The 72,089-nt window shown below is 35.5% G+C and overlaps 2 long non-coding RNA genes across 2 annotated transcripts; one reads left to right on the forward strand and one right to left on the reverse strand.

Annotated features, from left to right (window-relative positions):
* Nucleotides 1-10,239: 10,239 nt before the first annotated feature.
* On the reverse strand, nt 10,240-15,418 carry LOC147844374 (uncharacterized). Its single transcript, XR_015492247.1, has 2 exons — nt 14,819-15,418; nt 10,240-14,012 (listed from the first exon to the last, which is right to left on the reverse strand). It is a non-coding gene; the product is annotated as an uncharacterized LOC147844374 (long non-coding RNA).
* Nucleotides 15,419-30,680: 15,262 nt separating this feature from the next.
* Nucleotides 30,681-55,681, forward strand: LOC141385855 (uncharacterized). Its single transcript, XR_015491750.1, has 3 exons — nt 30,681-31,182; nt 44,185-44,233; nt 53,327-55,681. It is a non-coding gene; the product is annotated as an uncharacterized LOC141385855 (long non-coding RNA).
* Nucleotides 55,682-72,089: the final 16,408 nt, after the last annotated feature.

Raw genomic sequence — 72,089 nt, forward strand, 5'->3', positions numbered from 1 at the left:
CGCTGATTTTCTCTATGTTGGTGAGAGTTTCCTCTGGGTGCTCCACTTTCCCCCACAGTTCACACAGGCGCTATTTGTTTAGTGGCTAATGATTTCGTATGAGTTCAGTAGTATGTAAATGTACAATTTTAAAAAGGAGGCAAAAAAAAAGGACTACAGTAAGTCAAAGGAAAATAAATTAATTATTTATTCATTTATTTGTCTGTCTGTCTGTCTGTCTGTCTGTCTGTCTGTTAGTCTGTCTTTCTGTCTGTCAGTCTGTCTGTCTGTCTGTCTGTTTGTTTGTTTGTTTGTTGTTTATTTATTTATAATTTTGTAGTTAATACAGAACTAACGAAACCACTTTGAACCCTGTTTTTACTGTTGCTTATGAACAGCATGACATAAATGGTTTCTGTTTAAACTGAATTCAATTCAAGTTTATTTGTATATGTCTCACAGCTTTACAATGGTGCACTTCATTGCATTAAAATCAAAATCAGAAAAGTTAAGGTTATTACAACAAAAAGTATTACCTACTATTTTCTTTATCAGTTAAAGGTATTATATTTAAACATGCAATTATCTTTGTAGATGTTCAATTAAGCATATTGAAACCCTTTATGGTTACCACTGCATTTAATTTTGTTGAATAAAATAAATAAATGAATTCATTACACTAGTTTGAAAATTAAAAAAAGTAATTAAAGTCTGGATTCTGGTTCTCCTGGATGCATTTAAAACAATGCTTAGGAGTTAAAATTATGCTAGCAGTGACAACATCAACATGTTTCAACATGTTTGCTGATCATTAAGGGACATCAGCAGCACCCGTGCACTATGTGATGGGCATCTAATGAGGAACTAATTAATCTTCTTAGTTTTGATGGCATAAGCATGTCTGGATAAAGAATCTTTGGTGAGCAGATTGTTTCTGCACCTTCCGCAGTGACAAGAGCCCAATGAATTACTTCTGCAGATCCAACAGACTATGCATTCAAGTTAGGGCATATTGCATGTGTTCTATACGTGTGTAATGTATGTCAAACAGCAATAATAATATTCTAATTAGCATGTTTATTTCATTTTGATTTCATTATAATATTTAATTTTTTTGTGCAAAATAATGAAAGTGACATTAAAAACATGATTTTTCAGAGTTGTACAAATTTTACAATAAAATACTAATTATTCTGCCAATAATTTGTAATATTTAATTCAAAATTACTTGTGTATATAAAATATCTTTCGGAAGGTTTTCCACAAGGTTTCTAAGTGTGTTTATGGAAAGTTTGACTATTCAACAAGACTCGTCCTCAAGGCAATGTTAATTTGTGCTCAACAATTTGGGGGTTCTCCTGTGAAGTCTTGCATCCTATTAAGAACAGCAGGTGTTGATGATGGCACATAAATAATAGGAGATAGCACACACCCCTTAAATACTTTGAGTGAATTATTATTATTATTATTATTATTATTATTATTATTATTATTATTATTATTTTATCTCCTTATCCATTTTTTTTTCTTTTTAGTTTTTGTTTGTGCACTCAGTGTTAAGTGTTGGTGTTTATTGTGTCATTCTTGTTATGTGAAGCTTATGTTATGGGAGTAATAAAGCTTTAAACTTAAACTAAACTTATTCTTCTAGAAGGGATTTTGTGAGGTCAGGCACTGATGTTGTACAAGATAGCCTGACTTACCTCTGCTCTAATTTTTCCCAAAAGCTTTCTATTGGGTAGAGTTCAAGACTCTGTGCAGGCCACACAAGTTCCTCTACAACAAACTTGCTCATCCATGTCTTTATTTTCCTTGCTTTGTGCACGGGTGTTAGGTCATGTTAAAACAGGAAGGGGCCATGCCAAAACTGTTTCCACAAAGTTGGAAACATAAAATTGTCCAAAATGTCTTGGTATGCTGAAGCATAAAGAAAACCATGCCTACACTATAACCCCTCTCGCCACTCAACTTTATTAGCAGAATAAAGCCTGAAAAGTACTGTTCAGACTCATCTATCAGACAAAATTGGTTCATCTTCAGAGAACATAAAAACAGAGAAAGAAAATAAAATATTAAGTTACACAATGTAAAACCAAATAAATTGCCTGATGTAGATAAATAGCTGACACTATTAATTTAGAGATATATACTGAGTATGTGTCTTTCATGTTAAAAAAAGGAATAATAATAGTAAATAAAAATAAATAAAAATACAAAATAATAAAAAATAGATTATTCATTTCAAAAGCATCTTGTACTTAATTTACACTTAGTTCCATAAATATTTGGACATCAATATAATATTTTCGATATCAACTTGCAATGGCCAAGTCAACCACCTGACCTGAATTCGATTGAGCATGCATTTTACTTTCTGAAGACAAAACTAAAGAAAAAATTCCCCATGAACAAGCATAACCTGAAGACAGTTGCTGAAGAGGCCTGGCAGAGCACCACCAGGAATGAAACCCAGCGTCTGGTGATGTCTATGAGTTCCAGACTTCAGGCTGTAATTGACTGCAAAGGATTTGCAAACAAGTATTGAAATCTAAAATTTTATTTATTAATCTGTACAACTATTTTTGGATCCTTAACAAGTGAGAGCCACATATGCAAAGGGCAATTTCAACAGTGTTCACCTGATTTGATGTAAATACCCTCAAATTAAAGCTTTGTGTCCATTGTGTTGGTGTATAGAGCCAAAAATGTTAAAATTGTGTCGATGTCCCAATATTTATAGACCTGACTTTAAATTAACAAAATTATGTCAGGGCAACAGATTGACCTCGATTTCGAATATTAAATACATCTGCTGTTATTCAACTGTGAGCCTAGAGTACATGTAGAAGCAGTATAAAACCATTGAAAAATCTTTTTGAACTAGCTGCTGAAAATGAACACACTGGATGCGCCAGTGAGCCACATAAAGTGAGGTCAAAACTGTGCTGGAAGAAGCTCTAGCTAACTTTGGTCTGGAGTCCCCAAAGCTGTACCATGGCATCAGTTCAACAGCTAATTTGTGGTGCAGTTGCAGGAGTGAAGCTGAGAGTGACTGTGTGTTTGGCTGCCGTTTACAAGCAGCCCAGATCAGGGTGATGCTTGCAGGGAGCAGCTGGTTTGGAGGACCCTGGACAGGCTCCAGGACACCCACCACCTCCACATCCCTCCATCCCTCCCTCACTCCACATCTGATCTAGCTTTGATTTAGTTATGTTTCTTAGGGCAAGAGCAGAGAGGCAGGAGAAAGAGGAAAAAGTATGTTTAGGAATGTGATGAATGTGTTATACAGAATATTGAAGGAATTACTATATGAAGGTTTTATTTTATTTTATTTTATTACTTCAACTTAGTCCATTTATTCATCAGGGGTCACCAAAGCAAAACGAATCGCCAACTTATCCAACATATGTTTTACATAGCGAATGCCCTTCAAGCTGCAACCCAGTACTGAGAAACACCCATATACTCTCATTCACACATACACTATGGCCAACTTAGTTTATTCAATTCACCTACTGCATGTCTTGGGTCTGTGGAGGTAACCAGAACACGGAGAGAACATGCAAACTTCACACAGAAATGCCCAGCTGGAACACGAATCAGCAATCTTCTTGCTGTGTCAACCTTTTTTATTTTATTTTATTTTATATTTATTTATTTATTTATTTATTTATTTATTTATTTATTTATTTATTTATTTATTTATTTATTTATTTATATATTTGTTTGTTTGTTTGTTTGTTTGTTTGTTTGTTTGTTTGTTTGTTTGTTTGTTTGTTTATTCATTTTTTATTACCTTAACTTACTTTCCTTCGACTTTACAAAGAGTTGCCACAGCAGAATAAACTGCCAACTACTCTGACAATTGTTTTTTCACAGTGGATTACTGTATTTAATTTAATTTAATTTAATTTAATTTAATTTAATTTAATTTAATTTAATTTAATTTAATTTAATTTAATTTAATTTAATTTATTTTATTTTATTTTATTTTATTTTATTTTATTTTATTTTATTTTATTTTATTACTACTGGATTGCTTTAAAATATCCTTCATCTTTTATACAACAGTAGTCAAAATATTTTGCCAACAAAGCCTACTTAAATGACAATGACATTATTATAACTTATTTTAGGTCTGTCACAATTATTGCTTCATTGTCTAATTGTGGTTATTTGATTTAATCAAAATTGTGTGTGATATAATACTGATAATTGTGCAGTGTAAATTCTACAAATAGAAAAAAGTAAATGCAAATACCAATCAAGTATTAACCTGCAGTGGTTAAAATATAATCTGTTTTTACATTTATTGTCCCTGTTATGTCAAATTCATAAGATTACACACTTTTGTTTATAAAGACAGGGAGAGATGTTTTTTGATTCCAGTGGAAGTAAAATTAAGACATAAAAACCCATTGAAAGATAGTCAAATGTTTTTCATTATTACATTAGATTATATTATAGACCTTCATTATAGCTCTTTAGGTTAACACAGCACACACACACACACACACACACACACACATTCTCATGACATCACATCAGCTAATGAGATTACATTTTGCTAATTAACTCTTACAAAAAGTCAGCAAATTGTCGCGACACAAGCACAGCACATCTTTAGTCGCCTGTAAGAGAGCAGATTAGAAAACTAGAAAAGCTTTGTCCGGTTAATGATTGCCGCTATCTTGTCAAGCAATAATGGAGCTGTCCATTATGTTATTATTTAATAGACAGTTGTGCAATTAAATACAACTCATCTATAATTTATATAGGTACAATATGATTTAAATGCATTTAAATTACATGTAACATAGGCACACGCATAAATATACGTATGCCAAATGCAGATATTTGAAGAAAATCACAGTTAATTACCCATTCAAGAGCGTAATTTTTTTCATAGAGCTGGAATGATGCAATAAATAAACACATAAACAGTGTGTGTATTCAGCTCTGACAGAATGAGGTGATAACTGACCTGTAATAAGCTGCTAAAAATGGAATAAACATGATGAGGAATCACTGCTAAGCTGGGCTATACTTTCACATCGAATTTATTTCAAACCTGTAAAGCAATGCCAGATAAGACTCTTCTGAGTCTGAAGAGCTCTTCACTGTGCTTATGAGATGAATACACACACACTTTGTTTTCTGTTAGTTGCTCTCTCTCTGTTCTACTACCAAAGTAGGTGCTATTCGTTTGCCATCATAATAATGTCCGTAATATAGCTTGATCTCCTTCTGTTGGCCTTTTCAGCTGGGGAGATTTTTTTTTTTTTTCGTTTTCGCAGCCCATTAACAGAACATAGCCGCCGTGACTGGTGTTAATAGTTGTTCAGTGACCGTGGCTCTCAGCTTTATAACTGTCTGTTTATCAAGAGAGAGGTTGCACCCTGATCCATAATGGCCCATAATCAGCAATTGCTGCCATGCTGTTGGTGCATTAATTGAAATCAGGCTGCCCCAAAAGTTTTTTTGCATGAGTGCATACATTTAGGGAATAAAATCTATTTGTATATTGTAGAGTGATTCTGCTATCTTGTTTGATTTTAATGTATTAAATTAATAGTTTTGTACAATGTTTATTTTAAATATTAATATTTAAAAAATATATATGTTTTTTCTTAGTTTGTTTTATTTAAAATTTGATTTAAATATATATTTTTAGTTTTTATTTATTTAAATATTTATAATTTTATTTGAATAAACAACATACTATTCATGTATTTAATATGAATAAATATTATGTACAGTAAAAGTCAGAATTATTAGACCCCCTGTTTTTTTTTTTTTTTTTTTTTTTGCTTTGTTTATTGTTTAACAGAGAGGAGATTTTTAAACATAATAGTTTTAATAACTAATTTCTAATAACTGATTTAATTTATCTCTGCCATGATGCCAGTAACTAATATTTTACTAGATATTTTTCAAGACACTTCAATACAGCTTAAAGTGTCATTTAAAGGCTTAACTATGTTACTTAGGTTAACTAAGCAGGTTAGGGTTATTAGGCAAGTTATTGTATGTCAATGGTTTGTTCTGTAGACTATTCGAAAAAAACAAAGATTAAAGGGGCTAATAATTTTGTCCTTAAATTGTTTTTTTTTTTCTTAAAAACTAATTTTATTCTAGCAGAAATAAAACATATAAGACTTTCAATATTATCAGACATGTGAACATTTCTTTGCTAATAATTCTGACTTTAAATGTATATATTTATTAAATATATTTTCAATTATTTCAGTAATGGCTTGCTATTTTATGGATAAGATCTTTTTTTTTTTTTTTTCTCAACGGTTCTCTGTCATGGCTCTAAATATTGTTATGCACCTTGAGGCTTGTATTTAAAACCCACTGAATAATTTCCATCAAATTATTTTAATTGAGTGCCTGATCAGTAATTACAGGTTGGAGTCATTTAAACTGCCCTGGAAGTCATGTGATCGTGGGCATATTAAAAGTTTATGTCCGAGATAAAATTAATGAAAAGGATTGCAATCATCATACTGCCTCAAGAATGCTCTGCATCCGATAGTCAAATCTGTAAAAAAAAAAAAAAAAAAAGTGATAGCCGTCCCCAGACCTACCGGCTGATGCCCTCATTTGCACCTGGGCCCATGTCGTATGCCAAGGCAAATGTTAGGTAACTTTAAATGCCACCAAGCCTGTCAGGAACGCATGCGAATTATGAGACGTGTGTGACAGCAGAAGCGTAGCTATAATCCTGTTTACCCACATCCGCATCTTCTTGTCACGAAACATAAACGTGGGGTTCGAGGGCCGTTCGGGGAGGAAATAAACTCGCACGTGTGCCCGCGTCGACATCTCCGCAACGCATAATTCAATATGACTAATCACGCTGGCCTCTGCCAACTCAGGAGCTCCTCTGACAATCTCAACCCAGCGGTATTTCGACAAAGCCAAAAAAACAAAATAAAATACTGTGAGAGGGGGAAACGGGGCCAGATGTAGTTGGGGCACGTACCTGGGAAGCACTGCATCTCGCTTGGGCACCTGTCCATGCCCGACTCCCTGAGCTTAATCCTCCATTCACGGCGCAGGAAAGAAAGCTGGCGCTCAGGCCCGACTCTCGCCCCGCTAATCGGCATGCCAGGAAACAGCCTACAAAAGGCAGCAGGAATTTACAGTAATAATCGGCCAGGAAATAAGCAGCACCTATGCGTTATTGAACACACTGGGGCTTACGAAAATTGATCGTAATGGCTTTCATCACCATTACTGATGCTTCATGCCTCACTTGCAGGTATTGTGAGGAAAGCAGGTCATGTCTTAATCTCTTTGCCGTACCCGTATAAGGGCATAATCCCATATGTGCTGGTATTGAGGTGAATTTGCATATCTTGGAAGGATTGGAGTGCGCGATATATCATTGAACAGGCATATTTTCAACTACTTAGCATTACTTAGCATGCTTGTGTGTGTGTGTGTGTATGTGTGTTTTTTGGTCTAATGTTGGAGCATTAGATGACACAGTGCCTCGGTGCTCGCTAAACTGCTATTAGAAATAATATATTCAAGTTTGTGGCAGCCTTCCCTGTCGTATTTTATATGTAAAAAATTCACTTGGCTTAATTGCACCTCTTTGATTTGCAGTACAGCTTAATTTGAAGTGATTTTCAGAGCCGTAGGTTGGGTTTGTGCACAAAAGAATTAAAAGCAAGCTAAACTACCAATTACTTGACTGAAACTTTACGATTAGATGAAAGTTGTTCGCTAGAAATGTAGCATACAGTATCAGGATTATTACACTTAGTTAAACAAAAAAGAAAACTGTTTTCAACTAAAAAAACTTTTTTGGGCGCTCATTTACTTTCTTAAAAGTTTTGAACGTTCTTGTGATGAGTGTGTGCCGAGTGTGGTCTAGGGAAGAGTTGGGCACAAAATAACACTTTTTGGTTTTGGATAAATAATGAACAAAGTAATGGGGTTAGACAAAACATATTTCTTTTACCAGCAACACACAAGCTTCTCCTATAAATGAGCACTGAAATGATCGGTGGGTCTATAGTTTCTGTGCAGTATTGCCAAAAGTAGCAGGAGTAAACATGTTACTATTTACCCAACCTGTGGGGTAAGTTGTAACAGTCAGAGGGTTAGTTGTAATGTGCTTAAAAAGTCAGATTACACAAAATTAATTTAAAGTCAGTTTATTTTTAATAGTGTATTTCGTCAGTAGCCAATTCAGGGGAGGGCAAACTTGATCCTGGAGGGCCGCTGTCCTGCACAGTTTAGCTTCAACACAAATCAAAACACCTGAACATGCTAATCAGTGTCTTCATGATTATTAGAAATCTATAAGCAGGTGTGTTTAGAGTTGGAGTTAAACTGTGCAGGACACCAGCCCTTCAGGGCCTAGTTTGCCAACCCCTTTTTATTCTAAATAGCACAGTATGTTGATTTATGTATTTGTCTATTGGATAAACACATTTGGATTTATTTGCATTTATTATTATATCATGCATTTATTTGCATTATTAACAATAAAATGTACTTTTTTTTCAATTGAAAAATATGTTCTATGAAAACATAAAACATTACACTTAAAATTCAAAATGATGTTGCTAGTTTAATTGGTGTCCAACAGTGTGTGGCTTATTTATTCTAACACCCTGTTACAACTAACCCAGCTGTGTCGTGTTTTCTTTAAAACTGGCTAGCAGTCACTGTGTTTTTTACACCTTTCAAAATGGTGCCATCTATTAGCCTATACAGAAGATGGTAATCACAACAATACAATATTTTTCATACATACGTTCACTTATTAAATTATTTTTTTTAATAATAAAGTATAATAAAAAAATACTTTTATGCTGCAAAAAATGATTTCTCCTGTGTTTCTCATCAAAACTGCAGCCAACTTTTTACAATAATTGGCAGGAAGGCATCTGATGATACTGTGGTAAAACCCTCGGAAGCTTCCGATCGTTAATCCTGAGCAAAAACCTTAAAACTCAGTTTTACATTTTACCCTGCGTTACTTCGTGCCACTTGCTCCCCTACATATCCCAGTAGTCATAAGTGTCATTGTTTTCAAATTGGGATTTGTACATAACCTGATAAATAGTAAAAAAGCTTTAAATTGATAAGAATTTAATGATTTTGATGAATTTACAAATATTTAAACATTTGTCAAAAATCTAAATTAGAAAATTGTCTTTAAAATTATCTATATGGAATGCTAATAGACATTACTAATCAAAACCTCAATTTTTTTATATATTCACCAAGGAAAATGTACAAAACATCTTCATGAAACATGATTTTTGCTTAACCCTCTACCGCACGGTGTTGCCACTGTTTCTTTAAGACCAACATTATATTTTCATTGTTGGAAAGAGAAGACCTTGGTTTAGCCAATGATGTGCTTTGGTTAAGTCACATGACGTGCAATATTTTTCTGTGGAGCAATTTCTGATATACTGGCTTCTATTACGAGTAGTTTCTTATTAAAATATTAATAAGGATAGATCTAAATTTGAAATTTCTAAGCTAGATTCACTATTGGATGTTGCTGCCATATGGTAACATAGCATAAAGTACCTTTCGAGAGTTCACACAGCTGAAGATTGATTATAAAGCATATTTGGCATGCTGTCCCAGGAGAGAGTCCTGAGCTCATTAGATCTTCATGCCCGAGGGCCCCTCCCATTTGGGAGGCGAGAGGGGAGTTTGAGCTCAGGTAGATCTCACAAACTCCCCTACTGTAGTAGATAATGAACAGATCGTGATTGGAGATAGGTGCAAGTCTATGCTGCCGATTTGGATTAGTCAATTAACTTAAGTTGCATGTTTTTTTGGATGGTGGTAGGAAACCGGGGAACCCGGAGGAAACCCATGTTAGCATGGGAGAATGTGTAAACTCCGCATAGAAACATTGGCTGGCTAGGTAAGGCCTAGAACCAGTGACGTTGTTTTAGTGTGGCAACAGAGAGGAGTAGGGTGGAAGAAGGGGGGTGGAGGGTTCTAGGAACTAGTGGCTTAGATATCGTATGATTGGTTAATCATAAACTGAGTAATGTGGGGCCGGCTGCAAGCCATCATAAGCATGTGATCCTCTCGAAATTAGTTCATTAATAAACTATAGGCTTCTTTAAAAAAACATTGTCCTCATTTTTTTTTTTTTTTTTTTGTTAAGCCATACCAAGAAAAGGAAAACAGTCAAATATAATTTTTTAATGATCTATCTTAATGTGTGTAGTAGAGGGTTTTAATATTATTATAGTTTTGTTGTTGTTGTTTTTTTGTTTGTTTGTTTTTTTTTTTTTTTTTTTTTTGCATAAAAGAAAAATCTATATTTGGACTCATTCAATATATTTTCAGCTATTGCCAAAAATATCCTCATGCAACAAATTGGTCTAGCCAGAGCCACACATGTAATATTCAGCTGGCCGGCACTGACCGTATTATGGCATGACATTCATTTATAAGCAACCCTCCATTTCTTACCACATAATTATTTTGCAGACTTGGTCGTAATGCTCTTCCAATACATGTCACATGACCTTTGGCGAGTGTTCAGCATAGTAATCTCCCTCTAATATCAAACATCACCAAATTTTACTCAGTGGTCGAAGTTCCTCAAATGTTAATCATCCCAAACTTAACCGTTGGCCATTGTTGGAGAGGTCAACAGAAGCACATTAGCTAATTGGAGATTGGCATTTTCTAATTAGTTTTAAGGATGACAAGAACAAAGAACACAGGTTTTCTGCACTCTATTCATTGCCTGCTTCTTTGTGCGCTTAGACTGAGGGAAAGTGTGCTTTGAATGTAATTACTTCATATAAAGAATTCCACGTTAATGCATGTCTGCGGAAATAACTGAAGAATTTCAGTCAGGACAAAGCACCCTATCTGCACTAAACTCACTTTCTAGCAGGGAGGATAATGGTGTATCGTCAGTCATTAAGACTTTATCTTTGCTGTTGCTTAGAAGACAGAGTCAATACACTTGATCAGTGGTGAGTATGGAAAGGTTATCAGTGTTTAATAATTCATAGTGTTCTGACAATAAGAAACTAGGTGCAGTAGTAAATGGAATTTTTAAATGTGAAAACTGTCATTAATTATTCCTTGAATGCATGAATGTTTTCTCCAATCAATGACATATTCAGATTTTTTCACACATTGGACTGTAACACACGCTATGTTTCCATTTAACTATTTTTATGTGCATTTTAGATATGCGCATAAAGAAAAAAAAAACTGTTGATAAAAACGCTATAATGCACAAAAATTTTGAAAATGCACATAAAAAAAAAAACACATGCACATAACTGAGTAGGATAAACTTTATTCGAGATGCGCATAAACTACGATAGAAATGCTTTTACTGAACAAATTCTAGTATGCTCATTAAAAAAGGTAATGGACAAACCAGCAAGCTGAGCACATTGTAAAACATCTGAAATGTTGTTTTGGTCATTCTGAAATGCCTTAACCATATCAGTATTATGTTATTATATTATTGATTACTTCCAGAACTGTCAAGAGTGTCTGTGCTCTGCGCCTCTTGCCTTCTAACACCACACATGTTCATTACATTGTCTTCTGAGGCGCAAGTAATTTATTAAATGCAGAAAAGATTCCCACAGCTTCTCCAACCACATCAAATTCTGTCTTTACTGTTTATATTTGATGCAAGTTAATCAGGAAATGACGATTTTGTTCTCTTTGGCTCATTGGATAGAAACGGTGCTTTTGTGCAATAGTTCAGTTTTTACATTTAATTAGCATCTTTAGATGGAAACATAGATACAAATGGATCTGCAATGACAAGTAGATCGCCTGATGTGCAAACATAATTGCAAAAACATAAAATAAACATTTAAAAACTTTGAAGAAGAGTTTTTTTTTTTTTTTTTTTTATCATTACAGTTGGTGATTTCTTCAGGATATTCTGCATATTCCTAAAGCCATATTTTTAAAATGATCATTTTGTCCTCTTCAAAATCAATAATTAGATTATTGTCAGGTCAATCAAAAGTGACAGAAAAGCTTATTTACATTTAGTCGTTAAGACACTTTTTCCAAAGCGACTTAAAAATGAGGAGACATCAAGTGATTGTATGATTTTGCTAGCAAAATATAAGCTAGGTTCATAATTTATTAATTAAATAATTAATTTGAATTTAAGCTAAGATGTGTCTTTTGAACACCATATTTGAAAGCATCCACTAATTCCAACAACATTCAAAACAATTTAGAGCTTTGCTGATAATATTCTTTAGTTTTTATGGCTGTGGTGGGTATGAGTGAAACATCATGTCTGTATTGCGAACTGTGCTTGAGTCATCAGATATTTAAATATTGATGCTCGGGGAAAATAACTAATGTCACAATTTTACATGTATATAGCTCTGATATTCAATGCTTTATAGCATTGAAAAAAGTGCTTTGAAGCAAATAAAGTTGGTAGCACTTTATTTTGAAGATCCATTTGAGTATTAAGTATTAAGACTGTCGGCTTAATATCTGTTGATACTGCTTCTTCAACAGACATTTAACTGACCAAGAAACTTTGCAAGTACATGTCAACTTACACTAACCCTTACTCAAACCGTAACTCCGATCAAACAGTCTACATATAATCGTATGTGAATTAGTTGGCATGTAGATGCAATGTAACTTAAATTCAACAAATGTACAACAAAAATAAAGTGTGACCATAAAGTTATCTGTATTCATATTTCATAATGTGTGCATATATAAAGTAACTGAGGATAAAGCAACTAGTTTTCTGTAGGTCAGTAATTTAGTATACTGTTTGAAGAACAGTACTACCATGAAAGTATCAATAACTTCTGTTGTCAGTACTGCCAACCTAATTTTTACCAAGTAGGACATGTTCCAGGATAAAAGTCTTTGTTGATCCTGGAGCAATATTCCAATCAACCAATCAGAATGCAGGGATACGTATGTCGTTTATGTTAAGTTTAGGCTTATGGTTTACGTATATGCACTTCAACGTGATTGTCAACCAACTGATTTTTCCCTCTGATATTGAGAATAATTTACAGTTCTGGTTGGGTTTTGGGGTAGGAAATAGAATTACATTTTTTACAAAGTAGCAGTAGGTGATCTGCCAAAATGTTAATCGGTTAGCATTTGGACGGCAGAGGAGGGACAGTGTTTCAAAGTCATGCCTCCTGAGATCGCGAACGTGCCCACCGCAACACAACAGCAGACAACTCACTAGCAGTGTTGCCAGATTGGGCCAAATTGCTGTAAAAAAAAAAAAAAAAAAAAAAAAAAAAACCTTATGAAACTAAAAGTAGTCACATCAATGTTTCACTGGAATATTTCAGTGGCTGAACAGCACGTCTGCATATAACCCATTTGTAACAACATCTGTATCAGCTCTGCATGATGCTAAAATAGTTTTAAAACAAAAATTTACCTCTCTAACAGAAATACTTTAGCCATGGTGTTGTCCTAGCTTCCTCCAGCGTGCAAAAGTAACTCCAATACTGATTCAGAAGTTTAAAAAATTTCAATTTTGATTTGGCCCTGACTTTGATTGTCTATTGTGCACGGATCGTGAACGCGCTGGCCCACCTAGGTGTGCACACGATATTTTTTGACAATATTTAATTGGATGAACATTTTTTAGTTTTATGCCTCACCCAGAATATAAAATACATATTAACACATTTAGATTATTTACTGTAATCATTAATATTGGACTGTGAAGAAACTATCAACCATCACAACAAAAAATGTTTCTGAAGACAATCACCTACTGCACCTTTAATCCTGGATTGCATCGTACTTAGCAAAATCATGACATGCCATTTAGAGCATGGAGAAGACCAAGTTGGATACTTGCACCCGATTCGAATGTTATCATTTGATTGAATGGGCGTTGTCAGTGATTATCAGCTAATAAAGATGGGCCAGTAGGAGCCTTCTGTGCATACTAGTAGGCTCAGAAGGCTGTTATCATCCATCCACATGGTTAATCATCTATACTAATACAGAAGACTTCAGATCCTGATCTGTTTTTACTAGGGATGTAACAATATTGTAAATACCGTCATACCGCAATAGCAATTTCAATATTACCGTGCTTGTGACTCCATAAAATCATAGGTCTTTTGGTGAAAAGTTTGCTCAAGCGAATGGAGCAAATGGGAGGTAGCAGAAACTACAATTTTCATCAGCCCAGGCGTGGCCATCATCCTTTGCGGTCTGTTGTCGCTACAGATCCAGTAATGCAGAATTGGAGGGTGCTGCTAGTAGCGGCAAAGAAAAAGAGCTAAAAATGGTCGAACCTAAAGCGGGTTTTAAATCAGATGTGTGGAAGCATTTCAGTTTCTCTCTGAAAAGAAACAAGAAAGAAGAAAAGGTGACAGAAAAAAGGGTATGCATGCACTGCTAGACTGTGCTGAAATACAAGTCGGGGAATACGACTAACATGATGGGGATTCTTTTAGTCAAGTGGGCAGCAGAACACAGCACACTGCTCAGATTGATGGAGACATTGACTTGTACCACCAAGAGACCTCTATCTCACTCATGGCTTGTCCTTTCAAGTGGTGTTTTTTTTTTTTTTTTTTTTTTTACATGGTTTAATATTTTTTGTTATTAAAATTGAATAATTTAAGTTCCTGTTTGAAAGTTTACAAATATATAATTTGTATGTCATTGATCTGTTCAGTGTTGTGGTAACCTGAACATTCTAGCTCTTTTTTGAGTCTCTTCAATACTTTTGGTTTTCCTTTAAATGATTCAATAAATACCTACCGTGCCATTCATACTGAGGTATTACCGTATCGTGAAATTTTGATACCGTTACATCCTTAGTTTTTACATTACTGTGACTGTTGGGTTTAGGGTTTAGGGTAGGGGTAGACGTTAATAAAATACAAGTAGTGAGAAATTTAATAAATAATATAAATAATTCTCATTAACTTCCGCATGCAGCCGATATCTATAGCTGATTAACCATGTTGATGAATAATAACAGCCTTCTGTGCCTATTAATAACAGCCTTCTGAGCCTATTGGTAGCCGCAGAAGGCCCCTACTGCTCCATACCTATCAGTTGATTACCATTGATAATGCCCATTCAATCGAGTGATAACATTCAAATCAGCTGACACTTGGACACTTTTCTACTGGTCAACACTTTATTACTGGTTAAATAAATAAGCTTTAATAAACATTAGAAGACATGCGGTACTTACTGAAATGTGTCTCAAGCGATTGCTCGTTTTTTTGTAAAACAAAAAAAATAATAAACTGAAATATTTTATTAAATATAATGCATTATTGTTTTCATTTTATTGATATTTTATTTATTGCACATAGTGTTTTTATAAGTCTCTTGAAAACACATATGTTTATTCACAGACTTCTTTAATTCCAATATCATCTACTGTACTGGCCAATGGATCTTCTCTGAACTTGTCAAAAAAAAAAAAAAAAAAAAAAGGATAGACACCCTTGAAACCTAAAGATGAGTCTTTGAAACTTGTAAGGCTTTAAGATAAAGCTGGCAGGTTATTACACTTTTCAATTCCAGAGTCAAATATAAAAATTTCTATTATAAGGACAATTAATTACCTTGCAAAATGGCAAATGTGCATCCTTGTCAGGTGGAGTGTACTCTGATGGCCTTTCCTCAAACACTGGATGGGCAGATTTGATCTCTGCTAATGGTTCTTCTGGAAAGGGTAATTACGCCATGGTCAAAGCTAATTTGCTCTCTGCCAGATGAACTGTTGTATTTTATTGTAGGCTGACATTTGAAAGTAATTATGGTACTGTTGACCCTGGACCATTCCGGGTTTGTAGCACTGTCTGTGGTGGCCTGGCTCGCTCTTTCTCTCTGTCTCTCTCTCATTCTAGTTCCTTGGCTGGTAGTCAGAATTGTAACAAGCCAATGACACGGACCAGGAACACCATATGGGGCTCCGGTGAGCAGCCCAAATGCACTTGCTCTGGCTTCATCAACACCCGCCATTGAACACGGAGCAAGTGGCGCGTGATTTTCGTCCATGTCTCTCTGTTCTGTGTAGATCCATGTATCGGTAAGTGTGCCATTATGTGCATCAGTGATCACCTCTGCGTGGCCTTATTGCTGGGGAATTAAAATAAGCAAAAGGTCACGCCGGGTTTCCCTCCCAATATTGCTCGCTCCAAATGAAGTGCCGATGAGAGCAATTATGGATATTTTTCTATCTCAGCTCTCAGTTTTCAGTCTTTGAATACCGCAGAAAATTAGAATCAATAGAGGTCTTTTTACCCTTCCTGTACAGAAGCAGCAGGTTATCCAATATATCTAATAAGCTACACTACTCAGATTAGGTAGCATATTGAGGATCTTTGGCTTGTAACAATACTAGAATTATTAAGTGACAGTTCACCCAGAAATGAAAATTTGAGTTTCTTTTTTTTGTTGAACACAAGAGAAAATATGCTGGTTGCTGTATCCATTAGCTTCCATATCATTTATTTTAGTAAGTCGATGGATTGCTGCAATCTTCAACATATCTTATTTTGTGTTCAACAGAAGAAAGAAACTTTAAAGCATGGGTGTTTAAACTTTGTTCACATAAAAGGCCAACAACCAAATATTATTATGAGTCGTGAGTCAAAGGTAAATATACAAAACTATAGTTGTCATGGGTGAGTTCTTTATATATATCATAATATTTTAAAATAATAATAAAAAAGTCATTACTTTAACCTGTATTAACTAATGCAGTGTAACTTTAAATATTTATTGTACTTATTGCAATACAAATATAACTGTAAAAAGTGGAGTTCAATGCTGAAAACAGTTAAGCAGAATCTGCCTTTACTTTGATTTGCTCACCAATATCTTTGCATTGTCCTATGTCCATCAGGTGACAGTATGAACATATAAGCTAAATTAAAGTTTAATATTTAATTGAAACATTCAATTTAAGTTAGCTTTTAACAATAAAGCAAAAAAACAAAAGTTTAAGAATTTCTTAACCATCCCTATCATTATCAGATGGGGGGCCAAATCAAAGGTTGCCATGGGCAAACTTTGGCCCACGGGCCCTAGTTTGAACATATGTGCTTTAAGGTCATGTTTAAAACCAACGGAGGAAGTGTACACGATTAGGTAATATTAATTTTGGGATAAACTAACCCTTTAGGCTATATATAAAGAACCATGATTTAAAATGCTTAAGAAAATGAACACCCAAATAGAAAAACTCATCTAACAGATCTGGCCCAGATGCACTAGCAGTTCAAAGCCAGATCTGGCAAATGGTCTAAGGCCAGGGTCTGTTAGCACAATAAGCCAATACTGGCTCAGACGTGTTTTACTTATCTGGACCAGCTCTGGGCCAGATCTGGTTCAGTTCTGTTCTGGATCTGGTCCACTGTTATGCCAGATCTGCCCCAGTTCTGAACTGAATCTTGTCCAGCATCTGGTTACTAAGGGTTGACGGTGCATTACCTTATTTTAAAGATAATGTTTTTTTTTTCTTTCTTTCTTTTTTCTTTTTGATAAAGATATTTGCTAATGATTAAATTATAGGTAGGAACACTTCAGTAATTGGTGGATATTGGTGGGGACACGTCCCCTCCGTCCATGCCAGTTCTTTGCCCTTGATAACTACAAACTATAAACCATTTATTAGGCATTAGCAAATAGGTAATTGATTTTTTGTTAAGCCTTAACTCTACATTAGCAAATGTTAGTAGCAGTTTATAACTGCAGATATAAATGCTCTATTATTGAGTTATAAGCACATGTATGATGCGCTCATTAATTGTTTTTTTTTATACTTTGTTCATTTTAATTTTTTTTATTAATTAAATATTGCATTATTTACAAACCGGTCATTTAGGATAAGTTGTTGGCTTTTAAAGATCTTTCAGAATGGTAAATGACAAGTAAATGACAATAAACAGGTTTTGCCCTTCCTGCCGCAACCTATCACTGGGATTATAAGTGATTTATAAAGCATAAATAGTCATCACTTTAGATTAGGTAACACAAATGGATGAAATTGAGTTATTAATGCATTTATTAACAGAAACAGTTAACTCTTAGTATATGCCTGAATAGTAGTAATAATAATAATAATAATAATAATAATAATAATAATAATATATATATATATATATATATATATATATATATATATATATATATATATATATATATATATATATATATATATATATATATATATATATATTAAATCATGAAAACTCATTCTATATGATCTTAAAAGATCCAAAAAACGAATTATTTGTTTGTAACTCGATACTTTTTTAGTCATGGAAAATTAATCAGTAACGAGGTATGAAAGTAAAATATTAAGCAAATTTAAATTAAAATATCTACAGCTACAAACCATTTACTAACATCTGGTAATATAGAGTTAATGCTTAACAAACAATGAATTCGCTATTTGCTAATGCTTAAAAAAATGATCTGTAGTGTGTAATTACAGTGTTACCCATTTTGAAAAGATGTTATAATAATGTTTCCCATACATTTCCCTTTTAAGTGATGTAAAAATAAATAATAAATAATTAATTGCAAGACAAATAAAAAAAAAAAATAATGATAATAATTACTCTTATTTTAACTGTAATTATTTTTAATGGCCTGGCCGGAGTGTTACAAAACCCTGTTTCTTCTCCAGTCATATTATTATCTCATCTCTATTAGTTAGCAGTGGATTAATCCATCCTGTGTCTTTGTTAAATTACAAGACATTTTAATCAGCGACGGGAATTATGTTAGTCCATTGGTAATGATCGCTGACAAATGGTGCTACAATTGAGCCTCAAAGTCAGCCATTAGCTAGCGTGACAACCTCCAGCACTGAAATCGCTGGAACATCCCGATCCCAGGTAGCCTTGCCAAGTTTTCTTAATTCACGACACATTAGGTTCCTTGGTCTGGAGCGGAGCTATTATTATTAGCCTTTATTTCTCTCGTGCGCCGTCCTTCTTGCTATCTCTCATTGGCCATCCTTGCGCTGAATGTAATAAAGACTGACACTTGTGACACTTCAAACATGTAGCCACCAACAGCTCTGCTACAACAAAAGGAGTTCTCCGAGCAACACAAATTAATAGTGGGGGAGAAAGAGGGCTTGCTTGGGCCAGCTCAGCAGGTGTGCTCCCACATCTTTGCACCTCTTAACACCCCCTCTCATTCCGCCTGACACGTCGGACAATGGCACAAAAAGCCCTTTACTGACGTCTGCACAATGAGCCAGGCGCGGAGACAGACCAATCTTTTGCTGTTTGCTGCAATACGCCGGCGTAAACACTCTCCATTGTGAGCCGGCTGCACTCGAGGACATGATGAAAGTAGAATTCTGAAAGGCTTGGGATTGAGACCATGGCTGGATTTGACAGTTCTCACCTGAGAGTCTGATAACCACTTTAGCGTGCATCAATCTTTGTATATTGTAGAGTTTTTGTTTTACCCTAATCAAGCTCATTAGCATAATTCCTAATGTTGTCTCAGTGTGATTTCGTAATTGATAACACATACGCCCACGTTTTCTTTCTCTTAAAATGAGGTCTTGTTTGAAGTTATTCGGATAAGCAATCCGCTAGCCACTTATTTGATTTGTGCAACACTAAACAATTAGATTTGGGGATCAAAGCCCCGTTCAATTCTATAAGCAATGGGGGGTGTAAGTGAATACGAAGGCCCACTGAGCATTGAACAGCTCTCAATTCCCTCTCTGTATTTTTTTTCCATACAGCCACATGCTAAAGGAACCAGGACACAGCTCATCATATGGTCTAACAATGCATCCACGTGATACCGATGTATATGTTGTGCTTTAGATTCTTCTTAATCACGACAGTTAATTCGTTAACAATGAATGCAATTAATGCACCTAGAATCCACAATGAAGCGCTCAGGCGTTCTATTATGCGACTCATATATGGCTTAGCCTCATCCATTAAAACCAATATTAAGCTAAAAAGAGCCTATTTGTAATTGGTTTGGATGTAAGTGTTTGCTAGTGCCTGCGCGCTGTTAAGTGAATGTGTACATGCGCTTCTCTAAATCCACCTAAACGGATGACTAATTTTACCAAAATGATTTTCTGGTGAGCTCCACACTTCTTAATCACCTTATGATATTTAAAAATACCCCCTTTTATGGGTGGATTTTCCTTTTTTGGGAAATCAGCTAACAAAAAGACTGTCCCCCAGTGTACTACAAATCTGCATCAAATTCAATTAAAACTATGCTAGCCTTGTAGCGAAGTCCACTGGATATCTCTTCCTCGATAGATCACGAGAAGATCTGTTGAGCGTCGACTTCATCCGCATGATTCTTTTTTTATTATTATTACAGCTGCTTGACCCTCTTATGGATTTGCTACAAGACTCTGGTAAGAAGCATCTCTTTCTGTGCTGCTTTCTGGGTTTGAGGTCTAATCCATATTTGGCTTGGATGAGGCACGAAAAACGGTTTCCTAATTCATCTCGCAATCAACCAAGCATATAATTTAAATACTTCTTTGGGAATTAGTGTAATGTTATGATAATTATGCTATGATTTGGTGTAATAATTTCACTCCGCTTTAAAAAATGACGGCATAAAAGAGAGCGTAATAGGAGAATTTTAATTGCTTAATAAATTGTTGGGAAATAAAAACGAAGAGGGATCGGGGCTGCCGCTTCATTTGACCTGCTACAGCTAGCGTCTATCATAACACGAGTAAACATAGACAGTTGTGCTTCTTCCTCTTTATTTTCTGTCCTAGAGGAGTGAGGAGAAGAGATGGGATGAATAGGGAATAAGGAAATAGAGAATAGAATAGCTGAATGGAAGAGGCCAAGGCAAGTCAAAGGTTGGAGGGATTAAGCTTTCATTTCCTATTCTCCACGCTGGGTCTGTTTTGCATCCAGGGACACTCCCTGACGTCCTGCTGCTGTTTGAGTTTGTACAGTAGACCTTGCAAGGGCCTTGGTCCGGTTTTTGATCTCGGCCGCAAACCCAAGGCTACAAACATACATAGATCTTATTTGAATTCTGTCCCAGATGTCTCTTACTTTGAAATTGTAAGTTCTAGAAATGTTTCTCATACATGTTTTTTCCATGTCACTTGCTGTTTTTGCTTCCGTAAAGGCTGTACATATTTAATAGCCTTTTCTATTTTATTATATTTGTAGGAATATAAAAAGTAATTCACAAATAATTGAAAATGAGATGATTTATTCATAATAATTCTCTATGGTTACTACTGAATTATTTACAAAATAACTGTAAAAAATGATAAAATAAGAAATGATAAAACATATGATATAAATTGTACCTAGCTTAAATGTAAAATTAAAATTACCAGAGGTAGAAGGAGAGACACAGGGGAGGCAGAGAGAAACAAAGAGAGCAAGTACGCATCAAAGAGGCAGAAAAGATAGACTCCAGAGTAAATTTCAGAAAAACTGACTGCAAAGGATCCCGGGTTTCGGCACCATCTGTAGGAATGGGTTTTAACCACTGCGGTTCGAACAGTAATCCTGCTGAATGACTAAAACGTTCTCAGCATGATGGTAAAAAACTGTACATTTCTAGTCAAACCATTTTTCTGCAATCTCATACCAAAAACCAAAATAAGGGCAGTATTAATAGCTTAAAATGTGGGAGAGTGTTGATATTATGTATTTGTGTTATATTGCAAGATGGAGCAATTAAAGCATATGTTAAATCAAAAGTAATTCACAAATACTTGAAATAGAATAACAAAATAGTCACAAAACAACTGTAGAAAATGATAAAATATGAAATGATAAAACATATGATATAAGTTGTACCCAGCTTAAATGTAAAATTAAAATTACCAGAGGTAGAAGGAGAGACACAGAGGGAGGGAGAGAGAGACAAAGAGATCAAGTAGGCCTCAAAAAGACAGAGAAGATAGACTCCAGAGGAGGAGAGGAGCAGAGCAGGAAAGCCCAGTCCAGGAAAAGAGACAGAGCAGAGTTTTACTTCTATTTTGTATCTTTCTTGACCATGTGACTAAAGCCCAAATGCTGAGACATTAAATCTGAACAATCAACATGTGACCACATCATAAATCCCCAAAGTCCACATACCAGGCCCTGATATTTTTAGTATCTGACTTTGGAGTCAGTATGGACCTTCTTGAGTCGAAAAGACATGTTTTGACAAATGCATATGATAATTTAGCCTCTTAATTTTTTTTTTTTTTTTTTTTTTATAACAACTATGTGTTGGAATCTTTATACATTAATTGCTATTTTATGAAGTTTGAGAATTTTCCAAATATCAAATGCTTCCTATGAACCCTTATTGAAACCCTTATTTTAATTTTACACTATTTTCTAGGTAAAATCAACACTACGGGTGAGTTTAGTAAGCAACACTACGGGTAAGCTCTCTAGCTTACTTTGCACGTTGTTGTACTTTTGATGCAGAGTGCTATAGTCTGTGTACAGTGAAGAATTGTTCTACAAAAGATGTAAAAGCATTGTAAAATTAAGGTAAAACTATGCGCTGTGATTTACTTTATCTTACATATACTTTTGAAAACACTGCTAGTTGGGTTAGAGGAAAAGTTTAGGTCAGTGGTTCGCTGGGGAATTGAGGTGTACAAGTAGGACATGTTTCTGAAACTAATAACAAAACACGCATAAACATTTACAAAAATGTACACAGATCCATCTAATGGATTTGTCATTTGAGATGTCCATTTAAACATAACTGAAGCAATATATTTAACATTTTGCAAACATCTGAGTGGTTTTAGAAGATAAAATACTTTCACATAATAGATTTTAATTTTGAATTATGTTCGAAATGCAAACTTTTAGATTAGTATAGATTAAATCTGAGAGCTCCCTTATCCTCCATAAAAAAACAAAGGTCTTGAGGCATTTGGAGTCCAGAAAAGGAACCAAATACATTGTCAAAACAAATATAGGGACACAACATAAAACAGGCCTATTACATATAGTTAACGTGCACTCTGATTTGATTCAGGAGACACAGAAAAAAATAAAGTTGTTTAAACAGATTTTTGGTGCTCAAAGGAGCTTTGTGTGATTAAATTTGAACTATTAAAGTCACATAGAAAGTTTTTAGTTCCTTTTCTGGACTTTAAACATCTTGGGACTGTTGTTGTCTATGGAGGATGGGGGAACTCTTGGATTGAATCTAAAATATCTTATATATTCTAATGTTTGTGTACTGGAGATGAATGAAGGTCTCAGGGGATTGAAACAACATGAAACAACATTTTAGCAAAACAACATGAAACAACATTTTAGGATAATTTAGCAGAAGATTTAACAATTGATTTGGGGGTTTTTAAAACTGAAGTTTAATCATTGTAATGAAGATCTACTCAAATTAAACCATTTATATATTTCAACCTGGGTTTATGCATATGAATGCATGCCCTGCGTCCGAATTTGCAAACTTCCATACTTTATAGCACACTAAAATCAGTATGCGAGCCGAGTAGTATGTTCGAATTCATAGAATAAAAAAAAAAAAAGTATGCGAGAAGTCCTTAAACAACTTACTACCGGAAGCTCATCTTCCGGTGAGATACTGAAGTGCATATTCGATAGACGCAACACTATCCCATGATTCCATGCGAGATAATTCATGAATAGGAGTGAATCGATGCAACTGAAGCGGGTAGATTACATGATTATGACAAAATGGCGGATGTAGTACATCCGAGTTCCATTTATACTGCCCATATTCATATCGTATAGAACAGGGGTGTCCAAACTCGGTCCTGGAGGGTCAGTGTCCTGCAGATTTTAGCTCCAACTTGCCTCAACACACCTGCAAGGATGTTTCTAGAAAGCCTAGTAAGACCTTGATTAGCTAGCCCAGGTGTGTATGATTGGGGTTGGAACTAAACTTTGCTGGACGCCGGCACTCCAGGACCGAGTTTGGACATGCCTGGTATAGAACATGCTTCTTTAAACACTGAGTAGTAAAATTTAATTCAAATGCAAATTTTGTTAATTATGGATGTAGCCAAAAAGTTTAATTTTATGTGGTATGTACATACAGTGGATATTATGGGGTGAAAATATTTTTCCTAGCTTCTATGTTTAGTTGTATCGCAGGACACTGTGCATGTTTCACTTCATAATCCATCAGATATGAGTTAAAGGTGGTTAGAAATGGCAGATGATTTGTTCTGACACTGCTGTGTGAATTGGAAACACAGATGCTCAAACATTTTCTGTTTTCTAACTATAGTCAGACCTAACAAGCCACAAAAGTGCGTGTTAGCCAACAGTATGAACGAATAGCAATGCAAGGGGGTGAAAAATAATTAGCTGTGAATTGATTGATGTGTTCTAGATGGTTAATGAAATGTTCCTGTATCAGTTAAAGTATTCAGTACATTGACAATGTCTCTACTCAGCATCTTCAATACATCTGAATGAAGTTTGGTTCAAGGTCGCCGAGCCCTACTTGTTCTTGTACACCACAAAGGGTGAGTGCATTTAATGTGAGCGTGTTGTAAGGCTCGCATATGACTGTAATTTCCAGCCTGGGATCACAAAAGAAGATGTGGAAATTGCATTTCTGTTCACACAGTACATACTACCATATTTCCTTGTCTCTTCTGCTCACTGCTAACCCCTTGGAGACAGAAAATCCATTACAAAGGAGTGACACTCATGGTAAAATGCTCCCAAAGCTTGGCATGTGTTGTTGAGGTCTCTATCCAGCTATCAGCAGGAACACTGGCAGACTTTTTCACCTGCCTAAATCCCACCGCATTACACCCTTAACATCCGGGTCTCTCTGCCGCTGACCTGAATAGACAATGTAGTGTGCTTAGAAAGAGAGTCACAGACACTGCATCCCACTGTTCTTCTTTATGCACAAAATTCCTAGTTTTGCTCTAATTAAATAGACATGTCAAATAAAGTTAATGAAAACGTCAAGAGAATAGGAATTATTTGTTATAATGGATGACAAATAAATATGTTGTTATTAATTAGGTGTAGATTTAGTTGCCGCACCTTTACTGTACTATCGCTGTTTTTCAGAGAAACTCAATTGAACTTAACCTAGTTCTAAATGTCAGTGTATTTTAATTAAGTCATCATCATTTTTTTGGAACAAGAGGATTTTATTATATATATATATATATATATATATATATATATATATATATATATATATATATATATATATATATATATATATATATATATATATATATATATATTATAATAGTCAGACGCAAAATTATCCATGCCCCACAATAATGCTTCTTGTACACTGTCCAACCCTGGCTCATTCTGACTAAGTACCCCTATGTACATTTATGGAGAGTACCAAACACATCCCAGGAGCTACGTTAATTTGCAGTTTTTTGTTTTTGCGAATCCACCAGAGGCCACTTTGTTCGCTTTTTTAGATCTCAAAATTCTCTCCTGAATGCTGTTTGTGTCTGCTCTTTGTGTAAATCCAACAGAGGCCACTGTCGACTGACTGACTGACTGATTGACTGACTGACTGACTGACTGACTGAACGACTGACCCACCCTCCACCTTTCCTAAATCCAACTAATAGTGTTTTCAAAAGCACTGATTGACCCGCTTTTTTGGCCTTACCTGCTTTCTGGAACTGTTCTTCACCAGACTCGAATCCTGTCGTCGTGGTCAACTCCTCTCCGCATCTCAAGTCTGCCAACGTACATGGCGAGCTTCTGGACAAACTGGTATACGGGAGGTAAGCAGCCAGCTGGTAACCATAAAAAGGAACTGCATTATACCACCCCATATTGTTAGTTTTAAAGACGAAATGGAGCCATACATACTTCGGAACAGCAGTGTTGGAACAGCTTAAGTTGAACTTAAGCTAGTTGTAATCGTCAGTGTATTTTAATAAAGTCATCATTATTTTTTTTTTAGAAAAAAATTATGATTGATTTTATTTATTAATTTTATTATAACAGTCAGACCGAAATTATCCATACCCAACAACGATGCCTCTTGTACACTGTCCAATCCAGGCTCATTCTATATGATATATTCTATATTCTATAACGCAATGCTATATACATTTCTGGGGAGCACCATGGTGGTAAATTTCTTTTTGCAGATTTTGTTTTCACGAATTCACTAGAGGTCGCTGTGTAAGCTTGTATCTCAAATTTCTCTCTCGAGTGCCGTTTGTGCCTGCTGTTCTTGCGTAAATCCACAAAAGGTTGCTGTTGACTGACTGACTGACTGACAATCCATTGACCCACCCTTCTCCTTTCTTAAACCCAACCAGTGCTGTTTTCGAAAGCACTGATTGACCTGCCCACCCACTTCCCTAAACCCAACCAACAATTTTCAAAAGCAATCCAGAAAAACAAAAGCCCTCACCTGATCTTTAGCACGTTTTCACATTTTACCAATTCTCACCCTGTTATTTACTTGTTTATTTTACTTTGTGGCTTTTATTTTTGTTTAACGTATTTTCTGGAACCATTTTTCACAGGACTCGAACCCCGTCATTGTGGTCAACTCCTCTCTGCATCTCAAGTCCACCGACATATAGCGAGAAAGCCATCCAAATGAAGCTAAGCTGGGACCTTATTTCAATGGTAGCATTCATTTTAAAGACGAAATGCAGACATGTGTACTTCTGGATACATAATTTGTGATCTCCAGAAATGTATATGGGGCTATGTTTTCAGAATGAGCCTATGTTGACACTGTTTTATTATCTTTTGGGGAAGAAAAAAAAAAAACTTGCTGGTTAAGTTTGACAGGGTTATGAATAATTTTGGGATCGACAGTAAATAATATGCAGTATATATCTGCAGTATACTTCTAGAATTTCAATGCAATACTGATATTTCTAGAAAAGTATCAAATGAATGATGCTTGAATCATTACGCTTACGTAGTTCTTGCATATGCTGCAAAACGTTAAATATTTAGCAGGGGAAACAGATTTGCTGAGCATACTTATCAATTCACTCTAAGATACTTAAAATGTGAGAAGCATGGATGAATGGTGACGGGGGTACAGTTTAAGGCTTGACTGACAAGTGTTTTATATAAGTACAATGTTCTTATTGAAGCACCCAACATCGAGTGGCCAGGCTGAGTAGAGCACTGAGTGACTGGAGGTACACGGCTCAATTTTAAACTGATTAATCGGCTCCCCTCTGAGACAGAGCCACACAAAAGACGAGCAAAGCCAAAGCTATTTTACAGAAACCCAGATTAAAGAACGAGAAAATAGGAGCGAGCTATAGATGCGAGGGATCATGATTGGGGGTGTGCTTACTTTTACACAAGTTGTAACCAAAAAAAAAAAAAAAAAAGTGCAGAAATGAAATTAAACGAACCAAACATTTATGCTAAACGCTAAAGAGACGAGCATTTTCACGGATGACTTAATTTGCTGTGAGAAAGCTGGCGACTCCTCTGAAGTGCTGCCTCTCTGAGCTGCGCCGTGACCTTCATCGCCACTCCACCTGCAGGAAGCCATGTTTGATTCTCTGTCCACCGAGACGGACGCTTGACAGCAGAATGGTATCATAGGACCCGAGTGGAGGAATTTCTCTTTCTCTGTCATCATTAAGGGGCGTCCCCCCACAGTGAGGGGAATGAAAAGTACGATTTAATGTTCTCACGAGAGTGGCAGGAGAAGAAAGGCTCAAAGCCTCGCACGCTGCTTTCTGAGTGGGTCACTCTAGCCCTTGCAGCGAATGGGATGTCCCTGTGGAATTTGCCATAGACTTGCCTGAAAAGAAAGGGATTAAGGCCCTTTTAAGGATGGAAATGTAACAAAAGAGCACTTTTATGATGTAGCAGCATAAAATGAGGGCCTCCATTGTGGCGCTGATTGCAAAAGATCTTTGAAATGAGGCGGCCCGCAATGTGTTCTCCGTCCCCCGCGGGCGTTAGTGGTTTCTACAAAATGACTTGTCTACATTAGAGGCACTGTGGCTCGCCTTCAAGAGGCAAAGTACAAGATTATTGTTTTGTTTCTGTTTTTCGGCTTCACCGTTCTCTCTCACTCTAGTGTGTGCGCGCGCTCTGCCTTTCTCCCTCCTTTCCACCCTTCCTCCGAGTGCGGCAGGTCCCAGTGAAAGTTGGTTAATTTGAAGAGAGAGCGCATAATTAGCGTCCCCCGCAGGCTAGCGCCCCTCTGTCCTTCTGCTTGTGTCCATCATTTTAACACACTGTAAGGAAAGACAATTAGAAATTGTCAGATTTGAAAGCTGATGGATCAGAACGGTAAAGTTAATGGGTTTCTTTAGGTGTTTTTAACATAATATATATACATATTTTTTTCCCAAGCAAAAATGTTTAAATATGTTTAAACATATTATTTTATTTTCTGTCAAGAAGTGCATCATTTATGGATTTTTTTCAGGATTATTTGATGTGTATGCTTACTTCCAGGGCCATTTATATTGAAGTACCATATTGGTGTTTCGTAACATCTAGTTTTTATGAGGTGGGTTGTTAACCCAACGCTCAACCCTTAACCCCAAACCTGGAGGACCAGGACATACATGCATACACTACGGACAATTTAGCTTGTTCATTTCACCTATAGCACATGTCTTTGAACTGTGGAAGAAACTGGGGCACCAATAGGAAACCCATGCGATTTCTCACACTCAGGTGTCACACTCACACTCACTTCCTTTTTTCTGTTAAACACAAAAACTAACAACCAACGAAATCAATAATGGGAAAAAAAAATACAATGCAAGTCGATAGTTACTGGTCATTTGTGTTTAACAGAACAAAGAAACTGTAACAGGTTTGAAACGAGGGGATAATTAACAAATTCTTTAATTTGTATAAACAATCACTTTAAGCAAAAATCCCAGCAAACTTTAAATTTATTACTAAATTGTTAATAAAACTGTCCCTTCTAATATTAATTCATTTTCTTGTCGGCTTAGTCCCTTTATTACTCCGGGGTCGCCACAGCGGAATGAACCGCCAACTTATCCAGCAAATTTTTAAGCAGCGGATGCCCTTCCAGCTGCAACCCATCTCTGGGGAACATCCACACACACATTCACATACACACACACACACACACACACACACACTCATACACTAAGCACAATTTAGCCTACCCAATTCACCTGTACCGCATGTCTTTGGACTGTGGGGTAAACCGGAGCACCCGGAGGAAACCCACGCGAAGGCAGGGACAACATGCAAACTCCACACAGAAACGCCAATTGAGCCGAGGCTCGAACCAGTGACCCAGCGACCTTCTTGCTGTGAGGCGACAGCACTACCTACTGCCCCACTGCATCGCCCCCTTCTAATATATAGTATAGTTTTTTGAGTCTAATGAGTCGATTTTGTGGTGCATGGATGATTTTAGTAGTTACTATTTTAGAACTGTCAATGCAAAGCTGGGAAGTGCTACAGTATTATTTAATATAACCCTTACTTAACAATTATTCCATTAGTAAACTCAACATATGAGTGATATGTAGGCCTCAAATAAAATATGGGGTAATACATTTTTTATTTCACTTTATTTTACAGCATGTGTACTTAAAATGTAAATACAGAGTACTTATCTAACAACAACAACAACAACAAACAATGTCATTGGTAAAGGTCAGGTTTAGGTATAGACTTCTTAATTATTATCTAGATCATGTGCAGAAGTAACTATACCCTCCTAAGGCCCAAGCTGTTTTTTGCATGTACTTTTTTTATTTTTCTTTGCTATTTTGGCTTATTGGAATCTAATTAAAATTAAACCTAAGTATCATGTTTTGATTTGATATACTTTTAGAGAAAAATTATGTCCATATATGTGAACTCATGGTCTGAAGTCACCTTTGTGTAATAGAATGAAAAACTCTTTATTTCCGCCTTGAACACAGCAGTTTTTTCCTGACTGTTTTTTTTTTTTTTTTTTTTTTTTTTATCATTAATAACACATACACAAATATTTTTTGTACACGTTTTGACTATCAGTAAAAACAAAAACAAAAAAATGCCCATTTTGGACAGTTAAAATATTTTTTGGGACATTTCATATGCTGCAAAGCAGTTGCAGGATGACACTGTATGTCTGTAACAAAATATAAAATATAAGACATAAGATATAAGAGCTAAAATGTGCTGTCTATGTATGTAGCCACTAAGCCCTATGGGGATACACTGTACATGCAATTGTACATTTTATAATAATGACAGCAGTTCATTCCGCTTGGTGACACCTGATTAATAAAGTGACTAAGCCGAAAAGAAAATGAATTAATTATAATAATGACAACAGCTGGTTGATAACTAGATTTTAGCTTTGAACCTACCTCTAAACCTTTCTTACCCAGTACTATTTAGGCAAGTACACTGTAACTGCAGCTCGGCCACAACTGTACTGTCTGTAAACATTAAGCAAACAATCAGGTCACTAAAAGAACTGCCAGGTATAACAAAATCATGACAAAAAAATGCATAACGAGTAAATGTAAACGCGTTTCTGCGTTGCATTCAAGCATGAAACAAGCATAAAAACTCAGGGCTGCTTTTGTTGCTTCGAGGAATACAGACATGCGAACACTAGAGGGGGAGCTTAGCCATTCTGGATGCACAATTGCTCAGGGGTCTGACATGGGGTCCTTCCTCTAGTTTCTCATCGACTCGACACAGAGCAGGAGGGACTGAGGGGGGTCAGATGTCGCGAGAAGAGCGAGTTGCACCGGGCTCGTTTTATTGTCGTTCTCTTTGAGACTGGTGAAGGATGCGTTTGTGGGCTGGGGATTTTTTTTTCTTCTTCTTCTTTTTTTGGAATTTTTTTGTATCCAAGTGTAAGTGAGCGTGTGAGTGAGGGACCCCCATCTTGAGCGGCAGAGAGAGTAGGGAGGGCTTTACGCTGTTCTGTGAGACGGACGGAAGTTTTAGTCCTCTCCACACAGAGATACAGAGCTTTTAAAACCCCTCTGGAGGCTCTCTAATATCAGGAGAGGGATTATTACTGCGGCCCTCCCTTTCACTCTCTCCACGCTCGTCTATTTCTCCACTATCATTTGAATGTCTGAGGAATAATTGAATGAATTATCATAAAATTTTGACAAATTCATTGACTCCAGTCAGCGAGAGCATTTCCTTTCGTTTTAGCCGTGCAAGACATGACATTTGAAATTCGTTTATATGCGGCCAAGACCTTTCACTGCTTCGCTAGTGGTCTGAAGAACAAAAAGAGGTAAGGGCAGAGAGGTAACCTTGCGGTGGGATCTGAATGCGGCAAACCAAACAGCGTATTTAGCTGTGCATGTGGTAAAATATGCAGGCTTTCTTTGGAACATGGGTTCAGAAAGGAGGGCAGAACTTAAAAGAGAGGAACCGATGTGGGGGGAGGAATTGTCTGCTGCACCGTGCTCTCTCTGACCTCGGCGTTCCCACATTTAAATGCTTCCCTTGCCCATTGCTTACAATGAGCTTGTATGGAGTATGTTTTTGCTTTAACTGCATCGTTGTTCTTTGGTGGGTTTATATATTAGCACTCTAAGTTATGCGAGTTGTATTTAATTGCAGTAGTCTGTAAATGTAGGAGTGTGACAATTTAAAATTTCTATCTAATAAAGCAAACCCTTATGTGTTTATAACTCTTTCATAACGCAACTCTTTTCCCATAAGCTTCCTTGTCACCATTTTATCATGTATTACCCCAAAAACTGTTAGCTTAGTATTGACAATGGTTTGCCTTTTTTAATTATTATTTTTGCACACCTTGGACAGTTTTGAAGAGGCAGTGAGTCTTTGGTCGTTGTTTTTATTTTTCATATTTTATCCCCCATTGAAGCTTTTACTCATACAGAAGCTCTTGCACTGGTTCTGTTCGCAGAAATGGCTGTGTTTAGCTTAGCGGTCACAGCTGGTCGTCCGCAGGCTTTGATCATGGTGACCAACATTAAGTCGACAAAGTGGCAAGGGTCACATGAGCAGAGGGCCAGCTGTCACCCTGTGCTCCCGACAACACCATAATGATTCTTGTTAGGGCCGCACGTCTCTCCTGGAGGAATGTTGTTTGCTGGCGACTTGGGCTTTGGGTTCAGGCTCAAGGAGGCAAGGGTGCTGGAAAAGGACATAGTGCTTGAGATGAAGCAGGTCATTTGTTTTGCCCTCTGCCATCGAGCAGTTGTGTAGTGCTCTGTTAGTTTTGCCCAGTTGCACTATCAAACCATGTGAAGAAACAATAAAAACAAACAATAACAGCAACAACAATCAGCTTTTAAAATTTCATCTCAAAGATCATGGTTTTCTCTACACTTAGAATAAATGAGTTGCTTGTTCAAACTACTTAATTAAAATGAACTGAAACAACACAATTCTTGAGATTTCATTGGAACAACTTAATTTTTTTATGTTCAATCCACATAAATGTGTTAAAAGTGTTACGTTATAGCTTAACCGATTTGTGATGGGTCAACATGAATAAATTATGTGGAACCCTGCTTTTATTACAGTGTAAATAGACTATATGATCCTGCTTCATATGTCCTTAACTTCTACAATTTGTGTTTGCGTTAAACTATTGGACATAAATAATTTTTATTTATTTATTTTTTTTTAAACTTGCTCATTTCTTTAGTTCTTTAGTATTTAGGTTTCATCTATAATAATTACCAAACCAAGCCATGCTGTGAGGAATAAAGTTAAACAATCTGTCCACAGGACTGAAGGTTTTCAAATGGAACTCATTTGTACTTACAGTAATGGGTCTTTACTGACGTTTGTGCGTATGCATTCTATTGCCAACCATATTCCATTTCATAGCTTCAATACATAATTAAATATATAAATAAATAGGTAAATCAACATAAGCAGACAACAGTTGTTTAATTTTATTTCTCATATGTAGATAGGAGCAGCGGCATGGGGGTTCAGTGGTTAGCACGATCGTCTCACAGCTAGAAGGTCGCTGATCCGAGTCCTCACTGGGCCAATTTGCATTTCTGTGGGTTCATATAGGTTTCCTCTGGGTGCTCCGGTTTCCACCACAGTCCAAAGACATTCACTATAACTGAATGATCTAAATTGGAAGTAGTGTAAGTGGGTGTGTGAATGTGAGAGTGTATGGGTGTTTCCCAGCACTGGGTTGCAGCTGGAAGGCCAGCTGCTGCATAAAACATATGCTGGAACAGTTGGCAGTTTATTCTGCTTTGTCGAACCCTGACAAATAAGGTATTAAGTCGCAGAAAAATTAATGAATGATTGAATAGTAGTTGACCAAGAATGTAATGCCGGGGATGTCAATTCAGTTCTAATGATCTATTAAGTCTATTGAGTCTGTTTAAAAAAAAAATAAAAAATTGTTATCCAACATTTGCGCAAAAAGTTTGGCCACATGGTCGTGCCCATACTGAGCCTGGTTTCTCTCAAGGTTTTTTCCTTCTTTCTTCTCTCTCTCTCTCTTTTTTTTTTTTTCAAATTGGTGAAGTTTTGTTTCTTGCCACTGGCTTGCTTGGGTTGGGACTTGTGGAGCTGCGCATCGATGGATTTGCTCTTTAGTGTACTCTTTAGTAACTTTCAGCAGTGAAAATAAAACACACTGAACTGAACTGAACTGAACTGAACTGAACTAAACTAAACTCAAATTCTGAAAACTGGACTGACACAATTTCAGTTTACTAGGACTTTTATGTTAAGCTGCTTCGACACAATCTACATTGTGAAAGCGCTTTATAGAGATAAACATGAATTGAATTGAACTGTGTTTGTGTGTGCTGATTTGTGTAACATACTACTGAACAATAATTCCTACAAATATAGAGAGTTAATAAATTAGAGATTCCAGGTTTAGTTGTCATCTATGTTTAAAGTTGTGTACATGTACCCTTAGTTAGAACTAGTATGTCGTGCTGTAAATATAACACAATCACAAGCAGGTTAGCTTCATATCAGTAGTATTTATACCGTTTTTAAGCAATTTCCTTTACAAGAGCTTTGCCAACTGTTTCTAGTCGTCAGATGTACTTCTAACACATATTTAATATAGTTTACTTTACTTCCACAATAAGCACAATTACAGTCTTAACAAGCAGTTTTTTCATGCTGAAAGAATACATTAAATTCATGAAGTGATAAAGAGTGAGACTGATCTTCCTTAAAAGAGACCATATTAATACATGCATTTGTGTAGTGCCAATTAGTTTCCTATTTGTTTATGTTTATAGTGCTACATCTCCATTTTTGCTGACATTAATATCCAGAAATTCTCTAAATGATAGAGCAGCTGGAAAGCTGCAGATCAAGTGCAGCTTCACAGAATTTATGCACAATTTTAATAAATCTTCTCAATTTATTACAGTCTACCTCCTTCATCAGTCTATAGTCTAATCAGTCATCTACTTGTTACATCATTGGATAAAAGACTTTTGCCGAATGAGGGTAGTGTAACATTCATTATTTCTGCTTACTGTGATCAAATGAGCTTTTTAAAAGCCCTCGGCTGAAGATGCTTGTAAAAATATTAATTTGCAATGCAAAGTGATAAAATTGCAGAAGTTAGGCTGGGGTGTGAATATTATACATGAGCGATTCTACAATTGCGGGTACAATTTATGTCTGAAAGGATTCGAAGAAAAGGTTAAAATAATAATTATTTGTAGTATTAATAATAATAATAATAATAATAATAATAATAATAATAATAATAATAATACTAATAATAATAATAACAACAACAATAATAATAATAATAATAATAATAGTTATCATTTCTGTGTGGAGTTTGCACTTTCCCCCGTGTTTATGTGGGTCCAGGTGCTATGGTTTCCCCCACAGTTCAAACACATGCACTATAGGTCAATTGGATAAACTAAATTGGCCATAGTGTATAAGTGTGTGTGTGAATGCAAAAGTGTGTTCGTGTTTCTCTGTACTGGGTTGCAGCTAAAAGGGCATTCGCTGCGTAAAACAGAAGGTGGAATAGTTGGCGGTTCATTCACCCCAGATGAATAAGGGACTAAGCCGAAGGAATATGAATTTATAATAATAATAATAATAATAATAATAATAATAATACAAAAATCAACTTTTTTTTGATAATAAACCTAATTATATTAAGTTATCTCATATATATATATATATATATATATATATATATATATATATATATATATATATATATATATATATATATATATAGGGATTTTTTTCCTTAACATTAACATAACAACTACAAATTAACATAACAACTGCCATTATGCCTAAGTTTGCAATATCTCTATTTTTATCTCCAAAATGTGTATGATTGTTCTACTAACTTTAATAATCAAGCATTAAACATTTATTTTCTGAGTTATTTGTAATTTAGTAAAAAAAAAAAAAAAGACATTGATCCATGTCATTATGCTTCTTTATACATATTTTCACAACGCCAATAGTAGACTAATTGTGTCAACTCTGTTATTGTGACGTTTTTGTACATTTCTCATTATATATATATTTTTTTTTTAATGTGATAATATGGTGAAAAATGCATACAATTGTATTTTAAACATGCCATGTGGTATCTTATTTATGATTAACATCTTGAGCTAAAGCAAATGATGGTGGAAAATGTTGATTTTGTCAACTCTGTTAGTGTAATAAGTGTAAAAATAAGTTAATAAGTAATTTTATAAATAATAAGGTAATAAGTAAGAACAATATTACCAAGTAATAATAATCCTAACACAACAGTTAGTAACAGAATAAAATATCTCCTATCACATTTAAGCATTTTGCATAACTTAACTTGTCACCTTAGAATTATAAGGTTCTAACATTTTTGTCAAATTTGAGCTATTGATATATTCTTATTAATTGACAACTTATTCACATTTTGGGATGGTTTATATATATATATATATATATATATATATATATATATATATATATATATATATATATATATATATATATATATATATTTATTTATTTATTTATTGTCTACATTTTAGGACTTTTTATTTAAAAAACAAATGTTACATACATACTGTTTGCTATATGAAATGCAAAAAAACTTGAAAGCTCAAAATTCTAAAATCATGCAAAATGCAGATAGAACCTTATAATTCCAAGGTGACCAACTGTTTTAGATTACTGCAAATTATACATTTGTTCTATGCCCTTAAAGTTTAAGGAAAATTAAGTGCTTGAAATCTGCCCGCAATTTATTATTTATTAATTATTTATTTAGTTAATTATTAAATTTTTTGTTTTATTGTATTATTTTTTTTATTGATGTCCCAACATAAGTTTAGTTGTAATTAATAAAGATTGACTAAGGGAACCATGAACATTGGGGTTCATCAATTAGCAGGATTAGTTAGTCAGGGAGCACATAATCCATGCCGAGGCGTTTTCCACAAGCCTTCCATGTGATGAAATTCAGAGCAATGATGTTAGCTACTTGCTTTCTTGACATTGCACTTGAACACATCTAAAAAGGTGAAATTATTGCTGTTAGGATTTTAATAGACAAATTCATTATGTAGTTATTATTTGTTATACAGCCCTGAATAAACCTTTATCTGAGGACACTAAAGGGTTGAGGTTTTGTCTGGTTATCATAGTCCAGTTAGCCCCTGCTGGTAGATGTAATAAATGCACCATTCTGTTAGCAAATTTAAACAGGAAATGCAAATAAGTGTTTATTTGTATAGAAAGTAGTATTATTGATTAAAAACTGCACAGTTTTTTGCACATAATGGAATACTCAAGCCAGTATTTTCTCATGTGGCACTCACTTAAACACACGCACACACAAACTCTCTCTCTTTCTCTCTCACTTCTGCATTCTGTCCCTCCGCACGTTCTATAGCTCGTAATCTGCTAATAGAACTTCTGGATTATAAAAGAGAAATGCATATTAAGCAGATCTCTCTTTTACCTCCCATCTTGCAATTGGCATTTCCCTTTTTGAATACTTTATAAAGCCTTTAGCTGTCACGAGAAAAAAAAAGTGTGAAAAAGGGTAGACTTTGAAGCGCATGGGAGGTAATTTTGAACGTTTACTTAATTGTATTTGATTGTATTTTTCAATATTTCATCGATTTTTTTTTACGCCAATATATTTATTTTTTGCTTTATTCACAGCTTTGAATTTAAAACTATTATGTCTTATATGATAACTAAGCAGAATTAGGATTAGTGTTTTAATTTAAATTAAATTATACTCTCTACTGTCCTATCAATTAAAGGTGATTTTTTGAAAAATGTTGAATATATGAGAAAAACGAAGGAAATAAGGATTATGTTTTTATGTTTTATTTTTTTTATTATTATTTTTTTTTTACTTAACTTCAGGCATTCCAGTTCTGCAGACAGAAAAAAAAATTCAGTTGGCACAACTTTGAAAGAGTATTTCACTTCTTTTATTAAGCAATTTATTATTTTTATTATTATTATTATTATTATTATTATTATTATTATTATTATTATTATTATTATTACTGGGTAGTTGATTGCTTAAATCTGACTAAATAATTAACTTTCTAGGGTGTGCAAATATTTTCACATACTGTAAATCCAAAGTTAAAGTAGTTCCAGGCATCTCTGGGAAAAAAAAAAAAAAAAAAAAAAAAAAAAAAAAAAAAAAAAAAAACATTGAACACATAAGAAGTATTACAGTTGATTTCAGGACAAAGTCTTGACAAATGTCTGAAAAAAATAAAATAAAATAAAAAATATCTGCCAAATGTCTAGAAAGAAACATCTGAACAGTATCTTTAGGTGTGGTAACCACATTATAACAATAATAATGGACTCTGGTCATTGAATCACAAGAAAATAATAATGCATTCTGGCCGCATTGTCACCTTAGGTGTAGATTAATAATTCAATATTTTATAAATATTTTAAATATTTATGTATTTTTTTGCATTCACTTTTTTAGACACAATAAATGCACAAGGCAAGATTTACAAATTTGACTCTCAATTGATAATTTTACAGTATTACATTTTGAGGAAGCAAGCTGAAAAAAAAAAAGAAAGAAAATATTTTACACAACGGATGCCCTTCCAGCTGCAACCCAGTACTTCGAAACATCAATACACACTCTCACAATCACACACATACACTACGGGCAATTTAGCGTATTCAATTCACCTAAAGCGCATGTCTCTGGACTGCGGGGGAAACCGGAGCACTTGGAGGAAACCAACATAAACACATGCAAACTCCCCACACAAATGCCAACTGACTAAGCTGGGACTTGAACCAGTGACCTTCTTGCTTTGAAGTGACAATGCTAACCACTAAGCCACTTTGTCACCATGAAAAGAAAAATGCTACTGAAATGTTCTCATGAATATGCAAGATGGGCCTGGTCAGCTGTTGTCATCATGTGCTAACACTGCTGCAGTACATGTAATTTCCTGGTAATATTTCAATATCTTATATTCTCCATTTCAATTAGTCTGATTGAGTAAAACTATATAGAATGTAGGTGTTACATATGGCTTTTCAACTGATTCCTCTAAATCCTGCATGTCACAGGCTAATTCTCTAATTTGAAAGTATTCTACGTTGGGGAAGTCTGAACCCATCAGTGTTAAGAACAGTAATATCACAAGACAGATGATGCACCACAATGCCAAATTCATTTATGATCCATTTGAGTTTTATCAGTTTCATCAGTTTTAAAATATCTTTCTGGTTTCCTTTAAATATATGGAGCTCTTAGTGCAATCATGGGACTCATATATGTCACAGTTACTCATGAAACAAAGTACATTTAAAGGGTCTTTTCTTCCTGTGCTCAAGATATTGCAATGAAATGATCGCTGTCTGTGTGGTGGGACAGTGTTATGACTTTGTTCTATGTTACTGCTATCTTATTATTCTTTTGGACTTCCAGACTAGATGGTTTTTAAACAATCAATTTAAAATTAGCAATTATCTATGAAAACACACACACATACAGCGTGATGTACTCATTAATAAACAAGTGCAAAATAATCATACTTGCTTTGTTAAAAAAATATATTAACAAATTGAGTAGATGCCTTGTTAAATCTTTTTAAATTTAAATTTTTGCTAGCTATCTTTAAGCCACTAGAAATACCTACTCCTTTTTATTTGTGCTGTGGATGTAATATAGACTAATGGCCTGCCTTTACTGAGTGGTACGATATGGTGCTTCGATACGCTTTTACGACCTTTTCTACTGTCAAAAGGTACCTAAAAGTGAACCGTACCATACCACGTTTTGGGCATCCTTTGCAAAGGGTACCTAGCACAGCAAAAGAGTACCAAAAGGCCGAGCTAGACTCAGAACTGAATGCTATTGGCTCATACCTGTCAACCCTCCTGTTTTCCCGGGATTCTCCCGTATTTTACAGTTCTATCCTGCTATCATCCCGTTAAGGTATTTTCCCGTATTTATTCCATCTTTTCAGTCTTTCTCTGAAGGGCGGGAAGGAATATTAAAAAGCTTAGCCTCCCTATACGCAAACCATACCGCCGAACCACCAGTGGTCGCCCCTTGCACTTAATTGTTAGTGTGTTCTGTGCTTTCGCTTTGTTTAGGCATGGAAACACTTTGAAATAAATATAAAAATGGCGCTATTCCCCTTCCTTTTCATGACAGGTGCCGTCACCCCTCCTATGTTATCCTCAAAACAGTCATATAATGGTGCATGACAGTCAGCTCCATAGTGATAAATAGACGTAGTGATAAATAGACGTTGTTGTGTTTTTCAAACACAGCTAATTTCGTCTTAAATGAGCATAAAAAGTTAGGAAAGCAGTTGAATGCTTTCATTATAAGGTTAAATGTGTGCAATGTAATACAATATACCTTTAATAATGAGCCATGGTTGACCCGAGCTCAAACAAACTGCCGTTGTCTTGATGAACAGCCACAAAGCCAAGAAGAACAAAATCTGCTGTGTTCTGTTGTTGTTTTACGGGCCCGCGTAAAAGTGTGAGCGATTGACTTCCGGTTACGTGACCTATAGAGTAGGATGTGTTTGCTAGGAAGTCCTCCAGAATTTGCTGTTTTTTCCTGAATTAAGGCACATTTTTATTTAATACCAAGTGCCTGCAGATAATTGTGCCTAAGGGAGTTTATTTTAAACTAATCCTGTACAATGAAGATGAAAACTAAAGCCAATAACAGGGCTACCCATCGCAACAGTGGCCTGCAACAGCTAATGCATCCTCAGGTGAATGTGATACAACTGTGGGGGGTCAAGGGATTGAGCTCGGTACGGCTTCAGGCGACTCTCAAAAGTGCGAGCGGTTTCCCTTTCTCCAGAAAGCTGGCATGTGCGTCTATATTTGAAATAACAAAATTCTTGAGCTCATATTAATAATGCACACGTGATTAAAGTGAAGTGCATCTGAAATCCAATAAACTAGAGAGTGAAGTGCAAAAAAACAAACGAGAAGCCGGAAAAAAACAGAGCAGCAAATGCTTCTTTCTGCAACCTAAAATATGAACAAACTGCTGTGTTTAATGATCATCGCCTTTTGGACTATTATGAACTGGGAATGATGGAATTACTTTCTAACAGAGGTTACATGTGCGGCCATTTTTGTAGTGTTGTTTTTGAATCCAAATATGGAATAAATGTATTCTGTGTGGGGGCAGAAAGGTGGTGCAGTGGGTAGCACAATTGCTACACAGCAAGAAAGTCGCTGGTTTGAGCCCCGGCTGGGTCAGTTGGCATTTCTGTGTGGAGTTAGCATGTTCTCCTTTGTCTGCTTTGGTTTCCCCCACAAGTCCAAATACATGTGGTACAGGTGTATTGGGTAAGCTAAATTGTCCATAGTATACGTGTGTAAATGAGTGTGTATAGGTGCTTCACAATGATGGGTTGCAGCTGGAAGGGCATCCGCTATGTAAAACATATGCTGGATAAGTTGGCAGTTCATTCCACTGTGGTGACCCCAGATAAATAAAGGGACTAATCTGAAAAGAAACTGAATAAATGAATGAATGAATGTATGCTGTGTGTAGTTTTTCTGTAATTGGTAAAAGATCGGAGACTGTAAGGGTCTGTATGTGTTCATATATGTTGCATTTATTTATTTATTTCATGTTCAGCACTCGCAGATGTTACAGTAGGCTATTTCGCACCACAATTTATCTGCAGTTATAATCAAATCATGTTCATAGAAAGGTTGGTAATGAACATTTATACACAAGTAAGTATGTATATAAAGCATCTGTTTTGTAAGAAGTGCATCTCATATGATATGTGAACTGCCAGTACAACTTTACTTGTCTGGGTTCAGAAGAAAATAAGGCAATGTAAACACAAAACAGCCAAGAAGGTGGCAAGGGTGGGACAATCGAACTTGGTTTTGGACCAGGCAATCAACCCAAGTGTGCAAGCACCCTAATTTATAGTTCTACTCAACAAGCAGGATGAACAGAGATGCATTTAGAGTTGTGTTTTGAAACATTAATGTATATGGAAACACAGCCAGGAATCAATATCAACCTCTGCATTAACTTATAACTTTTAATAAAGCCTATTGCTCTCCCTTCACTCCAGAAAAAAAAATTTAAAAAAAAAATACAGTGAGAATTGAGTGACGTGACACAATGTATTAACGTACAATGAAACGTAAAACAGTCTGTGTTTTGTTCTGACAGGGCTGTGGGTTTTACATCCTCAGATTTTTGTTCAAATTAAATTGATTATTTAAAAGCTCACAAATACAAAACCCATTCAAACATTTACTTAATACAGTTTAGTGAGTTCCTTCCACTAATGGGTGATGTCTGGTTTAATACTCATTCATTCCTTTATTCACTTTCTTGTCGGCTTAGTTTTTACGCAGTGGATGCCCTTCCAGCCGCAACCCATCTCTAGGAAACATCCACTAACACATTAACACACACACTACGGACAATTTAGCCTACCCAATTCACTTGTACCACATGTATTTGGACTGTGGGGGAAACCTGAGCACCCAGAGGAAACCCACGCGAACGCAGAAAGAACATGCAAACTCCACACAGAAATGCCGACTAAGCCAAGGCTTGAACCAGCAACCCAGCGACCTTCTTGCTGTGAGGCGACAGCACTACCTGCTGCACCAATGCTTCGCCCCTTGTTTAATAGTTAAAATTATTTTTATTATTATTTTTTTTTATAATTAAGTATTTTTGTAACCCTGTCTAATTACAGACAGTCAGAAATATCAGAAATGGTCCCATACTGATTGTGGTTTGTGATAAATGTAATAATATGACAAAATATAATGAGTTTGTGAGAGGATAATTTTCCAAAAATGTATGTATAATCAATTTTTATTATAGTGCCTAAACAACAACTTTTTTATAATAATTGCAAATTTAGAACACAAGTTGGTTTATCATTCCATTGATTGAGATTTCTAAATATGATACATAAACTATTTAATATATAATAATATGTTAAATTACATCATACTAAATATTATTACTTTATTAAATATTTTATATTTAAAAAAGTACATTGTCATTTCAATTTAATGACTATAACCTTTTACACTTTTAATTAAAATGAAACACATTCGTTTTAACTTCAGCAATAATCTGCTGAGCATCTTTTTATATGTAATGAGTGCAGTTTATTCCCAGAGATGAGTTGCAGCTGGAAGGGCATCCGCTGTGTAAAACATGCGCTGCATTAGTTAACGGTTCATTCCGCTGTGGTGACCCTGGATTAATAAAGAGACTAAGCTTAAAAGAAAATCAATGAATGAGTGCAGTTTAGAATTGTATTCGAGGACTGACAGCTATTTATGACAACTTGCATTTTAAAACCCTACATTTTTAAAAGTTTCACTTTTCAGGCCTGCAAGATGCCATTGCTGTGTAAATGAATGGCCAAAAACAAAACAAAAAAAATGTTTACGCTATTTTAATGTGCCTGTGTTACAGTGTAACTATTAATTTAACTACTGAGAAATTACAAATAAACTACATTACATGTTTGAGGCTAAAATTAAGGTTAAGATTAAGGGGTCACACTTTATTTTAATGGTCCGTTTGTGGAATTTAAGTTACATTGCATCTGCATGCTAACTAATTCTCATTAGATTATAAGTAGACTGTTAGGTTGGGGTTGGGGTTATAGGGTTAGTGTAAGTTGACATGTACTTGCAAAGTTTCTTAGTCAGTTAAATGTCTTTTGAAGGAGCAGTATCAGCAGATATAAAGCAGACTGTCTATTAATACTCAAATGGACCATCAAAATAAGGTGTTACCGATCAGTCTCAGGAGCATGTAATTAATTGATAGTAGACACAATAATAAAAAAATACATTAATGTGTTTCATAGTTTACATAGTTTAGCTGAAAATTGTGTAAACACCCAAAGTACAAACATGCAAAAGTGATGCAAGATTGATTGTGCTCTAAATGTAATTTAAGCTTATTCTGACATGTCAATCCGTCTCTTACAATAATAACTAACAAAACCGGCACTCACACTGAGCGTGTGGTATTTACAGCCGGTCGCGGAGACAAATATAGATAATAACCTCTTGAGGATCATTTCACAATGCCGCATGCAGGCCCTCTTCCTCTCCACTACCCATCATTCCCATTTGCACAAAGCCCATCCCACCGTAGTTGTCGCTAAATTAATATTCAAAGGTTGAGAGGTCTGTGCCTAGCGTGTAATGAGGAAGCAGACTAGTTAGTTAGAGCAGGTTCATTGAGCTCTTGCATTAACACATTGCACATGGATAATTTATGATTCCCATTGTCCCTCCTTCTGCGGGAATAAATTTTGAATTATTTATGCCCTCTTCATGCTTGTGGAAACGGAACATTTTAGTCTGTGTCAGCCATTCACTCATAATCAAGCAGTGAAACATTCGCTCTAGCTGGGGGAATAATGTTCATCTCTAGTTATTAAGTTCCGCCATCTATTTCTCACTGCCTCCAGGGACCAAAAAAAAAAAAAAAGAATGGCGGGTTAAATAATAAAAAAAAAGGATCAAGTCGTGAACTTGTCGTCAGTGTGAACCAGAATATATTGCAATGCAGTGCTTATTTGCCATTTGTTTAGTTCTCTTTTTTAGACCTCTTAGCATTAGTGCGGTTTTCTTGTGTCCTAAATGGGACAGCCTGTCCCGTGTTATGATGTATCACCCAGAGAGCCGGGGAGCTGACCCTCGCCTATTAGACACGGAAAGCAAAGTGGTTTTATTTGTGAAATCCGTGTCAAATGTCAAATCTTTTAATCATGTTTTTGTTTTTGCACAGATGAAAATGGATGGACGTTGTGAACCCGGCAAACGAAAAGGTGCTGCAGGTTAATAGCGGCTTCTATTTTGCACAATTTGTACAGTTACTCTTTTCTAATATCATTAGGGAAATTAGCTGTGAGGTGATTTATTCACTTATTTATTAAATAAATCATTTAAACACACACTGAATCTTAAGTATGCGAGAGGAAGACAAATTGGCAAGACAACTCTGCCCCTCTTAAGTAGAACAAAGATAAATCAAGTAATAAACGTACGGCCGTGTTTTGCATAGCATTAATTAGAGCTGCTTTAATTTGCTTAGAACATGCATGGATCCGTTTAAATGTGTCGTACATATTTAAAGGGTGGAGATGAATTATGATAGAAGGGAATTTGATTTCTGTTGTGCCCATTTCATAGCTTTGCTGTGTATGATGTCCTATAGTTTGTTACCTTATTTTATGTAATTACTTTTTTCTTTTTATATATATGTTTTCCATAGTATTGTCAATATTAATCTCAAACTCAAAAGTATACAAAGTATGGCAATATTTTATTTGGTACCTTGGTATCAGGGTTACAAAACTCAATATTTGTATTATTATTATTATTATTATTATTATTACTAAATCTGAAATGAAGATCTGCATAGACATGTTTAGTAAAACTTTAATTTAAAAATACCAATATACGTATTTTTTAGTAATTTAGGGAGTTAACGAAATAAATGGATTTTATAGATTAATATTTTTTTTTAACTGAAAGCCTTTATTTGTGCATTTACTGTAAAGTTATTGTATGACGTGATAATTAGTGACATTAGTGTGACAAATACTTTTTAAAGATATCCATGTCACTACAATTAGATGCTTTTGTTACTTCTGTTTTCTCACCTTTGTCATTTGTGTGTAAGTGTACAGTATGTGTGTGTGTTTATTTTTTTATCGATAAAAAAAAGAAAAAAAAAACATGAAGCACACATTTAAATAAACATCTGAACATTACTCTTAGCACTGAGGACATAAGGATTTGTGTTTGTTGTATGTCACCTCAGAAAGGTTTCATGCCTCCTTTTTATCTTAAGTGAAGAAAAATGATGTGCGGTATATTGACAAATACACAACCCAGACTCATTCTGATTATGTACACCTGTATACATTTCTGGAGAGCACCAAATACGTCCCAGGAGCTAAGCTTTCTTGCAGTTTTTGTTTTTGCAAATCCACCAGAGGCCGCTGTGTACAATATTACCGATATCAAATTTCTTTCACGAGTGCCATTCGCGCCTGCTGTTCTCACGTAAATCCATCAGATGCCGCTGTCGACTGACTGATTTATTGACTGACAGAGCAACCGACTCAACCTCTCCCTTCCCTACCCAACCAATAGTGTTTTAAAAAGCACCCATTTACCCACCCACCTGCTTCTCTTATCCCAACCGACAGTTTTGAAAAGCATTTCAGAAAAAGAGAAGTCCTCACCTGATTTTTAACACTTTTTCAGATTTTAACACATTCTCATCCTGTTATTTACTTGTTTATTTTAATTGTTTGGCTTCGTTTTTTTTTTTTTTTTTTTTATCTTACCTGCTTTCGGGAACCGTTCTGGAACTGCATTGTTGTACTCTTTTCTGCATCTCAAGTCTGCTACCAGACAAGCTGGTAACAGTGGGAAAGCCATCCATAAGGAGGTAAACGGTCAGCTGGTAAGTGAAAAAAGGAACGGTGTCATTCTGCCCTGTAGCGTTCATTTTAAAAATGAAATACAGCCATACACAGGTCTGGCTACATAATTTGCGATCTCCAAAAATGTATAAAGGGCTACGTTTTCAGGTTGAGCCTATGCTGCAAATACAGTATACAGATTGTTTCAAGAATTTCCTTGAATTAAACAATATATTGTTGGTAAAATAATTGAAAATGGACTGGCACCTTGTTACCAGTTTTTTGTTCCATAATATACAATAAAAAAATTAAGGTCTTATAATGCAATTTAACAGCATAAATATGTGTATTTATATATAAGTGTATTTATACATTTAGCCTGCAGTTTACTATTTAGAACTGAGGCCTTGAGATGAAAAACCATATAAGTCCATATTTTCAAATTTTGAAAATATATGTATATGCTATTTCATTTCCCAGAGAAGGGTTGCGGCTGGAAGGGCATCTGCTGCGTAAAAACGTGCTGGATAATTTGACGGTTCATTCCACTGTGGTAACCCTGGATTAATAAAGGGACTAAGCCAACAAGTAAATGAATAAATGAATATGTTACTTCAAACTGTTCTCACGCTTTGCCATCTCACGGTATAAATAAATATATAAACAAATAAACTCTACTCATTCTTTTTTTCTCCTCTTTAATTTAAATATGGTTTCCTACCATCTCTTAAAACCTTTCTTGCGCTGTCCTTCCATTTGTTCATGTTGGCTCTCCTTTCTCTCCATTCTTCTTAGTAGACATAAGAGTTAATTCTATTTTTATGTTTAAAATGCAAACTCTTGGTCACACAAAAATATTCTCAAACTATTTTAAACTATTTCTATTCACAAAGTTTACACATTCAATAAATGTCACAAGGTAATTCAGTTTTATTTTTTATTTTTTTGGACTTACCGTTATTCATCAAATGCACTCAATAGTGCTTTGCAGTAATTCAAATTGGATCCTTGGATCATTTCCCACTCTTCCTTGTTTCTCTCGTAAAGGTTGAAACAACAAAGCAAACCTTTTTACAAAAGTTTAAAACATCAAATGTTCTCCCAGCTCCTCGGTCTGCACACCAGCGTGACTATTTTTGCCGTGCGACTAAATTAGCTATTAGATCGTTGTGACTTTTGTGCATAAATGGTCTCTTCCCTCCTGCCCAACAATGTCTAATAAATCTGTGAGGGGCGATTATTGATGCTGCCGGTGACGGTGACACAAAAGGGGGGTATTTAGAACGAGGCTGCGAGGGTCATGAACAGTATTTTAAGCTGGCAGTTTAACCCTGCATCCTGTCAGCGCTGACCTTTCGCCAACCCCAACGAGTGGCTCATTTCTCCCTGCTCCACTTCTTTACAAGGAGAGAAAGAGAGAGGCAGAATAAAACGATGTATGAGAGGTGTCAGACAGAGACGTTTACATGCAAAGGAGTTAGGAGCCAGCTGAAAGCCAGGGATGTTTTGCAGTCACCTCATACGCAATAGCTAATGCTTTATATTGCAGTTCGCAAATGACAGAGTAAGTGTAGAAAACTTACTGTATATGTTGACTTGTATTAACAGTGAAATTATAGAGTACTTACATATAAGGATAAGGGAAAAGTATGACAAGTTTTGGGGGAAACTAGAGAATTGTAAAACATAATAATAATGCAAATCCCTAAATCTATGTTAAAAGACTGGCAGCAGGACTTACAGAGATATTCTCTTAAAATGGCATGAAATAACTACAAAATTACATGCCAAATACAGAACAGACTTTACAATGAAAAATAATTAAAGTACAGTATTTTTATTACAATAGTATAGTATTAAATTATCAATCAGGCAAATAAGATAACTGGTCACAAACAGCATTCATTGCAGATTTTATTTGACTCTTTTATGGAAAAAAGAGCAGTTGTGATTTTTAAAGATAATACACATCCCCTTCACTCAGCATTTGAATTGCTACCATCAGGACGCAGGTTTAGAATTCCTAAAGCACGAAGAAATGCCTATAAAAAGTAATTTATCCCAATGGCAGTTGTTGTTCTAAACCGGATCAATGTTTGTAGTGAATGAGGTGGTTACCAAGTATGATTTGCAGTATTGTGCATGGGGCTAATTTGGTTTTTATACTTTTAACTTATGTTGTTGTGTTGATAAGTGTTATTGTGTCGTTGTTGTATGTTTGTAATTGTTGTCCTAAATCCAGTGTTGAAGAAAAATTTCCTTTCTGTGTCAAGCAGAACGGACAATAAAGTTTAAACTAAACTAAACTAAACTAGTACTAAATTATAGTAATTTACAGTAAAAGTTATTTTATGTCTACATAGAATACTTTTGTAAAAACACATATTATCATCTACAATAACCAGCAGGATTAAAATGAAACCCATAAAACATAAAATAGCAAAACAAAAAAGCTCATGATATTTCAACCTTGATTTACTATAGCATTCAAACTGGCTGCATACATTTCAGTGTCTGCTACTTTTTCCTGTGTATTTGAATACACTACCTGACAAAAGGCTTGTTGTCCAAGTTTTAGGAACAACAAATATTAACTTGACTTACTGTTGATCGTTTGGTGTTAGAAGTGGCTTATATGAAAAAATAAGGGCCTCTAGATTAAGCTTATTTTACTATGATAAAATCTGATCATGCCTTGATTTTTAAAGAGTTAATTTGGATAGTAAGGTCTGACTTTGCTTAGACAAAAGTCTTGAAACATAACAGAGATAATGTACAGTATAGAATATAAAGTCATGGTGCAGTGGAAAAAAGAATAAATATTGTGAGCTTGGTGGACTGTATCATACATCTCTTCAATGACTCAACAAACTTAATAAAGTCATCTTGACTGGCAAAGTGTTCTTGCAGGACTCCCAGAGTTCATCAAGATTATTTGGATTCATCTTCAATGCCTCCTCTTTCATCTTACCCCAGACTTGCTCAATAATGTTCATGTCTGGTGCCTGGGATGGCCAATCCTGAAGTACCTTGACTTTCTTTGCTTTCTGGAACTTTGAGGTGGAGGCTGAAGTATGAGAAGTTGATCCAACCTGCTGAGGAATTTGCCCTGTTCTGGGGTTTGTAATGTAATGGGCAGCACAAATGTCTTGATACATCTGGCTGTTGATGTTGCCATCCACTCTGCAGATCTCTCACACGGCCCCATACTGAATGTAACCCCAAACCATGATTTTTCCTTCACCAAACTTGACTGATTTCTGTAAGAATCTTGGGTCCATGCAGGTTCTAATAGGTCTTTTGCAGTATTATTGATGATTGAGATGCAGTTCAACAGATGATTCATCAGAAAAATCTACCATCTGCCACTTTACCAAATTATCAACTATATCTAGTTATTATTTGTTGCTCTTACAACTGGGATAGACTACAAGACTTTCAATAGCATTTGATAGCGAAACCAAAACTTTAAAATGTCTTTTAAACATAAAAATACAGCATTTTCACTTTGGCAAGAAACATTTTGCTCTGCTGACGAACTAAGGTGTGTACCTTTGTGGTGGTCTAACTCAATTATTGGCTGTATAACAAAAATAAACAAATAAAAATATATATAGTTTTTAGAATAATACCTTCATAAAACATGATGACAGACATGCAAAGCTTAAATCTAAAATCTCAATAGAAGCTTTGATTGTAAATACGACATAAATAAATAAAATCTGTACATGTTTATATGAACATTCAAAATGATCCCAATGGCCATTCAAATACTGAAGAATGTTGATAGTTCCAATAATAATGGCTCATATTTATATATTTGGAGGAGTGTTGACTATGTTATGTGTGTGTGTGTGTGTGTGTGTGTGTGTGTGTGTGTGTGTGTGTGTGTGTGTGTGTGTGTATGTGCTTGTGTGCGTGTGTTTGCATTTATTTATTTTATTTTCATATTTTTTAACATACTGATATTTTTATGACTTTTTCTTAAGCTGGCAAACTGATGTGCGGCTAAGGCTTGGCCAGCATGTGGATGGTGATCTGGGGGCGTTATTGACCCGCCCATAAGCCCAGGCGACCTCTGTTTGACCCGGAGTTCACCTGCAGTTGACCTTGAAGGAAGCCTCTTACGCACTGTTCTCTACCCTCTCTCACACACACCCACACACATGCACAAAGGCTAAATCATGGGTGAAAACCTCTCACCTCTCTGAGCTCTCGGTTATTAGCGCTGAAGTCAATAGGACTAAGAAGGAAAGAGGGCAGTGGAAACATTGAGCAGATGAGGCCGCAGGGGGAATTATATACACAGCTCTTCTTTTAATGTATTCCTTGAAATAATGCTTTACATTTAAACATATATTATATTATATTATACATTTATTTTCTTTCCGTCTTAGTCCCTTTATTAATCAGGGGTCGCCATAGTGGAAAGAACTGCCAACTCCAGCACATGTTCAACATAGCATATGACCTTCCAGCCACAACCCAACACTGTAAAAATTTAATTTAATTTAATTTAATTTAATTTAATTTAATTTAATTTAATTTAATTTAATTTAATTTAATTTAATTTAATTTAATTTAATTTAATTTAATTTAATTCAATTTTATTTTATTATGCTATGCTATGTTATATTATGTTTTATTATATTGTTTTATATTATATTATAATATATTATATTATATTATATTATATTATATTATATTATATTATATTATATTATATTATATTATATTATATTATATTATAAAACATTTTTTTTTCCTCAGATATTTAAACTGCTTTTTTACTATTATGCCTGGCAATGCAATGTGATTTAGTGTTATCATGTTGTTTTGTGTATGCATGGATGTATGGATGTTTGTAAGTTTATAATTTATAATTTTAAAACTTTATATTTAATTAAAACATGGTCTAAAAACCATCCCACATTTGCAAAGTTTTAATTAATTAATTAATTTATTTATTTATTTATTTATTTATTTATTTATTTATTTATTTATTTATTTATTATTTTAAGTTTTAAAATCATTAAAAAAAAAAAAAACTTTTTTTATCAGTTTTGATGGTATGCAAATATTGAGTGATATCTCAATATTTCCTTGAGAACAGGATGCAGTTCATTGTTGGTCAAACTTTTTTCACTCAAATTATTATGCTGATTGTAATGAAAATTTATGTTGCAAATTTCAGAAATGGGATCCTGAATGTTACTAGTAATCTCTGGTTTTTGAACTCAACTTTATGCTTCTCTCATTTTATATGTGTGTGTGTGGGTGCATGCAGGTATGTGTGTGTGTATGTGGTGGGGCAATGGAGAGGAGAAAAGGGAGGGAGGGAGGGTGATTTAAACCAGTTTGAAAGCTTTCTGTAATTATACATGAATTATCCATGAAGGCCTTGATGTTAAAGCTGTCTCTGTCGACGTGAGGTTTGTCTGTTAGAGGTGACAGACAGACTGTGGTTAAGCCTCTCACATCACTCTCAGGTATTTTGAGGGCTTATGCCACTAAAGGTGCACTTAAATCTCGACACAAGTTCTTTTCATAGTCGCTGTCACTGGAAAATCGTACATGGAGCAATTAGCCTAATGTATGGCACAAGACGACTGCTGAGTTCACTGGTAAATATTCCTAGTCTGGGACCACAGTTTCTCCATTTGACCAATGAAGTGAAACACTTAACCCCACTCTATTTTAGGGGCGCAAAGGTCGACCTTTTGCTCTGACCCCTCTTTATATTTGACTTTTCATTATCTTTAGCAAAATTATAAAATTGTGGGGTGCATTTGCCCAAAAGCATTGGCAATCAACTAAGATTGCATTGAGTTCTGTCGTTCCAAACAGAATTTGGGGATTTTGTTTCCTGAATCCCAACAAACATTCACTAACAGTTTTCCAATAACTGTCTACACAGCTAGACCTGTGGTGAGAAGCAGAGCTCATGGCTGTGCTTTATTCTCAGTTACCTCCTATGTACAGTGGCCGAGAAAGCTTAATATGCAACAATTTAAGAAAGCATGTGCAATTACAAAAAAAAACAAAAAAACAGCAAAATTAAAAAAAAAGATCAAATTAATCGTAATAAAAATTAATTTAAAAAATAATAAAAATTAATTAATAAATTAATTAATAAAATAATTAATAAAAAATAAAAGAGCAAATAAAAAAAAAAGATCTTCATCCGTTTGATAGCACATGTGCTGCAAATCCTCACAAGGCATATAGATAAAAAGAAAAATTACTGCGTTTTCTCACAATGCAAACAAGCGATTAAAATGCGCTGCATTTTCTTGAAACGCAAATAATTTACCAAACGCGCTGCATTTTGTCAAAACACTTGCAAAAAGAACAGAGTGCAACAAAAATGTTTCAAGAGGACCCAGAAACGTGATGAACACCGATGTGCCATGATTATCGCTCAGTGAAGTTACAGGTGATCTTTTTTGTTTTGTGAAATTTTTTTGTTTGTTTATTTAACATCCTTTTTTGTATTATATTAGCCTAAATTATCATAACTGACATAGCCAGGTCCATTAAGTTTTAGGGTCTCCTTGAAACCTTTTTGTTGTGTTTCGTTCCTTTTCGCAAGTGTTAAGAGAAAATGCAGCGTTTCGTAAATTATTGGCGTTGTGAGAAAATGCAGCAGGTTTTTTAAATGTGTTTGCGCTGTGAGGATTTGCAGCACATGTGCTATCAAAAGAATGAAGATCTTTACTCAATTTGCAGGTGTTTTTTGTAATTGCATGTGCTTTCTTAAATAGCAGCACGTTAAGCTCTCTCGGCCACCGTGCCTATGTGTACTCAAACACTTCACCATACACTTTGAACAATTTTAAAACATTAAAGTTGTCTTACGTTAATAGTATATATAGTTAACATCCAGGCATAAACACGTAATTTAATTTATGTTTTAAAAATATACATCTCTGCTCTGTTTAGAGTGTCAAACTTTTTTTTTATAATCAAAAAAAAAAAATTATAAACATGACACTTTTGTAAAAAATTAAATTGTAAAATGTAAAAACATAAAACCAAATGTAACTGTTTAGAAAACAAATAAATTAAATAAAAATATTAAAATATTATACAATCAATGAAAATATTTTTACATGTCATTTTATGGCCATTCATTCATTTTGCTTCCCTTTAATCTCTATTTCAGAGTTCACCACAGCGGAATGAACCGCCAACTGTTTCGGCATACATTTATCCAATGGATGCCCCTCTGGTGGCAACTTAGTACTGGGAAACACATGTTCACACAACAGACAATTTAGTTTACTCAATTCACCTATAGTGCAAACACTTGTCCATACGTTATTTTTTTTCCTGAACATAGCATTGTACTATGGTAGTTCATCTTCGAGTTACTTTGTTGCTTGGGAAATGGACCCCTGAATAGTTGAAAAACCTCCCAAACAAAATCCAGTGTCTAATAGTCCATAAATAAAGCACAACATAATTATGTTCTTGTCATTTGTTTGATTACAGATTCACATGCGCATTGTTCGTTTTGGACTCCTCCAAATAGCTTGGTTCTTCTGGAATACGTATGATCTCTGGAGAAGACCTAGATACAAGAAACAAAGAGTTCCTCTGCCTGAAGGATCCAAGTCAAACCAATCTGTTACAAGTAACATTTCATTATCTCTTCAGATACAAACCACAAGGTCCCGCAAATAGAGGCCTATTTTTCCGGCTCTGCTAATAGAATTGAATTTCACAGAGTGTAACTTAAATTAGACATTCCATAGCAGCTCTGAATGGCAGAAATAATCGGCATGGGTGACTAATTTGGCAGAGCGTGCGCTAAGTACACAAATCCCCTTTTTTCCACCCCTCGCCCGAGGTTTGCGAAGAGCAGCGCACAACCCACAGACAAAGGCAACACGCGGCTCATAAAAATTAACATAGTAAATGACCTGGAGAGGAAGGCACAATAAATAATCTGATCTTATCACCTCTGAGTATGCGTGGCATGGAACGGAGGCGTCCAATGAAAATATCCTCGTTAATCTTGCGTACCCTTGGATAAACTTCTTCACAGGAAGCCATTTCTCCGGGGGTCGAGACAAGGTTGTCTACTTCTACAACTCAAGTCCTTCTTTTTCTGAGGAGCAAGTTGAGCGAAAACTGACCACGGCTGATTTAGCCATTTGGCTTGGTTGCGTGATTTGATTTTTGTCAGGACTGCAGCATTTGCAAATGTTCTATAATATGCTGGCTTGACTAATACTTGACTCTACTGTATTATATCATGTTTTAATTGTATTTTTTTTTTTTGTACTTTTGTTGTGTCAATGCTGACGTCCAAATAAAAAGAGCAGTAAGTACACATTAGGCCAAAATATACTTGGGATAGTTCACCCAAAAATAAAACAAAATAATAATTTACTCAACATTATTTACTTGTTTCAAACCTTTATGAGTTTCTTTCTGCTGTTGAACACAAGATAATCTATTTTAAAGAAAGCTGAAAAGCCGTAACCAGAGCTTGACATAGCTTGATCACCAACCACTTTCCATTATTTTTACTTGCCAAAATTTTCTTGATGGGAAAATATATTTTATATGAATAAATTTGACATGCTAAAACTACTTGTCTTCTCTTTTTTGTGTATGAACTCGCTTAATGTGCTTGAGCAAATGGGCTGTGGTTTCATAGTGTCGCATTGCAATTTGTTTTTATTTTACAGGACTTTTAAGGTCTCAACACTGATTTACCAAATTTATCTCTAGCCACACTAAACATAAAAATAACAAATTTTTGTTATTTATTTTCCACAAATGTTAAATAATATGTAAAACCTTGCAGAAAAATAGCTGTATAGATGCTCTCCAGACGTTTCTGGAGACAGCGGAATATGTCCCGGGAGGTACGTACAGCTGCATTTATTTTTTTCAAGCGAACGCTACGGGGCGGTGTGACGCTGTTCCCTTTTGCGCTTGCTGGCTGGTCGGCCGGCCTTATGGGGGGCTTTCCCGCTGCAATCCATTTGTCCACTCAGCTCACCGTGTACGTCGGCAGGATTGAGATTCAGAGAGGACTTGACCACAGCGATCAGTTTCGAGTCTGGGGAAGAGCAGTTCCAGCAATCAGGTAAGACAAAAACAGAATCCCAAAAATTAAGTGAACGAGTTTCGCAACAGGGTGAGAACGCAGTGAAGTTCGAAAATGCGGTAGAAAAAAAAAATTAGGGCTTTTCTTTTTTTGGACAGCTTTTGTAAACTGTTGCTCGGGTTTAGGGAAGCGAGCGGGCGGGCTGGTCAATCGGTAAAATTGGTTGGATTTAGTGAAGGAGGAGGGCGGGTCAGGCCGGTCGCGCAAGCAATCATCCAGTCAGTCGGACAGCAGCCTCTGGTGGGTTCACGCGAGAACAGCCTGTGCGCGAACTGCACTCCAAGAGGCGTTTGATTTGTGAAAAAGCGCAAAACAGCAGCCTCTCGCGGATTGGCAAAAACAAAAACTGCAGCCGTACGTACCCACCGGGATGTATTCCGCGGTCTCCAAAAACGTCTGCGGGACTACGTTTCCAAAATGAGCCCGGGTTGATAGATTGCCATGTATCTAAAACTATGCACAGTAGCCTAGTCTGCCTAAGCTAAATATCTCTCAGATCACTAGTTAACTACACATACATGGGAAGTTAATTTCATATTAGTGTTATTGTAAAAATTACAATTAAATATTTTTAATAAAAATAACCGTAAGCAAAAGAAAGCTGGTGAAAAACATACTGTGCGTTATAACGGAAGGATGATCACGCGAACACGGATAACAGTAGGCCCATAATCTGCTCTGTTGAAAGAATAGTTCAATCAAAACCAGCAACCGCTGCTGCTTACAAAAAGAGAAATTTTAAAAAACATATGAAGCTTTTGGAAGCCACAGGATTGTGGGTGCACGAGCATCACTTTTCGAGCAGTCTATTTCAATGAGAACCGACTGCAGCAGTTTGCGTTTCCAAACATGGTTGCTTCGTGCCATAAAACGGAAATGCGCAAGCTTTTTTTAAACAGTTGTGCGCATCACATCACCTGTGTGCGTGAGTGATCATCCTCTCGTTCTGTATTCACCTGCTTTCTTTTGTTCGCGTCAACGAAATTTTTGTCGGCCATGCTGCTTCTCGATTCTAAAATCACATTTGCATGCATATTGGGCCATTTTTATCACCGAACCCTGCTTTAAAGAAAACTATCATTTAAAAATTATATTCAACCAGCCAAAGTGGCTAGTGAGAGTATCTGTCTAACCAGCCACAGCTGAAATACCCGCATTTGGCAGCTGTTAATGTAAAGCCTTGCCCATAACCATTGACTTACATTGGTTAATGGTTTCCAGCTATCTTTAAAATATCTGCTTTTGGATTCAAAAGAAGAAACTCATAAATGTTTGGAACAACTTGAAAGTGATTAAATAGGGGGTACATTTCTGGTGAACTATCCCTTAAAGGCCTAAAATGGGGCCGGTTTCACCATCAGTGCGAAAGATTTAGCTTAGTTGCGACATAATGAAACACTAAGTTGTATTTTACATGTTACTAAATAGTTATGCGATGCACCATTGAACTTTAAAAGTAACTCTACATTCCAATCAAATATTTGCACGAATCCTCTGTCCATGTATAACGGTTGTAAGAGGTGACAACAAGATTCTATTAGATTGATGATGAAGATCCACAACTTTTAATTTCCTTCATCTCTTTCAGCTCACAGTCTTTCACATTTGTGTATGTCCTGCCAAAGCTCTTTTAGTATTAAGTTAGTATTTTTTATTTTATTTATATATATATATATATATATATATATATATATATATATATATATATATATATATATATATATATATAAATATATATATATATATATATATATATATATATATATATATATATATATATATATATATATATATATATATATATATATATAGGAGTTGTTTTGTTTGTATTCATTCATTCTTTCATTCATTTTCTTTTTGGCTCAGTCCGCCAACTTATCCATCACATGTTTTACGCAGCAGATGACCTTCCAGCTCAACCCATCTCTGAAAAAACATCCATACACACTTATTCACACATACATGACGGACCATTTAGCCTACCCAATTTACCTGTACTGCATTCTTTGGACTGTGAAGGGACCACCACGCGAACACAGGGAGAACTTGCAAACTCCACATAGAAATGCTAACTGACCCAGCCGAGGCTCGAACTAGTGACCTTCTTCCTGTGGGTCAACAGCACTAAATACTGCGCCACAGCGTCGCCTTGTTTGTATTAATCAATTAAAATAAAAGTGACTTGTTGGCTGATTTTTTTACCCTGTTCCTTATTTTTCCACATGGCTTCTGATCAGGTGTTTGTATTATTCAATGTGGCTATGAATTTCCGGTCACACTTGTTTAAATGTACAATGTATGCTACTAACAAACCATTAACTAAGAATTTTAGCTCAATAAACTACTTATTATCTGCTTATTAATAGTTAGTAAGGTAAAAGTTGGGTTTAGGTATGATCAATGATCAGCAATTTTAAATAAGATCATTTTTATCAGTGAATATCTTAATAATATGCAAGTAGTAAGCCAGCTGAAAAATGTTGTGAATTTTTTTTTTTTTTTCAATTAAAGTGCTACCGCATTACTTTACTGAGAGCTTACGACTCAATTACTACGCTCTGTTTTATTTAAAAATACTGTAGGCTCAAATAAGAAAATAGAATACTTTAGCTTATCTTAGCATAAATCATCAGATTAGATTACACCATTAGCATCTTTCTCAAAAATATATAGTTTCTATATTAGAACTATTTAATTATTACTGTATTTAAATGTGTGTACTTTTACTTTATTACTTAGTTACAAGTTTGTTGTGTTGTGATGAAATTTAGTCAATATTAACAGGAGACTAATACTTTTTATTTAAAATTCAACTAACTTGTAAAATGAGCCTATTTCCAATAAAATGTTGAGTGTTTCTTTAAGAACATGTGGTGCAGTCAAACTAGACTAGATTACTAAGGCTCTAGTGTGGACTTTACAGTCCAGTTTAAGCACTTACTTACAGTCAGCTGGTTTAACCCTGCCTTGGTGTCCTGCTACAGTTTTGTGCTGCTTCTGAACGTTGAAATCACTCATTCATCCACTACAATTAGACTGGATGATGTACGCTTTTTTAAAAGTTTAAAAGTTTCAGAAAGGTGCCTTTACATGAGCAGAGAGAAATTTATGTTTGTACATCTGTTATTTTTCAGTTGTCCTCATTCCTTCAATAGGTTGCTATGGATCAAAGCATCACCTAAATGATTAAATGTGAATGTAATTATATGATCTGGTTTGCGGATCTATTTTGGTGAGTTAATTTACTTACAACAAAGTGCTTCAGTTTACCAGTGTTCATTAACTGTTCAGCTTCACCAACATTATTGCCTTTGATGGGATTATTTTGATTCTAATTGGATTAGTTTCCAAAGAACATTGTTAGCACATTGTTAATAGCTTGTGATATTATTTTTTTTCTCTCTCTCTCATCAGATTTTATGAAGACTAAACCATTTTTTCATTTTAATGGCATTTTTTTTTACTTCTCAATATTGTATTTTATTTTTATACATTTTTACAGATTTTATTGTCTTTGTTTATAACACTGTATTTTGATGAATGTGTTTGTCAATATTCAAGTATCTGTGTCATTAGTGCAATATTATGTTTGTATTGTCTATACATGATCTGGTGTTAGGGTGAGTTAATTAACTCTCTAGCAAAAATGCCTCAGTTTACCAGTGTTCATTATCTTCAGCTGCACTTACATTATTGAATATGATGGGATTATTTTGACCATAATTGGATTAGTTTTTCTTCCAAAAGCAATGATAGTGGATTGTTAATAGCATGTGGTGGTATTTTCCCCCTCATCAGATTTACATTGAGAGCATGTTATTTAAACTCGTTAAAATCTATTTAAAATGTAAACTGTCTTGATACATTTTACAGTTTATTCATTTACTTGATGCTACTACATATACTGTAATAAAACATTTTACTTTTTTAATCTTCATTTTTAATGTTTCCATTGACATATTACTTTAAAAGTAGTGCATTTATAGTTCCATCGAAGATGCAAAATTATGTTTGTCTTGTTTGAAGGATGTATTTGGGTGTGTTAATTAAATGCATCGATGTTGATTCATAGTTCTGCGTCACCAACATTGCTTACTATGATGGGATTAACATTATATATATTTTTTGATTATATACAGTTTTCTCTTTCTTATTTTGTCAACAATAAAACAATTTCAAACAAAGCTTTAAGTTTTTGTCCTTTGATGAAATATATATATATATATATATATATATATATATATATATATATATATATATATATATATATATATATATATATATATATATTTATTCTCATTATTAACAGGATATTAATATGTTTTATGAAAGGATGGAAGTTCTTTCTTTATCTTGCTGATTCCGACAACATAGGCTCACTCTGAAAATGTAGCCCTATACATTTCTGGAGATCACAAATTATGTGGCTGCATTTCGTCTTTAAAGTGAACAATACAAGGCAGTATGAGGCTGTTCCTTTTACAGTACGTTGTGCTTACAGTACCAGCTGACCACTTACCACCGTATGGATGAGGAGTTTACCACAATGACGGGATTCAAGTCTGGCAAAGAACAATTTCAGAAAGCAGGTAAGACACATATAAAAGCTAAAAAGCAAAAAGTAAATAATAAATAATATGGTGAGAATGTTGTAAAATCTGAAAACATTGTAAAAATGAGGGGGAAGGGTGCAAACTGTAGCAAAACTGTTGGCGTGGTTGAGGGAAGTGGGTGGGCGGGTCAATCTGTGCTTTTGAAAACACTATTGGTTGAGTTTAGGGAAGGAGGAGGGTAGGTCTGTCAGTCATTTAGTCAGTCAGTCAGTCAGTCAGTCAGTCAGTCAGTCAGTCAGTTGACAGCGAGAGGTGGATTTACACGAGAACAGTAGGCACAAATAGCAATCGCAAGTACATTTGAGAAAACAAAAACTGCAAAAAATACCTCCTGGGACATATTTGGTGCTTTCCAGACATGTATATTGCATTTTCAGAATAAGCTTGGGTTGGATTTAGTGGTCAAAAAATATCTCGTGACAATCATAACAGTGGAAATAAAAAAAAATAAAAATAAAAAATACTAAACTATGTACTTTTCTCATCTAAAATGACCACAAAATTTCATAAAACCTATGCTGGTACCTTAATCATAAAAAATAGATAAGCCTGTACTGTATTTAAAAAAAAAAAAACAAGGGGTGCCCGCTAATTAAACATTGATGGAATGCTGCACACATAAGAAGGATAAAATTCAGAGAGTTTGTGATAATGAATGATGAGGCATGCAAAATAGATTTGAGGATCAAAAAATTTTAGTGAAGTGGGTAAAAACAATTAAAAAATACTGTATTATACATCACTCGCACAATGTGGCAATGCAGTTTTGTAAAGAAGCACTATGTACCTGTGCATACATGATCCTGTAGTTCGTCATTGTTAGTTTGATTTTAAAGTATAGTGCTGAATCCTGAACACATAAAGCATGAAACTTTGTGTACACTCTAGGTCTGCATTCCCATGGCTGTACTGCGGGAGCCACGAGACCCGACCAGATTTCTTGAGGCGAGGGTATAAGTTTCTGAATAAAGCGCAGGAGTGATCGGTAACTGGTGGTTACTTGAATGGGAGTGGGCAGTCTAACAATATCGCTCCCTACTCCCGAGCATGCAAGCACGCATATGTATGTGTGAGAATGAGAGATTCTGCATTTAGCTTGTTTGTTGTTGTGTGTCTATGTGTGTGTTTATACAGACAGCTTGTTATACCCCCCACAACCCCCTTTAGCAGGAATGGGTGCGGCGGGTAAAAAAATGGGAGGGTCTGGCAGCGGGACAACAAATGCTGAACATAAGTGGGAAGCATTCGGGTTTGGACTGAAACCTGCCATGAGCAGGATTCAAAATTTTGCCCCGCTCAGATCTCTAGTGTACACTACAGTCAATAGCAGTATGAATAATAATAATAATACAAAAATAATTATAATTTAAACTTTGATAATTGTTTTGTGTGTCCAGGCCCCTAACCTGATGTTAAAATGTAAAGGACTTATCAAAACACAGATCCATTTTAAGATAAAAAAAAATCTATATAAAAAATGTATATTCAAAACAGTGACATTCTCATACACTGCACTAGAGCAAGCTATCCAGTGTATTCTGCAGTGAGTTGTGGAACTGTCTGAAAACACATGCAAATGGATGTTCTTGTAGGTCTATTGTACTAACATTATGCGTGCGTTCCCGTACCTCAGGGGATGATACGTTTATGCAAGATCCATTTCAACCGCTTTACAGTGCTAAATATGTACTAGAAACCACCTGAGGATGAGTGTCACAGATCTCTCTGTCTCAAGACTTTCACTTCTGTGTCCCGTCGCCCTCTGAGGAACTTCAAAATAGAGAGGGCCGGGACGCTTGTCCCCATTGAGCAGGTCATATTCAGTACAGTATTCATGTCAGCCAGGAATATATGTCATTTGTCAGTGTTACAGAGGAGCTTTGAATCAGAGCTGTAGCCTTATAGCTGTGAAGGCCAGCAAATAAATCATTGAGGATACACAGCAACTCTCTCTCTCTTTCTTACAGACGCACAGAATAGCACATAAACAGAGTGATTTAGTGATTTGAGGGCCCCACTTTTGCCTTAGTGAATGAGAAAGACATGAGAAAGTTGTCAAAAGCAGCAGCCTGCGCACTTTGGTCAAACCTTGGCCTTGAGATGTTATAGAATTACTTTCTCTTGACTGATGTTTTGTTACAGATGATTTATTGGTTGATAAGAGCTTTAATTTACACAAAAGGTGCTTTCCTATGTCTGTCTTGAGATGAGAACGAGGACACAATTGTCACGATTTGTCTAGCTTCTGGATTGAATTCAAAATTATATATGATTGATTTTTAAATCCCATGGCCATGTATATACTGCTGCTCAATGAGGTTGTCATTCCTCTTTGGTTTCCTAGTTTTGTTGTATGCAAACAGGTAATTGGCAATTTATGGGACTAAAAAGGCTTTTCTATAACCACACTCACTCTCAATGAAACGAGCTTCTCAGCAGAACTACCAATGAATAAAGATGTTTTAAAAAGCAGAAACACATCCATCTGTAATGCAAATGAAGGTTTCTGAGTTATCTGATTGAAGTCTCTTACTTCAGGTTCATAGATTCAAAATCAGAGAACAATTTATGAACATTTTTGTAAAAAATAAATAGACAAATGTTTTTTTTTTTTTTACCTTTTTTTTGTCGAAAACACAGTGATTAAAACTGCAATGGCTGTAGCAAAAAAAAAAAAAAAAAACTAAAAGGATACATCATTTGTAGGAAACATCTCTTTGAATGACTTACATAATTTTACCTGCAGCCAAAACAGTCTGCTGACCATTAGGTATATCCAAACATTTAATTGGTCCTGTTCAACTTCTATAGAGACATACAGTGCGCAAATTATTTAGTGTGATTTTTTCTTTACATATTTCAACAGAGTATAAAAATCTTGATGGTTCTATGAGTCTTGTCTATCAAATTTGATCTGTATTTTGTACTTTCTATTAAACTCAAGTCAGGTGACTGACTAGGCCATTCTACAGCTTGATTTTCTTTCTCTGAAACCATTAGAAAGCTTTCCTTGGTTGTGTTTTGGATCATCATCTTGCTGAAATGTCCACCCTGGTTTCATCTTCATCAACCTGGTAATGTAGATGTTGGACTAAAGCAGTAATATTGCTATACAATGACAAAGGGCAGACGGTTGCTTTCATGAAGCAACTCCCTTTCTTCATGTGTTCAATACTTTATTTCTGTGTAATTACATTTTATTGCACATAACTTAATTTGTAATTTAAATAGTAGGCATGTCCAACAGTTAAATAATAGTTTTTACCGTCTGAAAATATCTTTACAATAAAGTAAGACTGCTGCTCAGCACGGATCATCTCCTGATTATTTCACTCATTTTATAGCTTTAAAGTCATTATTAAAGAAATGTAGTCTTCTTTATATTAGTCAGTGTCTTTCTTAACCCCATGCTGCGTGGGTTTCCTCCAGGTGCTCTGGTTTCCCTCAAATCCACATACATGGGGCATGCGCTGTAGGTGAATTGAATAAGCTAAATTGGGTGCAGTGAAGGAATGTGAATGAGTGTGCATGGATGTTTCCCAGTAATGGGTTGTAGTTGAAAAGGCATCCGCTGCATAAGGCATATGCTGTATAAGTGAGGCGTTCATTGCTCTGTGGCAACCCCAGGTAAAGGCACTTTATTTATTAAGAGGTTACATGAATTAAAATGGCATCAGAATATGGCAGGTGAATGCTAAAATTACTTTAATTAAGCTTGAACTTAAGACTTAACCAAAGAGAGAGACCCCGGAACAGGCTAGTTTCCCAGCATAAGTTGCCAAAGTAACTGAGTTTGAACTATCGTAAATTTTATTTATGAAACCAAATCCGCCATCATTGAACCTGACTTAACCAAAATAAGCCTAGCTTTTTCTGTAAACTTGGTTTATGGAATAGCCCCCTGGTGAACATTTCAAGTCAACAACACCTTTAGAAATAAGTTTTCTTAGAAATATTGTGACATGTTCAATACTTATTTCCCCTGTTATATATCAGCAGTAAATTCCAAAAAAATGTGTCAAAGGAAAGTTTTCTGTTCTAGAATTATGTACTTTCTGTACTGAAAGGTCCTAACACAAACTCCTGATATGTGTAAGTACTTCTAAGTGAATATCATTCTGATTCTGATATCTAAATTATCTCAAATATATCTATATTTCTCAACGATGAGAAAATTATCTTTTTAAAGAGCTGTTGACATGAAGTTGTGCAAGATTTTTGGTAAACCCCAAACAATCCTAAGATCGCAATGAAACAAATCAAATAATAAAAAAGTTAATGTATAATAGCAATAGAATGACACAAGGATAACATACTAAACTACTGAAATTTCTTAAATGATTAGTATAGTTTTGGGGGGGCAGCTGCAAGATGAAACTTCATAAAAATGTAGTATTGTGATGTCAATATACATCAAAACAACTGAGAACGGTTTCCAACACCATGTTGAATGTATACCACAAATATTTAAGGCAGTTCTGAAGGCAAAATTGGGTCCAGACCAGTAGTAAAAAGGCCCACATTTTTTGCTATACTAATTAGAAATGTATAATTTTTTACATAATCATGATTAGCAATTTGCAACAGCTTGTTTGGTTTGTCGCTCATAAGATTAAAACAGTGCATATTTGAGTTATTTAATACACCACAGTCATTGGCCAATAAGCCTTCAGTCCTCTTTATCATCACCAAAGGCATCTTAAAATCATGTAATGACATGAGGCGTGCAGTCAGCTAACCACAAAACTTCCCTACATGACTCCTAATGCTCCACTAATGACTGAGCTAATTATTGACTTTGTGTTTGCTTTAGCAGGTCTGTGCCTGTCTGGTGTGTGTGTGAATGTGTGTGTATGTGTGAAAGAAGCAGGTCTTTGTCATAACCATTAGTGAGCGATTAGGGAGCAGGTTCCTCTGCTGTTTTTATCACCTCTTGTCTGTGTGGATTACAGAATTAAAGCTCTGCCTGTCAAGAGGGGAGAGAGCGAATAACAGCGATAATTCCCATTGTCACTAGGCTTCTTCCTCTGCTCCTTTTGTATATTACTATTGCTTTACTTCCTGTAATGACATGTTGTCCTTTGAGCAGATAGCTCGTCATGTTAAATCAGGTCAAGGTTCGTCTCTTTAACATTCAGAGAAGTTTTCAAAGGGTTCTGACTGGTGTAGATGCAACTATGGCAATACCAAATTAAATGTCTTTCTTTCTGTTTGCTTTCAACCCACGCTCATTCTAAAAATGTACTGGAATATACAGGGATTGGCATTATTTATGATACTAATTTGAAATGGTGGATGTAAATGGCGCAATATTTTGGATCAAAATACTTTAGTGTCTTGTATTTTTGTATTTTTAAAATACTTTGTGAAACATCTACATCAAGATATCATATAAATGCACCCTCTGTTTGGTGCTTTGGATGTTATTGATTCTTACATTTAAAGAAGAATTTTAAAAAAATCTTAGGAGAAAGAGTATACCCTACAAAAAAATAGTAGTTTTACACAAACAATTTAAAAATAAGTCCTACAGTGTGGCGTTTCCTACTTAATTGGCCTCCTACTTGATTGGTTACTGTCCAATCATAATAAAAAAACATAGGTCTCAAACTCAATTCCTGCAGGGCCGCAATTTTGCACAGTTTTCCTCCAAACGTAATCAAACACAGCTGATCTAGTAGTGTCTAGCAGTCTTGATTAGTTGGATCAGCTGTCTTTGATTGAGGTTGGAGCAAAACTTTGCAAAGCTGCTGCCCTCCAGGAATCTAGTTTGACACCTATCATCTAAATTTAATTGTGAAAATGATGTCATATGGTTTTGTTTTACAGTGTCCTTGTTACAGTGTAACTATTCATTTATAGCTACTCAGTAACATCAATACATTGCTTGTATCTATGGTTATAGTTAAAAAACCCGAAGTGTTAATCTAGTGGCTTATTAGTATTGTTTTTTACCATGTCATTTTGTCAATTTTTTGTAAAATTTGCTCAGGTGCTCAGTTACGCTCCATTCACACGGGGCGTCAGAGTAAACGCTTACCATTCACTTTGAATGGGTGACGTCAGGCATTGCCGAACTGCATTGTGGATCCGTCGACACTGCTTTAGAGGTGTTGCTCGCTGCAGAAGTTGGGACTAGCTCAACTTTTCAAACGCCGATGGAAGTGTCAGCCAATCAGATCACTGTATGCAAATACACCAGCTAGACAGTGGCCTATTGCAGACTGAATTTAATTGGCTGACACTGCTATGACGATCGCTTCGCCCCTAACTTCAGACACACCTACAGTCAAGCGTTAACGCTAAAGCCTTGTGTGAATGGGGTCCCAGAGGTGTGGATTGGGGCAATGCTTCCATTTTATAATTGTACATTTTCATTTAAATTCTTGCAAATTACAGGGTTTTTTGAGATATATATAACAATGGCACCCCAAAAAGAGTTACCAAATTAGAAAAAAAAGAACTGAAAATGCCAAAAATATAAAAATATCACCAAAGAAGCTCCTTGTTACAAAACATAACCAAAACTGCACTGCTAAAACTGCATATTCTTGTATTTGCTATTCTGTGCTTGGGCTTTTAGCAGTGACATTTACATTACACTGAACAGTACCAATCTGAACTTCATGTGAAAACTAGACTGAAGCAGTTATCATTTTTAGAACTTCATCTATGTTAAGCTACTTTGACACCACCTACAGTTTAAAAGTGCTATAGAAATAAAGATTAATTAAACGTTAAGATATTCCTTTCACGAACAGTCTTAGGATTTAGTAAGGTATTAAATATTTATATGGCAATGTTAATGTATTTGGTCTTGGTGGTATAGATCTGCTACGCTGCTGCTGCTTTGATTATTATGGCAGAGCAGGTATCAAGACCTGCTACTGCCAGGATATATACACAGACATGCAGTCTGAGAATATAACACGCTGCTGCTGCTAACATAATACATATGTAACCCCCGTAACAGATCTAACAGGTGGAGCTGGGGTGGAGAAGGGTCTCCGAAAACGTGCCGCAGCTTAACAATGTAAAACAACGTGGTGCATTTAAATTTAAAAGGAGCAAGCTCATTTGCTGCCGAGGTGGCAGCAACCAATCTCCTACTCCATGTAGGAGTACCTATTAGCCTGTGTGCACAGAGTTTCATGGCAGCAAATTTTTACTTATGTTCCAAAACATTAATCACTGTAATTATTATTACAATTACTATTTTTGCATTTCAATGTAAAGCTATTTTCAAAAACATCTTGGTAATCTTTTAAAGATGGTCTTAGGTGCCCACCACAGCTCTTGTTGTGACTTTGTGCTTGTTTGTGGTTTTCGATGATTCCCCAGATCAGACCGCACACCTCTTGTAGTCAGGATTAGTTACCTTCTCTTTTTCAGTAGACACAAGACACCTATTCCTCCAGAGGTGCATGAATATTAATGCATTTACTTTTTAAATATTTTTCTTTTCTTCAAATGAAAGCAATCCATCTAGCTGTCAGAAGTCAAAGGAACGTATGACCTATACACTGTCACCCGCCTTGGCTCATATTCTGTTTGATTTGGTTTATCTCTCTCTCTCTCTCTTTCTCTTTCTCTCTCTCTCTCTCTCTCTCTCTCTCTCTCTCTCTCTCTCTCTCTCTCTCATAGTCTGTCAGTGTTTTCCACATTCACACAGATTCTTAACTAAACCCTGTTGATGTGAAGTTTAAGGTGCATGCATTGTGAGATCAGCAGAAGGTGCTGTTGTTCATAAAGAACTGGCACGCTTTTGACTTCTAAATGTTGCTGTAAACAGCACGTGTTGTCAGCTGTGTGACAATAGACTTGAATGAGCCTATCGTTGTCTCAAACAGATACACACACAAGCTTTTTATCTGGAGTGACGTACAGTGCAGTGATTCAGGGACGACAACCTTGAGCTCTCTTCCTCAAGGACAGCGTGCTGATAGAGCAGGAATGTTGTGTTGGTAATGCTCCAGGTCCTGGGTCACCTCTATTAGCAACCGAACCTGTAACATTTGTGTCCATTTGAACTTCACCCAAAGGGCCCGTTGCACTGGTTTCCTACTCAGGATTTCCTATACTCTCTTCCAGAATCTGGAATGCAACATTAGTTATTGAATGTCATATTTCATACACAGCTTTTCACATTTTTGACCTCAAGGCTGAAGTGACAGATGCCATTGAGCATTTAGAATCATTGTGGTCAGGAACACTTATATTTCTTGGGATAATTAAAAAAAAAAAAAAACGAAGTGATGTTATTCTATTTTAACATTCATTTATTGATTAATTTTTTTTAGATTAGTCTCTGGCCCACCAGACCGTCCCTATTTTAACATTACTTAATTCATTCAATTTCTTTTCGGCGTAGTCACTTTATTAAGCCGGGGTCGCCACAGCGGAATGAACTGCCAACTTATCCAGCACCTTTTTATGCAGCGAATGCCCTTCCAGCTGCAACCCATCTCTGGGAAACATCAGAATACAACTATTCACAATTCTGATGTTAAATTATTATGTATGAGACATATGCCTGTCATTGTCATTGACAATGTCATTGACAACATTATTTGACTAATTTATTTTAATTCTACTGGCAAAATCAGGCATTTTGTCATTATCAAATTCCCTCTTGCATTATACTCAACATTATATAGGCTAGAGTAGTTATTCTGACACTCTTAAATATTTATTCTCATGGTCAACACTCTGTGTTTGCTAAGAAAAAAAATAAAAAATTTCAAATGCTTGTCACAATCATATCTCTATAATGCGATATGATTATTTAACCGATGTTGCTCGCTTTCGGTTTCATTTTTACTAAGTACGGTTTATACTTCCCACGAGTATAAATATTATTTACAACTCTACAACCTGTTATTCACAGCCTATGCAGGTCCTGTTAAGTACACTTCATTCACAGGTGAGCGCCCACCTGCCCTCTCTGTGGTAACAGGTCATGGTCAGCTCACGTCACATGTGATTTCGCAGCGATGAATACATCACTACATGGAGACAAAAATGGCATTTTTGGGTGAATTATACATTATAAATACAGTATGTGACTCTTTTACCATCATTTCAACACTATTGGTGTCCAAGTTGCTGAACAATGTATGTAAAACAATGTGAAGACTTGTGTGGCTGCCTTTGCTTTTTAAGATTAACTAGGGGAATCGAGATCACAAACTTTTTTGATTAATTGTGCAGCTCTACTGTAGTGCTAAGGGGGGAAGGGGGGAAACTTCACTTTTTCATTCATTCATTCATTCATTCATTTTCTTTTCGGCTTAGTCCCTTAATTAATCACGGGTCACCACAGTGGAGCGGAATGAACTACTGCCTTATCCAGCACATGTTTTACACAGCTCTGCAACTTATCTCTGGGAAACACCTATACATTTTCATTCACACACAACCCAATTCATCTGTAATGCATGTCTTTGGACTTGTGGGGGAAACCGGAGCACCCGGTGAAAACCTACGCAAACACAGGGAGAACATGCAAACTTTACACAGTAATGCCAACTGAACTAGCTGAGGCTTGAACCAAGACCTTCCTGCCTGCCCAGAATTAATTTAATAAACCCTATTCATTGTGTACACACTCCAATTTATGAACACAATCTCACCCAAAATATGATTACATTCCCTTTAATTAGAAGCAAGATTCCTTCTTCTGTAGTAATGGCAGAAGGACTTCTTCAATTAGACTATTAGAATTATTTCTAGAGACAATTATTTTTTGTAATAAACTGCACAAGCCTAAATATGCCTTGAAAAGTATGCATGTATGCATTGTTACCAGTCAACTGACTTGCAGCTATGTTGATATACCCCCTTTCTGTAGTTTTCCTAAGCAGAAGGAAAGACCTTTTGATCTGAAACTGTTTGTATTCTCTTAATTATAATATTCTCTTTTAATTATGAGCTTTGGAACGCAGTTGAGGGATTTATTCATCAAGCTCTTTTCCTTGGGATTTCTGTGAAATAATTTTGTATCTTGCACTGCTCTGAATTATACATGAAACCAAATGTCGTGAACTCCAGTGTGACACACTTTGAGTTCTGACACTTGTTTTTTGTAACGAGGTCACCTTGTCATGCTCCTTTCATATTTGGCATCTTAAGACACACGTTAGATGTTTAAGAGACTGCGCACATTAAATACGAAGCTTTGTATCAGGTGTTTTGTTTATAATGGCAGACTTTCTGTCTGGAGTTTGAGTGTCATATGCTCTGATTGACTCTGAACACTTTTACAGTGGGATCTGAATTAATCGTTTCAGTTTTTTTCCCCCCTGTCTTTTAAGTGTTAGTTTGCTTTTATTCGCACACAGACCACACACTCTCACATTTCGAATTCATCTGAAGCGACATATTTTTGCTGTTTCTTTGTCTACACACACACCCTCACTTTCTCTTTCAGTGCTTTTATTTTGCACTCTAACTGATCCATTCTGCATTATGACTGTCAAAATATTTGAGCTTGCCGGGAGTTTAAGAGAAACCGATGGCCAGTGATATCCCACTTGACTTGTCGTTCTTGTACAGCAAATAAAAAACACAAATCTGTTGTAAATCTGACCTCTGCATCTATATGAGGAGTTAGTGAAGGTTGCAGCCTTTTAATAAAATTAATATATATTTAATTACAGTGTGTCTGTCTGCCTGTCCATTCTTCCGTCTGTCTGTCTGTCTTGTCAGTGCATTTGTTCATAATTCTTTAGTTAATTTCTTTGTTCGTTTGTTTGTTTGTTCGTTCGTTCGTTCGCTCATTCATTCATTTGTTAATTCTTTCATTCTTTCTTTCTTTTTTCTTTCTGCCTTAAACTGGCCTCCACATTGTCCAGACCTTAATATATTAGAGAAAGTGTGGGATTACTTGGACAAACAGACAGGCAAAAAAAAAGTCTTTTGCAGGTATACATCTCTTTTCCACGTGCACACACCCGGTCTGTCATCTACACTGATTTACAACCACGGCTGTCTCCAATCTCCGTTGATTACCTGGACTATATATTTAGTCATTTATCCTCTGTTTGTTAGTTGGTTGTTGTCGTTCTTGGTATGTTGTTCCTGATCTTGTTCCTGTATCTTGTTAAAGTCTAGTTCGAGTTAATCTGTTATTTTGTACTTTGAATTTTTGTATTTTTTTGCCACTTTCTCTGCACAATACACTTTTAAAACTGCACTTGGATTCTACACCTGTTTTTGTTCCTGTTTTGATCACCCTAACGTGACACATTGATCACAGCTAAAGAGCGTTGAATAGAAAATTAGTGGTGATGTTTTTTGTGCTTATATAAGAGCAGTTAAAACAGACCGGTCATTTTTGACCGGGAGTACTAAAGTAAGGGTAAGGATATGAACACAACATGAGGCTTAAGGAGAAAGTCAGAATGTGCGAATATAGCTGTACCCCAGTGCCAGTTTTGGGGAAATGTAATTACTGCACTCTCTGGTCTGTCAACAATTACGCTGGACAAAGGGCATGTCTCCATAGAGTTATCTAACTGGTGAATGACATAATTTTGTCTTGTATAAGGTTGTCTATTGTCATCTATTCGGTGCGCGTTTGCATGTTCGTGACTTAAGGAGATATGATTTTGCATGGCAGGGCTATTATGCTATCATGCTAATGTTAGCATTCTGGCAAATCACCTACTGCACCTTTAACACAGCATGTGTTATGCATATTTAGACTATGCGATAACAGATAAATCAGTAAACTATACTGTATAACACACATAGGTGTCTGTGTATGTGGTTACAGGAACTGTTCTATCGCCTAACCCAACACTGACAGTTTAAAAAACACAATTGATATTTTTTAAACATCTAATTCACAAAGACATGTTCTCATAATACATGTTCTATTGGGACAGTATGCTTTCCTCTTGACCTCTGGCCGATATATAATGTTATGTGTCTCAAATTCTGAGTGCTTGTCCAGAGTGGCTTTAGTAATAACAGTGGAAGATTGCTTACATTAGCAGGAAGTCTCTTGCCCTGAGATCAAACTTTATAAGCACACTGAAGTGTCCCGGTTTTCCCATAGACCCTGCTGTCCTCCCAGTTCCCCCTCATTAGACCAGATGCTTGTATTAAACCTCTGTAAACGCTGACACTATTGCCATCTCAGCACTTCTTTTTAGGATTCCCAGCATGTAACATTTCTCAAGAAGTCAAGGGGAGCAGTTGCGTCTGTTTGTGTGAGTGTGTTAATATTTTCACCTCTGTGTATTAACAGTCTATTTATTATTCTCTGCATGAAGAGAGAGATAATGAAGATATGAGAAATTAATGACAATGAGCCTTCGCTGGATTGTTCAGTGTCGAACAAGGAAAGTCATGTGTTTCTTGTGCCCTCTCCGCTTGTTAATAAAAGCATTGATAGTCTAATTCATAAAAGGCGAACTGAGGACATAAAGTCAGATGTATGAAATTAGGACACAGAGAACGAAAAAAACTAAAGTGTTACCAAATCATATTATTTTGTATTACATTCCATCATGTG

The sequence above is a fragment of the Danio rerio genome, chromosome 5 (genome assembly GCF_052040795.2).
Source record: "Danio rerio strain M-AB ecotype USA chromosome 5, GRCz13ab, whole genome shotgun sequence".
NCBI classification, from domain to species: Eukaryota; Metazoa; Chordata; class Actinopteri; order Cypriniformes; family Danionidae; genus Danio; species Danio rerio.